We start from the raw sequence: 64508 nt of genomic DNA, 5'->3' as shown, positions 1-64508 counted from the left end.
ATAATTCTGTAATGTTATTTTATCTTTGACGATATTAGTTTTAATACGTTTTAATTTTTTCTTTGCTTTAGTTTCCTCATCACCCTCTTTTAAATAAGCGTATACTTTTGACCTTAAACCTACAAACTCAGACATTATTGTTCCAGATAATTCATCCTTCATCATACCTATCACTTTTTTATTGACTGCAGGGAAGTTATAAGGATTCTCTTTTTTATAATCTCAAGTACCGAATTTTTCTTGGAGGTCAGCTTTAATGTCTTCATAAAAATCCTTAGTTCGAATATCATAAATAAAACTATCCGTATCCATATAACATAAGTCAATGCTTTAACTATATTTTGGTTTCATGAATTCATAATGAAATCCATACATGAGTAACTTAGATAGTTCTAAAACAGCGAATCAGATATAAATAGGTTTATCTAGATCTATTGGCCATTCAGGCAACCGAGAAATTCTCGCTAAAGATTATTTCCGATCTAAAGTTATGTTTTTTAATTATTTTTTGTCTTTTTTCATCACTAGGGATTATTTCAATACTACCTGTTTATCTAACATTTTCCATAGTTATCCCAAAAGCAATACTATTCATTATGTTAAAGAAATCTTTCTTAAAATAATTCTTCCCATTATTTCAGATATTAGTATCACCATTGATTTATTCTTCTAAATAGTGTGCTTCAATAAATACGAGTATCTTATGAACTTTTTCCAATACCGAGCTATGTTTTAAATGTAATTATAAGTTCTTATAATGAACAAAGTAGTTAATTTTATTATTTAAAGTTGTACTTAGTTTATATTCAAAGCATTCAGGAGCTAGTGGTAAATCTTTGTTTAAATTGTGTAACTCTCTTGGATATTCTAAATCAACTTCATAAATAGCTCCCACATTATCCATATTCATTTCTGAATGGATATGTTGTTTTAGTTGTTGGTAGTAATCTAAAGAATTGTTTTCTTTTAAATTTTCTGGTATATTAATAAAAGTAAAATCTTTTTCTGGTAATTTTTGGGACATTGCCCAACCATATAAATTATTAGCGTCTAAATATATTAAATAATTAGAAGGTTTTGTTTTATCAAAGTTTATCATATATTTATTGTTTGCTTTAGCATATCCTTTCATACACTGAGATACGCCACCTCTTATACCTTTCTCAATAAATCTATACATATCTTTATCAGAATATAAAGGAATTTCAGTTTTAGAATGTTTGAGAAAAGCTTCCCATGTTAATCCCGGTGCAGAAAAAAAGTGTAAGGGATCTAGTTTATAATTATTTAAACATACATTTATAAAATTTTCAACGACATCGGTTAGAATTAAAACATCACTTTTTAGGTATAATTTAGTGTAATCTAATAGTGTTTTACATTTAAATAATTTCCAAATAGATTTTGCTCTTTCCTAATCTTCTTCAGAAATATTTTTCCTGTTGATCTAGAATAAAACTTGTCTATTGAAGGTAATTCTGAATCATTTATATTTTCATAGCTATCGATGTATTCATAGGGATAAATCCATTTCTTTATTATTTCCTTGAATCCTGCAATATATTGAAATACATCAGAAGTATACTTGAAATTATTTCTCAAACAGTTGCAATTTAATTTACAACCATATTTTGCTAAATTCTCCAATCATTTATCTAATGATGAAGCAATAAAACGGAGTGAATCTATGGCATATATTTTATATTCGGTTTCATTAACAGTTTTTGTTTTATATAGTGATATAAAACTTTAAGCTAAATCAAAAATAGCATTATCAGGTACTATCTCTCCAAGAAATTAATTAAAGTCATATTGTAAGAGATTATGCATTACAATAGGGATATGTTTAGGAAATCTAAAGTTTTTATTTCATTCAGCATGTGTAAATCCACGTGTACTACTAATCATGTGGTCATGATCTAAATGGAAATTATTATCTACTATTTCCTTTTCACAAATATGGCAGCTTTTATTAGTTGTATTATTCAATTTTTCACTTTCTTTTTCTTGTCTATAACTATGCTCATTTTATCTATTATCATACTCATTAGCTATTTCTGTGCCCACTTCTGTTAAGGTAGTTACAAAATGCCTGCTAGCATTCTCACCAAAGTATTTATAATATTTATCTCGCATAGTATGAAAAGAACAACTGACTTGGAATTCATAAGAAAGTAGTATTTTCTCTGCTTCTTTGGTTGGCTTATTACCTTTCTTTTCATTAAATTCTTCATTATATGATTCAAAATCACCTATTATACAGTATGGTACTTTCACCTGTTTAGCTATATTCTTAAATTCAATTTTAGATCCTGGCTTAGGCATAATGATGTCAGGATCTTCACAATTTTCGTTTTTACCGTGTTTTTCGAATTTTTATTGTTCATTAAAGTGTCTTCCACAGAATGTACATAGATGAATTTTCCATTTAGGTTTAGAGAGTTTGTTTAAATCTTTAATTAAAACATAATGATTATCACAATAAAGTAAATTAATCACGTGTGTAGCATCTTTTCCATTGATCTTAGTTTTAGAAATATCAGTTCTAGTCACTTTACTTTGACTTATTTCAAATAAACAAATTTTAAATTATATTTATTATCAAATTTATGAATATCTTGAATATCCATAGGAAAATTAGTAATCCCTTTAAAGTTGAATTCATTTTCAAAGGGTTTATATTTTGAAAGTCTGTCAACATTTCTATCATTCGCTGGATGAAGATAAGCGAGTATTGACCAAAGAAAGCATTTATTATCATTATTTTTTATATTAATACACGCTTTTTTATATTTTTACAAATTCAGGTAATTCTTTATAAGTACCTCCCACATAATTTGGTAATCTTGTCATTCGATAATCAATTGCATCGACTCTTTCAAATTGTAAGCCTGATCTTGAGGTATTTTCAATGACCAATGTATGTATATTCCTGTGATTACTATTTAGATGGCTTTGATCGATATCCCTATTATTATTAAAAAATCAAGGAATAACTATGATAATGGATAGGTTCAAGTTCTTCATGATCTTTCTGAGAATAAAATATTACCCAAGTTGTGAAATGAGCTCTGTAACTATCTCTTTCATTCATTCTACTTCTTACATCTTCAACAACAAAGTCAAACAGTGTTCCGAAATCAGATCCATTTGAATTCATTGAAATATTAACTGTAAGGGAATTTTCTCTAATCCATTCAATATTTGGGTTATTATCGTATTCTTCTTCCATTTTAAAAATATATTCTGGGATATCTGGAACTTTCCTTGCTTTTTTCTTACGTATAAATAAGACAGAAATGTCAATATTCCGATCTTTTTTTAACCTATTTCTACCACCGAAGTCTCTAATGAGTATTTGAGTTTCGTCATTCAATTTTTGATTAAACTCAACTTGTTAATTGAAATAATTTTTACTTTATTCTTCACTTCGTTATAATTTCCAGCAGTTGAAATCTGTTTTGATTTTAAGAATTTTTTAAGTTCAATAATATCTTTATTTCTCATAGTGTTACATTGATTTTGTAAATCTGAAATAATTTCATTATTTTCTTTTATTTCATTTTCTAACCCTTTTTTTGACTCTGGAATAATATTAAATCTTTAGAGTTTTTTATCATCTTGACGCTTTGCATTACGCTCTAACTCAATCAGATTATCTTCAAGTAATATTTAATGATTTAGATGAATATTTGTTTTATTGAATAGATTATCTTTTCTACCAACAATTTTTATATCGAATAATTTAGCTGCTGCGCATAATTATTAAATATATAACACGATAATTTATTTTTATTTTGGTGAATTTGGATTTTCGTTGTAAACAACTTAAATCACTTCTGCAATGCCTGCCATTTATTTAGAAATTATTTTATTAAACAAATTTCCAAATCTTAAAATTTTCAAACGTGAGGAATTTCATTGTTTTTTTTTGATAATTAAATTTTAAGATAATTTTGATAAATTGTATTATATTCATTTTTCTTTAATATTTTATTTTTTAATAAGGAATTTAACAAAGTTACAGCAAAATTTCTAACTTCATCTGATGTATTTCCAGTAGCTCTACTACCTATTAGAGTGTATAATTGTTCAATCATTTCATTTGCATTTAGAAACAATGCAGTTCCTACTTGTGGTATTTCTATGTCCATTTTAAGGAGTTCAGCGATTTTTAATAATCAGTATCTATAAAGTTCTACAAAATCAACTAGTTTAAAATATTCTGGTAATCCATGTCCTTTTTTCTCGTAATATTTCTTATGTCATTAGACGCATTTCTTCAAATCGTTTTGAATGACTTCAAGGTGACTCATGTAATAATTATGCAATTAAAAAGCAGGTGGTTCTTGAGGATAATACTTTTTATCGTCTTCATTTAACCGTTTCAGCAGTTTAGTGTCAAGATTCAAATTAAGATCATATACTCTCGGTGATATCAGGAGTTTTTGTTTTTGGTATTTCTAATGGTTCAATACCTTGAAGTAGCGATGATGGTGCTGGTAATGGTTCAACACCTTGAAGTTGCGATGGTGCCGGTAAAGCGTTTCTTAAATTTTGATCTAATCTTAGAAATCGCCGTTTCAAATTATCATCATTTTCTTTTAATTTTTCAATATTCAGCTCTTCAGTATATTCATGAAATCCTCCTTGTATTAACGCATTCTGTCTAACCTTTTGTCTTAGTATTTCCCTGTTGTTAACTATATTTGTTAACAATTTTTTTAATTCTTTAACATCCGTTTATATAGATTAAATTATATATAAGAAAATATTATTATAAATCAAAAACTTTTGATAACTCTTTTTCATAAAAAGCACCAATAATTAACTCACCCGATTTATCGGATAATTCATACGTAATAGGAGTTGTCTGTTTAACTGTAGCAATTTGAAATATTTCCGTTGTATAATTTGGAAGATAGCCTTTATCAAAAAACACTCTTTTTCTTATTAATTCTAACCAAATCACCTACATTAAATATATGTTTCGTTGTTTGAGAATGTATGTCTGGAAACAGATTTTTATACACCCTGTTTTCATTTTCTTTTCTACTAGCTTATATTGGTTTCATTTTGATTGATCTATAATATGAGTTATTATAATTGTCAACTAATGACGGTAATACATCTATCCAACGTTTAGTATTGTTGTAAGTTAAATGTTTCCGTAATTTCTATTTAATAGTTCTATTTAATTGTTCCACTCTTTGAGCTTTCAATTCACTTTAAGATGAAAACAAAAAAATTTCATGACTTTTAAAAATACTTGAACGTTTTTCATAACAAATTCTTTACCTTTATCTGTTTGTAACTTTTTCGGTTTTCTATTTTTAAATAAATCCGTGAAAGCTTTAATAATTTCCTTACCCATTTTATATTTTAAAGGGATACACCAAGTATATTTACTAAAACAATCAATCACTGTAAGAATGTAATCAAAATTATTATTTTCTTTTTTATACTGTTGCATATCAACTAAATCAGCTTGCAACTGTTCATCAATACTATGTATATAAACTTGCCTTCTTTCAAATGTGTGATAAGAGGGATAGTGTAAAGAATAAATATTTTGTTTTTGCAATATTTCTTTTATTTTAGCTTTTGAAACAGTATAACCATTTTCTCTGAATTTTCTATGTAAATCATCAATCCCTGAAAAATTAGCGTAATATAATTCTAAAACCTTGTCTTCGATTTGCTTATACCCAGCTTTTTGCTCTACCCAGGGTTTTTGTTCATCGCTTCCTTTTTTAAAAACGATTTTTCTTGCAACCACATAGTGCACATATACCTTTAATCATTGGCACACCATTTCTTTTTTAAACTGCTTGAGTCATTGAAGTAGTAGCAGTTACCTTTTTACATCGCATACAATAAATCTTACTTTGTAAATTCATTTCCATTTATAAGAGACTGAAATTATTAGATAAATTTTCTAAATAATAATAAAAAAATTTGTTCTTAAAAAAAGTATTCTATTAAATGGGTTTGATTATTATTGAAGGTAATAAAAGTGAAATTGAACAATCTCATACAAGTAATCCAATTAGATTAGATCGTAATTATGATTATGAAATCGCCCTAAAGCAGTGTACTTTATGGTATTCATGGCATAATATTAGTGATAAATTTAAAAAAAATACATTTGAGTTTAGAAAAAATAAAGATGAACCATGGCTAAATGTTGTGATACCCAATGGTATGTATAATGAAAGAGTGTTTCAATAATTTTCTAAGTCATTATTTTAATGCTTCTAGAGAAAATTGTCCAATAACTCTTTCATCAAATCCTGCAACAATGAGATTTGTTATATTATTAAAAGACAATTACGAATTTAAATTTGATAGTGATTTAAGTATTATTTTAGGATTTGAAAATGATGTTAAATTATCAGATAAAATTAATGAAGGTACAAAAGTTCCAAATATTACAAGAAATGTTGATAAAATCCAAGTCTATTGTTCATTAGTTGATAGTTCAATCATTAGTTGAGTTAGATCTGATTTAATATGGACATTTGCACCTAATACTGAACCAGGTTGTTTAATTGTAGAAATTCCTAAAGAAAGGCAATATCTCTTAATAAATCGAAAAGAATTTATTAATTTTTTGAAAATGACAATTACAGATCAATTAGGTGGACTTATCGATTTTAATGGTGAGAATTTCGGTTATGTATTGGATTTGAAAAAAGTTTAATGAAATTAAAAAAGTTTTAGTTAATGATTTTCTCTTATAAAAGTTTTACTAAAATAAATGTTAATTAATAAAAAACAATTGCTATACACAACACAATATAGTAGTGGTATTGGCAGTTTTTTTAAGAATATAGCTAAATCGCAATTATTCAAGACTTCCCAAAAATATAAAAGTTGGCGCTTTATCAGTGTATAATAATATGATTAAACCTCGATTAGAGTTAGTAAAAAATAGAGATATTGAATATGGTAAAGAATTCATCGATTTCAATAGAAAAGAATTAGATGAAGTATTTAAATATTAAAAATCGACGAAAGAAACTATTAGAAATAATAGAAGGTATATAGATAGAAGAGGTCAAGATCTCTTAAATACGTTGATTACAGTTAATGGGTTAAAAACTTGAAAATGAAATATCATTTAATAAATTTCTTCTCTATATATATGGAGGTTGTTAATGAAGTTGTTACTCCTTATTAGCAAATATTTGAAAAGCCTATTGTTGATGATTCGACAACGAAATATGAATTTAAAGAAATTAGAGAAACAAATGTTAATGTTTCAAAATTAAATAATTATGGATTGAAAATAAAAGATTTAGCAACTTTTATCCGTCCTAGTGATAGCTATATTAATGCGAAAATAAAAATACCGTGAGAGGATGGAAGGAATATAGATGCGATAGATAAAGCTAACTAAAAAAACAATGGGTTTAATATATTGAAAAATGCTGAATATATCATTAATGGTAAAACAACTGAATCTATTGATTATGTTGGTATATGGACAACCGTTAACAATCTATTAAAATTTTCTGATGATTATTCGAGAAGCGCAGCAACAAATATGTTTTGGTATAAAGATAAAACGCAAACAAATGATTCATTTACAGAAGAAAGTGAGTTTGTAAGTACTTCTACAACTGCAAAAACACGTGAAATTCCAGCAATTAAAACAAAGAAAAATGATAAATTTAATAGCGGTTTATTAAAAAGATATAATAAAATAAAAGAAGGTCACGTAGTTAGTATGTATTTACCATTATCAAGATTATTTGGATTTTGTCAAGACATTAATCGTGTATTTCGAGGTGTTACACATAAAATTGCGTTGAAAAGGAATAGTAACAATAATATTATTATAAAAAAGGGTCCTCAAAATTTTAAAGTAGATATGAAGTATTTATCGTGGATTCTACCAGTCTTAAATCCTTGTTTATTCATTATAAATGAGTTAGAAGGTAAATTAGTTAAAAAGAGTTCATTTGAATTAAGATGGGAAGTGCGTAGTACGTATAAAAGTGATAATATAAATGACAAAGGATTGAAATGGAGAATCGTCTGTGAAAGATGCAATACAGCTAAAATTGTTGTAGTATTACAGAAAACAGAAAAAAATAGTAATGCTTTACAAAATAATATGGTATTTGATCATATGAATATTGAAAAATTTTAAGTGAGAGTGAACGGATAAAAATATCCACACGAAGAATTAAACTACGATTTGAGTGATGATAATGAGGATTATTCTGATGCTCATCAAAGATTTTTACATTTAGGATACAAACATCGAAACGTTGGTAGTGGAACTATTGTTAGCTATAATGACTTCCATATGACTTCCAGTATATCCATTATTTTGTTTTGACGTTTCAAAACATGAACCTAATATTTATGCATCTGGATCAAATGTTGATATAGAAATTAAACTTTTGTTAGATCAAGAGCCTGCTGATTCATACAACATTTACTGCGTTATATTTTCAGAAAGAAAAGCAAACATAGATGTCATTGATCATAAGTTATATGTTAATTTATAAATTATTTTCGATCCAGAAAATTTGTTTAATAAAATAATTTTAAAGATTAATGGAGAAAGTTTTAAGAGAAATGAAAGTGGAAAATAAATACAATCGAACCATTAAGAAAGAAGACTTAGACATTGGAGTATAATACACAATTAAAGCAAAGAAAAACGTAGTAACTAAATATGGTAATAAACTTGTTATTATTATTAATTTTGAGGGTGAAATGGTTGACATCTTTGCACCAAAACGATTTTATTCTAAAGCAGCTGATTTTGAAAAGAAATTTAAAAAAATAGAAAAAGATAAAGGTATGATTTTAAAAGTTATTGAAAGAAAAGGGAAAGATAATAATAATTATCTAGATATTGATATTGAGCTTAATTAGTAGTATATCGAACTATCTAATAAATATTAATATATTACATTTTATCAGTAGTATAAGAAGAACGGAATATTTTTTCAAATTATATCAAAAATTCTTATTTCAGAAGACCTTTTTTGATGTTAAATGTCATGACGGGAAATTGTTAAAATGTTGCAGATTTTCATTTAAAATGGGGTGAATTCAATTGAAAAAGGGGGTAAATTGAAGGGGTGAGATAGGCGAGGCAGCTCCTGTATTTCTTATACTACTTCAAGAGAAGGGGTATTTAGTCTTAACGAACTCAATATCTGACAAATTCCTTTAAGAAGAAATAAGTGCGATTAGAATAAAACGACAAAAGCAACAAGCGAAAAATGAATTCAATTCCTAGTTAATTACGCGGTCTTGTATTAGTTCAAATCATCTCATCATAGGGGTATTACCAGGAATAGTTTTAGTTATCTGTTTTGATGACACATGCTGATGAAAAAAGAAAAGTGCATTACAACCCTTGTTTCCTAGAAGATGGTTGTGGAACCTTAGTTTTACAAATGGAGTAAACTTGGTTTATTTCCTTTATTAGTTAAAAAAACTTTCAAAAAAAAAGTTTTCCAAAGAAAAGTTAAGGCCATTTTAAACTTAAGCTCTTCAGGTAAAAAGATTTTAAAATTCAAACTGAAAACGACCAGAAATTACTATTGAAGAATAAATCAAACCCAAAACGAACTGAAATTAAATAAATAATCATAGCAAAAACATACAACAAGTAATAATATAAATGAATAAATAGATCTTAAAGCGAGTAGTGCTGAGATTGAGTATGAAAATCAAGCTTAAAAAAACAAAAAATATTTTCCTATTGAAGTATAAATGAAACTTAAAACGAGCAGAAATTAAATAAACAATTAATGCAAAAAAACATACAATTGATATTAATATAACTTAATAAATAAATCTTAAAACGAGTGTAACCTAAATTGAATATGAATATCAAGCTTGAAACGAATCAAAATCACTACAAACAATAGTTTGGGTATCACCTCCTTCTCTCACTGTAACAGTCTAAAACCTATTGCGTCATTTGCACTTTATTGAACACCAATTTTATGACAAATAATTTCTTTTGTACTTAATATTGAAAATAAACTTTAAAATTATAGTAACATTTTGAACTCATAAGCTTTCAGCAATTAATGTCATTATGCATCAAATATTCAGTTTAATTTAGTAGCTCTTTTTAAAGTTGTTAAATACGAATATAGTTTCACTACAAACAAGTGTTTGGATACTGCCTCCTTTCCTAACTGCATATAAAAACCAAAACCCTACTGCGTTATTGACGCTTAAATGACAACAAATTATATATTACAATTATTTTATTTTACATTTCTTAAAACATGGAAAATAAAAATACAATTACGGTGAAATTAATTCTTGAACTGATAGATCTTTAAACAATTAATATCATTATACATCAACTATTCATTTTGATGTTGTTTATACTTTCCATGAATGTTCAAGAAGCATACAGTTTTCAGTAAAGCGCCAATGACGCAGTAGGTTTTAGACTTTTACAGTGAGAGAAGGAGGTCCTACCCAAACTCTTGTTTGTATTGATTTTTTTTTCGTTTCGAGCTTGATTTGCATATTCAATTGTAGTTTCACTCGTTTTAAGATTTATTTATTAATTTATATTAATGTCTATTACATGTTTGTTTGCATTGATTGTTTATTTAATTTCTGTTCGTTTTAAGTTTTATTTATACTTCAATAGGAAAATATTTTCTTTCGTTTTAAGCTTGATTTTCAGATTCAATCTAAGCATTACTCGCTTTAAGATCTATTTATTCATTTATATTGTTACTTGTTGTATGTTTTTGCTATGATTATTTATTTAATTTTTGTTCGTTTTGGGTTTCATTTATTATCTAATAGTAATTTGTGGTCGTGTTTTTTTTTAATTTTAAAAGTTAATTTTATAAGAATATCATAATTTTAAAATTGACATTACTTTTTTTTTAAAAAATTATTTTTATGAAATTATTTTTTTCATTAATTTTTGTTAGTTTTTGACCGCAAAAAATTTCAAGTTTTTAAAAATTCCTTATTTCAAAATCAAACTTAAAAAAAAAAAAAAATCAAATATACATCAGAGTATCAAAACTGGTATCAAAGTAACAATATCGAAGTGAAAAAAATGGGTTTGTGTCAACCTCGGAGTTTTTATTATCTGATGTTTGAACTATTTTGAACAAAATTGCTATATCAAAATTTTTTATTGGATGGGTTTGGGGAAAAAGGGCGGGGGGGACTAATTAAGCTTCGGTCTCTTTTGACTCTTTAAAAGTGAACTAGAACTTTCTATTTTCAATCGAATGAGCACTCTCTGAAGTTTATACGAGTATCTCTTCTATAAGAACCATATACATCCCCAGAGTATAACTTACAACGCCTGTCCGTGGGCCCTGGGGGGTTGTGTCGACCCTGAAGTTTTAATATATGATGATTGAACTATTTTTAACAAAATGGTCACCTCAAATTTTTATCGGATGGGTTTATCGATCCGATACACCCAAAGGTGTGGAGAGCGGAAGGGGTTACTTGCCCTCCGATTTTTTTTTCACTCTGAGAAAATGAACTACCACTTTTAATTTCCATTCAAATGAACCTTCTCTGAAGTTTATATGAGCATCCCTTTCATAAGAACCACAAACTGCCCCATAACACAGCTTGCAATGCGTGCCTCCCGGGCCCTGGGGGGTTGTGTCGACACCGGAGTTTTTGTTATATGATCTTTGAATTATTTTGAAAAAATAGCTCTCAAAGTTCTTATCAGATTGCTTTGAGGAAAATAGGGCGTGGAGAGGGAGGCTAGGGCAGGGAGGCTAGTTGCCCTCCGATCTCTTTTGATTCTTAAAAAGTGAACAAGAACTTTCAATTTCCATCCATATGAGCCCTCCGAAGTTTATACGAGCATACCTTCCATAAGAACCAAATTTACCCACAGAGCAATACTTACAACGCCTGCCCTGGGCACGGGGGGGAGGGGTTTGTGTCGCCACAGGAGTTATTCTTATCTGACCTTTGAACTATTTTTAATGAAATGGCCTTACGTAACGGAGTTTTTGTTATATGATCTTTGAAATATTTTTAATACAATGGCTACCTGAAAATTTTTATTAGATGTATTTGGGGAAGAAGGACTTGGGGGGCAGTTGCCCTCCGATCACTTTTGGCTCTTAAAAAGGGCACTAGAACTCTCTATTTCTAATCGAATGAGCCCCCTTTGAAGTTTATACAAAGATCCCTTCTATACGAAGTGCCTCTGGGAAAAAGTAAATGGAGTATGGGGGAAGGCTAGCTACCCTCCAATCACTTTTGACTCTTAAAAAGTGAATTACAACTTTCAATTTCCAATCAAATGAACCCTCTAGGAAGTTTATACGAGCATAACCTACCCCCGGGCTCTGGGGGGCTGTGTCAACACCGGAGTTTTTTGTTATCAGAACTTTGAACTATTTTTAACAAAATGTCTATCTCAAAATTTGTATTGATGCATTTAGGGCGCGGAGGAGGGGGGCTAGTTTCCCTCCGATTTCTTTTGACTCTTAAAAAGTGAACAAGAACTTTCAATTTCAAATCAAATGAGCCCTCTTTGAAATTTATACGAGCATCCCTACCATAAGAACTATATATGCCCCTAGAGCATTACTCATAACGCCTGCCTCCGGGCCCTGGTGGGTTCAGTCAACACAGGAAATCCAATCAAATGAGCCATTCTATCTCAAAATCTCTATCTAAAAATTTTCATCAGATGGGTTTTGGAAAAAGAAGGCACGGGGGGGGGGGGGCTAGATGCCCTCGGATATCTTTTGACTATTAAAAAGTGAGCTCATACTTTAAATATCCAATCAACTGAGTCCTCTCTGAAGTTTATACGAGCATCCCTTTCATACGAACCATATATACCCCAGGGCATAACCTACAACACCTGCCCCTGGGGGGTTGTGACGACACTTGAGTTTTTGTTTTTTGCCTTTTGAGCAGTTTTTAACTTAATGGCTGTCCCAAAATTTTTATTGGATGCATTCGGGGAATAGGGGGTGTGAGGGGGGGGCTAGTTGTCCTCCAATCTCTTTTAACTCTAAGAAACTGAACTAGAACTTTCAATTTCCAATCAAATGACCCATACCTAAAGTTTTTACGAGCATCCCTTCCGTAAGAACTAAATATTTCCCCAAGGCATAACTTAAAACACTTGCCCGCGGTCCCAGGGAGGCTGTGTCGACCAGGAGTTTTCGCTACGTGGTCTTTGAAGTATTTTTAATAAAATAACTATCTCAAAGTTCTTATCGGATGGATTTGAGGAAAAAGGGCGTGGAGGGGAGAGGGCTAGGTGCCCTCCAATCTCTTTTGACTCTTAAAAAGTGAACTAGAACTTTCAATTTCCAATCAAATGAGCCCTCTTTTAAGTTAATACGAGCATACCTTCCATAAGGCCCATATATGCCCCCAGGGCATAACTTACAACGCCTGCCCCCGGGCCCCTTGGGGGTTGTGTCGACACTGGAATTTTTGTTATATGATCTTTGAACTATTTTTAACAAAATGGCTATATCAAAATTTTTATTGGATGCATTTGGGAAAAAGGGGTTACGGGGGGAGCTGGTTACCCTCAAATATCTTTTGACGCTTAAATAGTGAACTAGAACTTTCAATTTCTAATTAAATGAGCCCTCTCTGAAGTTTATACGAGCATTCCTTCCATAAGAACCATACATGCCTCCAGGGCATAGCTTATAACCCTTGCCCCTGAAGACTGTGGGGGAGTGTCCTGCTCAAACATATAATTTCCAGAACTTTCAACTACGTTGAACAAAATGGCTATATCAAAATTTTGATTGGATGTGTTTGGGGAAATGGTGGGGTGGAAGGGTTGCCTTAGAATCACTTTCGACTATTAAAAAGGGAACTAGCCATTTAAATTTCCAATCGAATGAGCCCTTTCTAAAGTTTCTACGACAAAGCTGTCTACAAAAAACCTTATATGCCCCCAGGGCATAACTTACAACCCTTGCCCTGAAGGCTGTAGGGGAGTGCCTACCTCAAAAGTATAATTTCTCAATGGAAAGCAACTACGCTGAACAAAATGGATACCTTAAAATTCTTATTAGATGCGTGTCCGGAAATTCGGTGCGTGGAAGGACTGGTAGTCGCCTTCCAATCACTCTGAACCGTCAAAGAGGTCACAAGGCAACTCCAATTTCAGATTGAGTGAGCCCTTTTTGAAGTGACTACGACAGCTTCTTCGATACGAAGTGCCCTGCTCTAAAGGAAAAAAAATAATAAATAATACATTGTGCCAACATCGTTCTTATATGCCCCCCAGGCATAACTTAAAATCCTTGCCCTGAGGGTTGTGGGGGAGTGTCTTCCTCAAAAACAAATTTTTATTTGGAAATCAACTACTCTGAAAGAATGGCTATCTCGAAATTTGGATTGGATGTGTTTGGAGAAGTGATGCGCGTTGGGGGGGCCAGTTGCCCTCCAATCACTTTCGACTATTAAAAAGGGCACTAGAACTCTCGATTTCCAATCAAATGAGCCCCCTTTGAAGTTTCTATGACGACCCCTTCCATACGAAGTGCCTCTAGGAAAAATAAATAAATAATAATAATAAATAAATAAATAAATAATAAAACATTGGAGCCATATGGCCTTTACTATAGGCGACGCTATAGCGTTGCCTCTGATTAAGTCAATGTTCTGTGTGTGGATTAGTGCAACTACAGTTTAAAGATCGTTAGGGAATTAGTTTAAAACACTTGGCTCCTCTAATTTTTGAAAATTCACGGTTTCAAAATTATTTTATAAAATTAGTAAAAAAAAAGCCATTAAACTAAACTAGCGATTCTTAAAGAAAATTTTCCCAAAACATAGCCAGAAGATAAATTTCAAGGAATGATATGGAAAGGAGTATCAAAGACATCGACGATGAAAATGATTAAAAGGAGAGATGATTTTCTATTAAAATTGCGAATAGACTAAGTTTGTATGGGAGGTTGGAAGGAATGGGCTTGACAAAAGAGAAAACAGACTGAGGCAAGGAGTCTGCATCGCGCGTAAAAGAGCGGGAGAAACATAAGCAGCTTACCGAACATTCTTTGCATGAAGGAAACTACGAGACACGAGTAATTCAGCCTGCGAGGAAACCCAAGATGAGATGAAACCGAAATTGGTTTGGAAGCCTGGGGTGGGATTGACTTAGAAGTCCCGTTTTTCAACATTGAAGCTGTGTAGCTGAGGAACCACAACAGCTAACTCTTCCAAACTTTTAACAGCCTCATTGTCTTTTGAGTTTCTATTGGTTGGTACCCTACAGCATAGTACCCGATATCTAGCTTCATTTATCAGTAAATCCTTCATTTGTCAGTAAAGCTGAATTTTTACGGTGTTATGGGATTATATGTCAGTATTCAGTCTTTAAAAGATACGGTTTCAAAATTTCAAAAACGGAACTCCCTCTGGTATTAGCTGATAATGGTGATAAGATTTAACATTCCCAGTGGATAATTTAAACACTAAAATGAACTAATATCGTAAATATCCCACGTATTTTCCGTTATCTGAGGTCTCATATAGCTCTTCTTTCACTTGTCGCACAAATGTCCTTGAGCTCTGACCAGCTCCAGCAACTCCTCTCAATGTTTAACCTCTTTATTATTCCACTTGTCTATTTATTAATCATTTTCTGTTTCCAGTTTTTTCTCCATCTGGATAAGGTTCGGCCAATCAGAAAATTCTGTGAAAGATCCGAACTGGCTCGGCCTTAACTAAGTTCAAATCGGCTGAACTTCCGTTTTGGTTCGATCCAGTTCTGGACGCTAGCTAAATCCCTATTCTGAACAGGTTTGGTTCCAACTGATTTCCAAAATGAGCGCTATCTAAATCTCCGTAAAAGTAAAATCTCACCGTGAATGGGCCATACCGTTAAACTTAAAAAAGAATTATTGATTGATCTGACAGCAAAGAACAAGTATGGTGCCGTCACCAAAACTGGAATTTAGCTTTAAAATGTACCTTTACGCTTTTGCACTCTTTTTTTTTTCTGTCGTTTTAATTAGCTTCCGTGCTCTTTGAGTCGTAGTTAATTCTATTATTAGAAACTCTTGATAAAATTAATTATCTATATCCTGTGACTGTTATAGACCACTATACAAACGAGTGTTTTCTTTTGAAGCCAGTGATGGTTTAGCAGCGATAATGAAACGATTACCAATTCTGTTTATTGCTCTCCTTGCATTAGTGACACAGTCATACTTGCTGCGAAGCAATGTGTACTTAGATGAGCCAGCATTCCTGGTTGGTTCATCTCAGAGTGGAAACCATGGGGCTCATCGGGTGAAAGCTCCTGAGTCAGAAAATTGTTTTGTAAGTCACTATCGCCGGCTGAACGCCGCAGGTAGATATGCCAGTTGTGCCTTTACTTGGACTATTAATTATGATTCGAATAGGATTCCCAGTGAAGTTGTAGAGGCGAAATGTGATAAAGCATGCAAGTTGTGCGGTCCTTTTCACGAGTGCACACAGATTCGAGCAAGAATGGAAGTTTGGTATAAGGATACGAGAAGTGTAATGCCACTGGATTATGCAATTGGATGTGTATGTGCTTTGATTGGTTTCGGAGAAAAAGCAAATCATTACCACAAGCCTGATTCACTATTGGATTACTAGAAGAATGACTTTATTATCATTATTATTTAAACGATCATGTTTTTAAATAAATTTCCATGTATATATTTATTTTTGGTAAAATTATTCTTTCTTCAGTAACACTAAAATAATTCTTTCTTAAGTAACAAGAAAACAAATCAGCACGATATAGGATAGGTGTAGCTAATAGTCAAGTACTAGTGTGAAAAGCATGCTGCCTTAAATTACACCTGATAAAATACAAATCATCACTCTCATGGTGTATGGCTATTCTCGTGTCACTGAAAATATCATTTCAGTTTGGCTCCAATTACAATAAACCAATAATTTCGTGTATTTTCCCCAGCTACTCATAGAAAATCCAATATATATATATATATATATATATATATATATATATATATATATATATATATATATATATATATATATATATATATATATATATATACGTCGCTGTTGTGCCTAAGGACCATATCTGATATTTTGGTAATAACATCCGAGTTTATTACCAAAAACCATTTGCTAAGTTGTTCTCAAAGGGAGGATCAGCAGAAATACAGATTAGGAAGATCGAAGTGTGATTGAACAATCATCTCTTTGAACATAGATCAAAATTCGCTTGAACATAGCATGAAAAAGAAACATTTCGTACGCGCGGTAAATTAGCTTGAATCTGACAGTAGGCTAGATAGCTCCTATCTATACTCCATTTTCTGATATAAAAATGGGTTCCATTTGATTAAAATCAACAGTCTCCTTCATTTTATATTCATATTTGCTGTCATATTGGTCAGTTTTTTTCTTATATTATGCTCTATTCCTCTTTTTCTTCTGCTAACTATTGAAGACTAGAAACAATTTCATTTTTAGATCTTAAAAATTTCTATCATTTCCAATTATTTGATGAAAAATTAAATATGTAAACTAAAATATTCTATTGTCTACCGGTTCTGTAAGTATTTCTTTTTAAGCCATTTCCAAATTTGTCCTCTGTTCTTTTCTCTACTTTTTTCCATTTCACCAGTTGTTGTTTTTGTTTTTTTTTTGTTCTAGAATAGTAAGAAGTACGAAAAATGTTTTTTTTTCAAGGAAAATATTCATTTTTGTCAAGCTTAGTATTTTATTTCGGTCACTGTGTTTATTTGACTCTTTAGTGTTTTTTTTAATTTTAATTAATCTTCGAATTTTTAACTCTTCAGATATTCTAATTTGTTTGAATTATTTTTTTTTTTTTTTTTTTTTTAGCACGGCTTTTCTCTGTCTACAATTAGCCATGTCTTGATGCAAACATAAGCAACCTACTGCAAAATACTTGATAACTTCAATTCAATCATTTACCCGTGCAGCCCCAGCCCTTTAAACATTTGCCTCTCAGTTACTTGAACTATCTGTCTTGGCTTTTCTCTGTCTACAATTAGCCATGTCTTGATGCAACCACGTGCAAACTACTGCAAAATACTTGATAACTCCAATTCAAAATCAACGGACTCGGTCGAGGCGGTCTTTTTTTTCTTTTTTTTTACCACGTTTGATTGTTATTTATATAATAAGAAACCTTGTTTTGACTGCAAACTTGCCTTTACAAGGCTTCTACTTATAGACGTTCAGTTTATCATGATTCTTCCCTTTTATCGGTTGAATTTGTCTTTTCTATATAATCTTTTAATCGACGACTTTACTCTACATTTTCGAAATTTGGCTGCAATATCAAGCCAATTTTTCTAGGTTATCTATATATCAATCTATACTATACATAATAAGTATAGCCAAGTATAGGAAGCTTTCAGCCACCACCCCCTCCCTATCATTCTGCCTCTTTAAATTAAATTTTGGCTTTTACAGGAGAATCTTTCCATAAAAATAACCAATTTTTTGCATTAGGTTTTCAAAATAAAGTGCATTTAAGTGCATAAAGTTTCTTTGTCGATTTTTGCGAAGTGTACAGTTAATGCATCGACGACTTCCACCTTCTCTTTAGCCTTTTTAAAGGCTTTTGTTTGTTCCATTTTCGGCTATTAATTCATGAGTTAGATCATGGGTCTAATGCTTTCCTAAGCACTTATTAATTATGTTCCATATATTCCAAGGCCATACCCAGGATTTTTTTCGGAGGGGGTTTTACAAAAAAATTCTTGGGTTTTTTTTTACACAAAAAACCTAAAAAAACGCATACAAAATTTGTTTATCCCCATTTTTGTTACGTTTTTACGAGTCAGACAAACCTTCCGGGGGGGGGGTCAAACCCCCTGACCCCTCCCCCCCTGGATACGGCCTTGATATCTTCTTGAGAGACCCTTCTGCGCCAACAAACACTTCTGCAAAGTATCATTTTTTTTTTTTTTTAATATTAATATAAAAGATTCTTAATTCTTAGTGATACCAGTAATACAATGGATATCCAAGGCTTAATCGGCCTCAGATTACTTTTTTCTGATATTAATTTAAAAAAAAATTTCCACAAAACAAGTTTTTCAAAGAAGTAAAGAACTCCATTAAACCAAAATGAGCAAAAATAAAATAAAATAATCTACCAAGTGTAAAATTACCATAAATCTGCATCGATAAATAAGTAAAACCCAAAACCAACATAAATTACAACAAATAACGGAGTCAAACTCAAAACGAGCAGAAATTAACATGAGTAGGGCTCAAAACACCAGTACCTTCCCAAGGCCAGTATATAATTTGCACTTTATTGAATTTTTTTTTAATGTTTTCACTTTAATAACTTAAATAAATCAGATATTATCAAAATTTTGAGGAATAAATATCAGTATATGTATATTAAACTGATAATGGACATTCATTTGCATTTTTTTCAGGAAAGTGCAAATAATGTTCTGGCCTTTCTAGTTACAGCACAAATATTATTATAAAAAAGCACTAAGTGTTTTTTTTTATGATTTCTTTTCATGTGTTTCAATGAAAAAAGTCTGGTTTCCAATGATTTCTTGTTTTTCAGTGATTCCGTGTCTGTACTATTTGCAGACATAGAGGGTTTATTCATATACATTTTTTCAAGTTTCAAAACAAGAAAATCTTATGTTGAACTGATAGACTTTAGGAAGCAAAAGACCCTTACCTATCAGGGGAAACAATTTAATTTGAGCAAACGTGGCGAAACAGGAAGTATATGGGTTCCAGGAAGGAACCTAAAATTAACCCATGGAAGCAATTTCGCTGTCATGTCTAAATCAGCTAACTCTCAAAAATACAATTGAACAGTGCTTACTCTATGCATCGAGCTTCATATACGATGCTTACGAGATATAGTAGAGGAGCTAGCAATACAATTTGGAGGTCGTCCAAAAATTCCTTGTCACACTTTTACAATGTATGAAAAAAGATGCAATAACTGTCAAGGCTACTTAAAAAATTACTATGGGCTTTTCACTGAATATAGCTGAAGTTGAGCTAAGAGATATCATTTCAGAGATTCCAAGGCAAGAAGAGAAGCAAAGGTAAGTAATATAGTCTAACAGCTGTCCGAGGTTTACAGTTACTTTTGAAAACAGCCCTTTTTCCTTTGCAACTCACCAGCAATTCTTTGAAAACGAGAGGACCACATAAGCAAGATTTCTCTGTTCCATGTGGAGGGAAAAAAGGTTAAGACTCTAGAATTTCGCTATGTGGTCAAGCCTGCAAAATACCAATAATTGTATATTTGTACACACTTTAAAGAAATTTGTCATCTGATTGACACACGTTATTATATTTTTAGTTCGTGGTCCTATCCCCCCCTCTCATTTGACCAGTGCTTGAATTCCTAATAGCCATGAACCTCCAGCAGGTAGAAACTTGATGATACGCTTTGTTTAAGAAATGCTGCTGTTTTGATACACATTTTTCCTGTATATATTTCCTGACAGTACTATTATGAATTTCACTACCTTTTGGAACTAGCAACCTTTTTCTTTTTGAACAAGTATAACTGAGGAATCAATTAGCATTGTCAAGCTGGGAAACACAAACCAAATCCTGCTATTGAAATGTCTGAGGCTTCGTCCAAAACCATATGTATTTGTCCAGTTTGACGATATAACAAACATTATATATTTTGACTTTTTAACCACTATTAAAATTTTTGCTATTAACCTAGACATACTTAGAATTCAATAGGCCAACAGACCTAGAAAGAGTCTGTTTTCGATTAAGAATAACTGTTTTTACATTCACCCGAGCCGTCCGCCCGTCTTTAAAGCTTGTCTTTTTTTAGTTCACAGCCAGGGAGATTGGAACAGAAGCAAGTACCATTGCAAGGGATCGAATCTTTGTTATTATGCGCTAAGATTTATTTCATGAGTGCTTATGGGCGAAATAACAACGTTGAGCAAATAAATAAAAAAATAAACAAAAATAAAAGTTACAAGTTTTAGATGGATTTTTAGTAAATAAAAATTTTGAGTACTTTTGTAATTTATTCAGGGCATTAAACAACAGAAGATGAAAGCTCATACAACGATAAGACTATCAATTAGATCATGGGAGTGTCACCAGTTTAATTCTCGGCTAGTGAATTCAGAGAGTGACCTCTGGCTAGAGAAATTTAATGCAAAATTATTACTCTTGTTTTTTTTTCAACAAATATTTTTTCGTTTCTTGTCTTTCTTAGTTAACATGAAGAAATTCCCACCAAAAGCAACGACGGAATGCAGTTGAGCGCTTAGAATACAAAGTAATTTCCTTCCTATTCCCACAATGTTATCAAAACATTCTATTGCCTCTTGGGTTCAGCCAACTGTAATTTGAGGAAGCAGTTGTATACAAACTTGTAAACCAAAAAATCATGGCAAGCATCCTGAACTGGATTGAGCCAAAATCAAGGTTATTTGAGTTGAACTAACTCATAGCCGGCCAATTAGACGATGTTTAAGAAAAGCCTGATTGGCTAGCAACTTCAAAATATAATAGGCAACTAAAACACTGTAAGGTATTAGCATTTAAATAAATAGAATCTACCACTGGCACTGGGTTTTGGGATGGTTGAGACCAGTTATAGCAAAATATTGTAAGTTGGCATGTAAGGCAAGAAGAGTTTGGAATTCCAAAGACACTATTATCCATCACAAATGAAAACTAAATAACTTTGAATATCATAGAAAAGGCGCAAATTTTATTTAGAACTTATTTATTAAACAAAAAAGAAAGAAATCACGATTGAAAGGATGCCTTTACTTGTCTTCCACCAAAGTATCTGCCATTGAGATCGACAACAGCTGGAATGATATAGAAAATGGTTAAACGAAAAGGGCCAAAAATAAAACATGGGGGTATAGTATACAGCATTACAAGTACACTTTTAACTTGGATTGAGTTGAATATTGGAAAGAATTAACATCATCGTGCCACCCTAACAAATCAGAATATAGAGATGTAATATGTACAAAAAAAAACTATTAAATATCATCCTTATTTTTGAATCCTCCCAAATTACTTCAAAAATGCGCAATAATAACTTAGCTTTTAGAAAAAAGAAATTAGGTTTTAGTAGGTTAAATAATAGAAGACGAAGAAGATTTTTTTTTAATAATTTGACTGAACTTGACAACACATACCGAAATTTAACAAATTTGATTAGTTTCAAGTTTTACAATTGCGGCAAAAAGGCCAAAGAGAGGAAGAGCCAAACAAAAGTGAACTAACTTTGGATAGGAGCCAATAACCACTAAGCAGTTCAAGGCTAAAAACATCTTCACGGACGATATGTATTTCACTAATTTTAGTCACTACTCTCACATTTTTTTTTGTAAAATAAAATAAGAAATTTTAGTAAAATAAAACAAGTAATTTTAGTTCTAAGGTAGTTGAGCATTTTCTGAACGCGGAAGTAGGTTTTCAGTTTGGAATACCTACCACCTGGCAGATTATTTTTCAGATATTAGTGAATTTAGCCCTAAACTTTTTAATTTTCATGACCAAACTATTTAGAATTGATGAGTGATCTTGCAATAACTTCTAGAGCTTAGATAAGAGATCTGAATGTACGACAGAAAACTAATAGCCGACAAACACTTCCCCAGAAGTCTTAGAAAAACTATTTAACTTTTTTTGTCTTGTGCCGGAGATAGAGATATTTCGTTTTAATGAAAAATACTGCATTAGAAAATATGATTTTTTTTTATTAGACAGAGGCAATTCTTTTTTTTCGTATTTAAAAAGGGCAGTGCCTAAAAATGTTGTAGTATAGTTTGCGATAGGAAAACACTAAAAATTGTCTCAAAGGATACATTATTTAGGCAATTTGACAGCTTTGAGAGTTCCGAGTAGTAGCAACCGCTTTCATTGATATTCATGCCGACACAGGAGACCCAAAATTTCATTGCCTTTTCAATAGTATTTCATATCAAACCCCAGATCCTCAATAGCTCTCGATCGTGGAAAACCCTTGGGAGAATTCGCTAATGGGCCCTTTGTATTTAAGACGGTCAGCCGACGTTGAGGCTCGCAAAATGATTTTAAGGTAACGAAACTCTTAAAATAATTTGCTTCCCCGGATCACTCTTGCAATAATAAAAGGGTTACCGTAGCTACTTTAAAAAAAAGAGTTTCATTAACAGTGTGGTTCATTGTGCATGTTTATGCGTCAATTCTAGCAGCCATGTGAGGTACTGCCAAACGTATAGTGACGCCTCGACCTCGAATACCGAAAATGAGACAAAAAGTGCAAGATATTTTGATTATTAGAACAGAAGGTTCAATTGATTTATTACAAAATTATTATTTTACAAGAGAAGTGTCCGTCCAAAAAGTACTGAAAGAATTAAATTTATCACAACCGTCATATAGAGCAATTGTGCATATTTGCTGTTGCTTTATTTGAAAGCCATTTTAAAAACTCGATGCATAGTTTCTTTTCTTTAGGTTTTTTTTTTAACATAAATGATCAACTCGACCCATCTAACTCAACTCTGGTTCAACTCAAACTTCGTTTAATATATCCCCCATACAATTCAACCCGTGTGCAATTTGAATCCATTTGGCTCAACCCCAGTTTAACGCAACCCCTGCAAAAAGTTATTTTTAGAATGAATAGGAACTGAGCTGCACGGAGATTGAGGATCAAACAGAAGTTAAACAGAATGGGGGTTATGTTAAACAGAGTTGAATTGAATGGGGATTGACTTGAATGAAGATTGAGTGGAAAGAGGGCTGCGTTAGATAAGAGATAAATTGCATACACGCACATACCATAGAATTGTAAAAATTTACAATAAAAGCTAATGGAGTGTCTAATCTTGTACCATCCCCTTGTGTTCCTAGCCATCTAGGCTTAGAACGTACATTAGATAATTTTGATTTTGGACGGCGACGCTAATTATTAGTAAATCCCTTCATTTACTAGATTAAAAACATAAACATAAATTCTAATATATCCAATATAATTAATAATTTGACATGAAATAATAATAATGACGATGTCTGAAAATAATTTTAATTGTTCATGCAAAAAAGGAAAATAATACCGAATAAAAGAAAGACGAAAATGAGGATTCCAAAGAAAATAATACCAACAAAGCGTTATACCTTTAATTGCAGATTCTATTCGTTTAAATTCCACGAATATACGAACTGCTTCATCTTCTGGTACATTGCTTAACTGCACAATTGTCACATCGGTAACATCGCCATATTTACTGTTGCACTCCTCCTTCACTTCTGGTTCTAGATCCTCATCAACCTCTCCAGGACCGACCATGTTCTTTAAAAAAGTATCGAATTTAAGATAAAATAGAATAGACAGAGCAACCGAAAGTCCCATAGCAGTATAATTAGTGTTTCCAAGTACAGAGGGGAAGGTCCTAATACAAAAGCAGGTATACGACGGGTAGCGTGCATAGTTTTTTTTTTTTGGGGGGGGGGGGGAGGTGAATAGTCCAAATGCTAAAAGAGAAGCTAATTATGTATATTCTACATACAAATTATGTTAAAAATTCTTAAACTCTGTAGTATGGATTCTACTATTAATATTCTACCTGCTCCTTTAACATTACCAGGTCGGGTGATTATATCCGAGATTAAAGGCTGAAGAACTTAACTCTTAGAATTCCGCTCGATCAGATTAAATCATACAAGCACCCGCCCCCCTCTCTGAAAAGTATCCCAATTAAATTCGTGAAAACATCTAATGAAAATAACATCTAAGTTAAACATTTCTTGGCCTAATTGCAATAGTTTCAACAAAAAGAGAGCCGCACCTTATCTGAGGTTAACATTAACACGCCGAAACAGCAATAAGTACTTTGCTGAGACGTCACCTTTGTTGTCATTATTATAGTTATGGCTGGACACACAAAACTGAGTCGAGGCTCAAGCAACAGAACCACATAGCCTACGCACCCCCCCCCCCCCCCAAAAAAAACAGGATATAAATAGAAGTAATCTTATAGCACCAGTAGCCTTTGGGCTACAGGAGTAACCTTGTGGGTTGTATTTTAAGGTAGGGATTACCTATCTCTTTTTTCCTCTTTTTAATGAAAGAGCCTTACCTTGTAGTGTCAAAGTGTCCAACATTGTATCCCCCCTCCAGACTACGCCACCCGCGAGCTTTACCCCACACGCTAAAGTTAGACTCTTTCTCACAACGCTATTTTTTAAAACAATAAAAACTTTAGCGTAAAGAGCTAGGCGTTGAGGAGGGACAGCCCCTTTCAATTACGGAATAATTCCTGTTCGTCTTAAGTTTTAATGTTGCCCCTTACTTTCAGTTAAAAAAAAACTTGTTTTTTTTTTATTTAATCAGTAACCAAACGGCACTTGATCCTCAGAACCGGTACTAGCAAGCAAACTTCTTTCTCTCAACTGGGATTGTTCCTGAAGGGATTAAATTGAACAATCCTGAAGGGATTGTTCCTGAAGGGATTTTTGTCAATCCGTCTCTCAAGGCACCACGATAATGCTGTCCCCACTACCTTTAACTAAAAAATTAATAAAGAAAAAAACAAACAGTTATTGTCTGATAACTTTATCTTCATCGCGAAACAGTAATTCATGCAAGAAAAATAATAGCAACTTACCCGTAGGAGAATTGTTTTTGATGGATTTTTCATCATTTCAGCAATGGATAATTCCGGTTTGGGAGCAGCTGAGGGTATGACAGGAGGAGGTGGCATAATCTCCTTTTCAACAATAATTCTACCACCTCGCCTGCTAGTCTTTTCAACAACCAAAGCTGATGAAATTCCTTGTTCTTGTCTACCCAAGCCTTGTCCCTCCTAAAATACACATATCATAAGCATAAATATAAAATAATATAAAATGTTCTGCTGCTAGAAACAACTAAACGTCCATCGTATTTTCGAATGCAAGTCTGTAGGAAAAACTCTGAGCCCCTTAGATGGGATAAACCTGGCTTTAATTGTATTTTTTTTTTCAGAATATGACCATAGGTCCACGCAAGCATGACCCTTAGGAGGTCCCTAGTCGTAGCTCCGTACCTTTTATTGACGTCCCTAAGAATAGATCTAAGAAAATCTGTCTATAAAGTTAAGTATATAAAAATAACACCATCATGTAACTGAAAAAAAGCCAAATCCAAGGGATTATATACAGTGATGCGGCCAGAAAGAGAGTTTGGGATACCCCCTCAAATATGTGTAAGCAGTTTAAGTACTTTATGATCACTAAGCATTGTATAATAGATTCGTAAAGATATTATCTGTGCCCCCCCCCCCAAACACACACAGAAAAACTAGCTACATACGGACAAACTTAAACATGGTCAGCAGATTTTCTCCAAGAAAAACAAGGGGGGGGGGGGGGTAAATGCAAAGCAATACGACATTATCCACTATTTTTCGGTTTTCCACGAGGAGAGACTTTGAGTCTTTTTCCGTCTGAATTATATTAAAGGGTTTTCTTTCAATTTTAGCAACGACGAAATTTGCGCCTGCAGCAATTACTTGTTTTATTACTACGAAAAGTACACGAGTCTTTTCCGAATCGCCTTATTATACTTCATATTTTGTTTCCTTAGACAATGAAGAAAAGGAATGTTTGGATAGGATAACGTTTGAAAATAAAATATAGTAAAAAGCATTATACTATTGTGATGAATTTGCTGGAGTCAGCCGAGAGATTTTAATGAATTATGTTTACTTAGAATGATGCGAAGTAGCTACTAAACATTTCATGAAGGCTGTTTTTGTTTCTTGAGTGAGGGTGGATATAAATTTCCGTAGTAGTCTTAAAGTAGTAACACTGAACAGAAAGAAGGCCTACAAAGCAAAATACATAAACAGAAACATTTCAACAAGTTTATCCCCAAAAATCAGATAAAATTAGATACAAATTTTATCTAGAAAAAAATAAACTAGAAATAATTTAATTTTAATTAGAAAAAATTAGATAAGCATTGAACGTACTGGTAGTCACTCTTGACTTCAGTTCTTACAATTTTAATATTAAAACAATTATCGTCATTATAATTATAATAATTTCTAACTCATTGTTTTTTTTTACCATAGTTCAAAATATGCCAAATAATTTCGAAGAGAAAACTATTGTACCCACCATGGTTTCTCTCTTTTAGTTAAACATGGATAGTGTGTTTTTACAACAAAAAATTCTTATGCAACTAATTCACAAAAATAACAGTCTCGAATGGCTAATATAGCAAACATAAATTAAAACAAATAAAAGAACAGTGAGCCCGCCATAAGGCAATCTAACTAGCAAAGTGTTTTTTTTTATTTTCCAATGTTTTAGCGACAAAGCAATTCATTTGCTTTTATATTTGTATAACCACAGGGATATTCCCTAAAAATAAGGACTAAAATAAAATAAAAAAAATAAAAATAAAAAAAATAAATAAAAATAAAAAAAATAAATAAAAATAAAAAAAAATGACAGTATCCGGTTTTTGCCATCAGAGACAAGAAAATACTGAGAAGAAGCTAATTTGACTAAGTTTATTCTAAAATGTATTTACGAACCTTTCCGAACCCGAGAATTTAAATTAAAACATAACAATTCTAGACACTTTCCATCAGGTGACTAAAAAATTAAAATATAGCAATGAATCTTCTCTTTGAATTTCCTCTGCTGATTTATATTATACTTGGCCACATTGATATTCGAACGGTTCAAATAAACTTCAAGAGACATTTGTCCCTGGTTGAGCATCTAAAAAAAAAACCCACCATCAATTGTCAACTTTTTAAGCAACTGTTTCATTAAAAAAAAGTATCTACTCTTCTTTAAGTTTCACCCAACAAATTTTTTAAAAGCCAGAAATGTCATTTGTCAATCCTTTATATTGGTAAAAAACCAATTTGTTTAATAGACAATAAAATCATCGGGTTTAATTCACGAACAATTAGCAGAGGCGAGGAGGGTGGGGTGCAAGCAAAATGTATTAGAGGGGAGGGGCAAATTTGCCGTTATTTTTCAATTTTTCAGTGAAAATACCAAAAAAGGCTTTTTTCAATAAAAATACCCCGAACAAAGGTACTTTTCAAAAATCTATGCCGAGAACAAAAACTTAGGAAGCAGTGGCCCCCCCCTTAATTGACACCACTGAAGAAAATGGTTATTGTTAAAGTTGCACCGAAATTTTCTTCTGCAACTTCCCTTCAAAATATCATTCGCTTCATTTTACAGCAGCGTATCTGGTATTTGACAAAAATAAGAAAAGAGGGGAGTCGGCTAGTTACCTTGTGATAAATACTAGAACACTAGCAATAGGGAAGCATCCCCACTATCATCAACAAGATTAACTGCATAGAAATCATTTATTTCTGAGTGTCTTATCGCGCCGCACCCCCCCCCCCCCCCAGTCGAGGGATCAGTCACGTAAAGTAAAAGTATTTACGAATTAAGTAAAAAGAACAACTGACCAACAGAATAATAGCCGGTAGAACAATCAGTATAATTTGCAGTAGAATAATATAACAAAATGGTAAGTTGTGGCCAATTAAATTTTCAGATTCTATCTCTGAAAACAGAAGTATCCAAAAGTACTTGATCGTTCAGCTTTTCAATAAAAGAATCGAACTATCGATCTAACGAAATGATTTATGTTTAGCGTCAAAGGCAGCACATGGCCCTTCCAGCAATAGCCAACAAAGCAGCATTTCCTTAACATGCTCTTTCGTTTCCTTGATAAATTGGGTCTTAAGAGACCTCCCATACCACTTTCATATTTTTCTGTAGCTCACACTTACTTGGGGAGCCTTTAGCAACCTTCTGCAGAGCCCTAGTTTCGGGAAGCTGATTTTACAAGCCATACTTTAAAGGAATACGAAATAATACCTTATAGCCAAATTTTGCCATGATTTTTGCAGCAAATGCTAATCCTCCGGCCCCATTTACTGGCCCAGGTGGGGCTAAGGCTTTGGATTCAGATTGCAGGGAAGGAGGCGGGGCAATTGCGGCGCCTTGGGCTAAAAAACAAAAGTAATGTAACAATAGAAGTAAAAAGCTATAGAACACAATTTTACATATCAACATTGGCCTATATACAGGACCTATATTACAAAAGGTTTTCTACTAGGTTTCGATTTATTCTCATTACTATCTCGTTTCACCTTTTTACTCTGAAAATTGAGCAACTAACAACAAAATATTACAAAAAGTGATGACCAATGAAACAATTATAATTTAACGATAAAACAGGCAATCGGGGTCAAATTATATTTATTATAAGGGGTTGAGAAGTGATTAAACCTATTTTCGGTCAATGTCTTTGGATGGGGAGGGAGTAGCTACACTAAATAGTTTTGGAACTATTTTAAACGTTGACTTAAGTCCCCCGAACCTGGTCTGCACATTAAGCAACATGAACCCTTTTGTGAAGAGACAAAACTCTATTGAATTGATCATAACTATCTATTCCTGATGAATAGTGCTACAGATATGATATACAATAAATGGATTTAAAGATAGTGTCACACAGCAAAATCTAGAGACAGTTGAAGATTTTCCAAATAGAGGGGGGAGAAAGTGTTTTATTTTTTCCAAGTATTAAATATTTTCTTCTATTTAAAACATGCATATATCCCAAGATTTAGGGGAGTTGAGGAAATTCGAGAAAACACAAAAAACAAGTGATCTATATGAACGGAAATCACCGAAAGAAATCGCAAGAATATTTAGATTTTGCAGATATTAGGCATAGCCATACTTAATCAAAGAGTTCGTCGTAACGAACTGTAAAGTAAGGAGCGACCCGGCTCAAAATTAACCGAAACTCTTAAAAACGGAATTTTGATACCAATAGATACATGAAAAGCAATCGTATTTTTATGCATATTTTAATATATAAGTTTAATCAAGTTTGGTCCTACCCATCAAAAGTTACGAGCCTGAAAAAATTTGCGTTATTTTCGAAAAAATGGAGAAACATCCCCTGAAAGTAATAGAATCTTAATGAAAATCACACCATCAGGTTCAGCGTATCAGAGAACCCTACTGTAGAAGTTTCAAGCTCCTATCTGCAAAAATGTGGAATTTTGTATTTTTTGCCAGAAGAAAGATCACGGATGCGTGTTTATTTGTTTTTTTTTCCAGGGGTGATCGTATCGACCCATTTGTGCTATAATTTCGCGAGAGGGCCCATTCGGACGAAAATTAAAAGTTCTAGTGCAATTCTTAAGTGACCAAAAAAATTGGAGGGCTTGTGGTTGTTATTAAATAAAAAAAAACAAGTTTTTTCCAACTGAAAGTAAGGAATAACATAAAAACTTAAAACGAACATAAATTACTACGTATATCTTCTAAAGATAATTTTTTTCATTCATTTCAGTCCTTTGAGAATTGCTCGACTTGTGACTCATTTTCATAAAAATAATTTGGACCTCTTTGGCCGTTTAATACTATGCCTTACAAAATTAGTTCCGCAAATATCGCTAATTTGTTACGAGGGAGAATCTTTCCATGGAGAAATTTCTCTCGGGAGGAGTAAACTTTCCGTGGAGAAGGAAGCTGGAATTCCCGACACTATAAAAAAAACGATCAGCAATTAAATAGAAAACAAGTTTTTTTTCAACTAAAGGTAAGAAGCAACATTAAAACCTAAAACGAACAGAAAAATCAAACAGTTCGTGGTAACGAACTGTAAGCAAGGAGCGTCCCGGCTCAATGGTAACCGAAACTCTAGAAAACGGGTTTTTGATACCAATAGATACATCAAAAGAATCATATTTCAATGCTGATTTCAAATATATAACTTTCATCAAGTTTAGTGCTACCCATCAAAAGTTACGCGCCTCAGAAAATTTGGCTGATTTTTGAAAAAAGGGGGAAAGACCCCTAAAAGTTATAGAACCTTAATGAAAATCACACCATCATATTCAGCGTATCATAGAACTCTACTGTAGAGGTTTCAAGCTCCTATCTACAAAAATGTGGAGTTTTGCATTTTTTGCCAGAAGAAAGATCACGGATGCGTGTTTATTTGTTTTATTTTGTTTTTTTTCTTCTTTTTTTTCCCAGGGGTGATCGTATCGACCCAGTGGTCCTAGAATATTTTGATAGGACTCATTGGAACAGAAATTAAAAGTTATAGCTCCTATATTATGGGACCAAAAATATGAAGGGCACCTAGGCCCCCTCCGAGGCACATTTTTTCCCAAAGTCACCCGATCAAAATTTTGAGGTAGCCATTTTGTTCAGCATGGTTGAAAATATGACAACTATGTCCTTTGGGATGACTTAATCCCCCGAAGTCGCCGGGGGGAGGGCTGAAAGTTATGAACTTTACCCAATGTTAACATATAGTATTGGTTATTAGGAAGTATACAGACGTTTTCAGGTGGGATTTTTTCTGGTAGTAGGGGAGTGGGTGGGTCGGGGGTTATGTGGGAGGATCTTTCCATGAAGGAAGTTTTCATGGGGCAAGGGACATTGTTATGAAGGGGCGCCGGATTTCCCAGCATTATTTAAAAAAAGGATCAGAAATTAAATATAAAAAAAACAAGTTTTCCAACTGAAAATAAGGAGTAACATCAAAACTTAAAACGAACAGAAAATATTACGTGTATGATTGGGTTCACCCCCTAGTCAATACCTCGCTCTTTAAGCCAAAGATTTTTTAGTACTTTCATAAGAGCTATTTATTCTAAGTAACGGCCATTGTGATTAAGGGGTCATTTTTAAAGAATTGGAACACAATTCGAACTTTGGAGTTAAGAGCGAGTTATTGACTAGGGAGCGAACCCCCTAATATACGTATTAAAAACCTATGAATATAGAATTTCGTTACGTAATTTAATTCATAAGTTACGTATATTGATTACTAATAAAAACGTTCGTAAATAAAATTGAACAAGTTTCGAGAAAGTCATTTAACCAAATAAAAGTAAAATTAATATGCAAATTTTGTTTTAATTATTCATGTACGGTGAGCCAAAATCAAAACCTGCATTAATTCAAAAATGTTCAAAAATTAAATAAAAAAACAAGTTTTTTCAACTGAAAGTAAGGAACGACGTTAAAACTTAAAACGAACAGAAATTATTCCGTATATGAAAGGGGCTGTCCACTCCTCAACACCTCGCTTTTACGCTAAAGTTTGACTTTCTCACAACTTTAAAAAAAAATAAATAAAAACTTTAGCGTAAAGAGCGAGGCTTTGAGGAGGGGACAGTCCCTTTCATATACGGAATAATTTCTGTTCGTTTTAAGTTTTAACGTCGTTCCTTACTTTCAGTTAAAAAAAACTTGTTTTTTTAATTTAATTACATATATGAGATGGGTTGCCTCTCCTGAATAGCTCACTCTTACGCTAAAGTTTCTTTTTTAACTTTTAAAAGAAGTTATTATTCTAATTAAACAGCCTTTGTGATTCAGGAGTCATTCTTAAACAACTGGATCAAAAATCAAACTTAGGTTATTATAAGGTTATTATTAGTTAAAAAAGTAAAATTAAAATGCAAATTTCGTTTTAATTTTTCAAGTACGGTGAGCCAAATTCAAAACCTGCATTAATTAAAAAAAGTTCAGAAATTACATAAAAAATAAGTTTTTTTAACTGAAAGTAAGGAGCGACGTTAAAACTTAAAACGAACAGAAATTATTCCGTATACTAAAGGGACTGTCCCTTCCTCAACGCTCCGCTCTTTACGCTAAAATTTTTTATTGTTTTACAAAGTAGTGTTGTGAGAGAGATCAAAATTTACCGTAAAGAGCGGGGCGTTGAGGAGGGAACAGCCGCTTTCACATATGGAACAATTTCTGTTCGTTTTAAGTTTTAATGTCGCACCTTACTTTCAGTTAAAAAAAAAATTTTTTTTTTGTTTATTTAACGTTACACTAAAGTCACGAGTCCTCTACCTAAAGAAGCAGAAAAAAAAGAAAGAAAAATAAACTCATATTTTATGAAAATTTGGTTCAAACGTTAGTCATTACACAGCAAGTGCTATTTCAACTATTTGCTCTCCTGGATGAACTTCTCTTTATTCCGTGAAAACCGAAAAAAGTATGTAAAATTTGCATCCATGCAAATTTCTTTGTGATATTTCGATATTTACCAAATAGTGAACCAAAGCCTATTGTAACCTAATTTTTAGAAACCAGGTTTGAAAAGACATTGTCTAGTAAGAAAAACTTCTCATTTAAAAGTTGTTCAGCAATGATAACAATTATTGAGGCTTAACTTACTTGTAAAAGTTAAATACGAAAACGAATTTCCAGGGATTTTGAAGAAGAGATCGAAACTTTTCAAAAATGGTTGTGGATCGGGTAAAAATGGAAAGTGTACCATTAGTTGTCATTTTTGAAAACCCTAAATGGGGGCTTCCGGGCCATCTATAGCACTACAGGCCATTACATCTATAGCAATATTCTTCGGGAATAGATAATTAAAACCGATTCATCAGAAAGTTTTGCCTCTTCACCATGCCACTTAATGTACAGACCAGGTTTGGAGGACAGGGCACTTGTTGGTCATATGTCAATATTTATGACACGGTATTCCACCTTTAGACCACAAGCGGCCAAGCCTATTAGGCTTGGCCTAAAAAAAAAAAAATTGGTCGAAAATAAGGTCAATCACTTCCTAACCCTTTATGATAAGTACAATTTGAGCCCAATTACGTCTTTTATCGTTACAGTATAATTATACCATTAGTTATTCATTGATATATGATAATCAATTAAAAAGTTTATTTTCTTCCTATCTCTCTTTGCTATTGTAGCCAGAGTACTCGTGGCTTCATGTAAGAATAAACAGGAAAGACGTAAAATGTACTCAGCGTCGTCTAGCGACCATTAGGTTGGCTAAGGAACAGCAGTTCGTCACTGTGTTTGAATTAGCGCGTACGTGTAGATGTTTTCTCGAGAGCTAAGTTCCTAGAATAACAGGAATCTCTGGAACCCTTCCGCTCCCTCCACAGCGGGCATATGGAGCCAATACTTAAAGGAAAACAGAGTTTAGCAAAAAATTTAGAACATGGACAAACCGTTCCAGTATGTGTCCTAAATATAAAGTTTTACATAATCCCTCGCCCGTTCATTTCAGAGGTAAAACTGGGTCTGGATTTCGAAAAACCGCAAATAGCGAAGCACAAACTGTGGTACTAGCTCGTATCAAACCTAACTAAGATAACATCGGTATTTTCACCGGTATAACGTAATAATTAGGTTTATATCTGAATGTTTTGAAGGAAAATAGAAATCAGTTATTCATTTCTGCCATTTATCCCTGGATTGAGAGTACGATAATCTTTGTACGAAAACAGTTTTTGATGATCGGTTGAACTAGACTAAAGGTGTAGTATAGTCCAAGGTATTAATAGAGAAAACGAAGTACATCCGAAAATTGGTAGCCCCTAATATATACAATATAAAATCTATAATCCTGACATCTATAATAGATGTTAAGCAGTGCCAACGTCTGTTCATATTCTTGATGTCACACCTTCGTCAGTTTAACGTAATCTTCAGTTGCAATGTTGCAATAAAAGTGAATTACCTTTAGATTTCATATCTCGCTGCATTTCCTCTTCTTCTTCTTCATCAGGGACTCGTCTTGAAAACCCAGATGGCGTTGCTCCACTAGAAATCTCAGGTTCAAATTTTGATTCTCTTCTTTTGGATCTGTCCTCTTCCGCCTTTTTTTCTTTCCTGTCTGTAAAGAAATATATGATACTAAAAGTAATAGTTATTCTAGAATTTACATACCCGATGTTATATCCTGTGAAATGCATTTAGATGCAAAACCAGTGACACCTATAGTTCATATTCCCTATTATTGTCCTATTTGCTACAGCCACGTATATTTGATTCTGGGTGTTGTCACAACAAGCCTTCCAGCTAGCCTAGACTAATCCAAACTTAAAAAAATAAATATTAATAAACTTTAACATACATACAAGAAAGCTACTGAAGCTTAATATACTATCAAGCACAACAATTAGCATTTAATAGCACAAGAAAATCCGGTGCGGGGTGCACCCACGGACGGGGAGGTCCTCCGTGAGTCCCCAGAAGACTCTCGTAAGTTGAATAATCCTAAAACTTGATATTCTATTTTGCTTTTTGACATCAGATATTTGAAATAAAAACACTATTAAAATGCGTATCCGTTTAATTAACATGAACTTTAAGAATTTTTGCCTGAAGTGTTCATAAATTATTAAATAAAAAACCAAGGAAACAAGCAAAATCAACCAAAATGTTGGGTTCTAGCCCCTCTTTTAGACCAAATTACAAGATGCATCCATGTTAAAGTACATTGAGAAAAGTAGAAATAATTCTCTTGGAACAGGGAATAAATTGGAAAATGAACGTCAATGAAGTCACACTGGGACTTAGACGGCGGGGAAGGTTAAAAGCATTAAGCGCTAAGGAACAAACTCACTATATGTACTTCGCTAGGCTGCAATGATGTAACCGGAAAACAGCAAAATCTGGGACCAGTCATTTGGTGTAACACACAGGAAATCATTTGGTTCTATAGAATCCTTGGGAAAATTATAAAGATAATCAAAGCCCTGTATGGAGAGCAGTTGTGTGCAGTGCAGAATGAGCAGCTGTGGTGCGAGTTCTTATTCCGCAAATAGCAAATAGATTGTGGTGTGGGGCAAGAATGCCTCATATCCCCAGTATTATTCTCCATAATTATAGACTTAGTTTTGAGACTTTCAAATTTTGTGGTGGCGTAAAATTAAACCCTCAAAAATTTTTACGGCTGCAATTTTTCCGACGAAATAAGCTTTTGTTGCTTAGTATGCAACGGAATATTGAGAAGTTAGTTTCAAAAACCTTCCCAAACAGGCTTGCAGATCAGTATGAGACAAATAAAGTCGATGTCAAATGGTTTTAACACTTCGCTTCCAACAGATCTGGAACTTGGGGAAAACTAAATTGAGAAAGATATTAATTCAAGTACCTGGGTGCCATACTAACTCAAGACGGAAGTTTTAACACAGAGATCTTGCTTCAAATTTGTGCAGCATTCTCTCAATCAAATAATGTTTGGATGTGTAGAAGATAATCTCTGAAGCTGAAGGTGTGCCTGTTCAACAGCAATGTAATATCTATATTAACATACGGATGCGGATCCTGGAGTCTATCTAGAGCTGAAAAGACAGTCACTTGGATTTAAAAACACTTGCCTACTACGAATACTTACAATTCGCTGGACTGATAGAGAAATTAATTCCCAGATCGGGTCTCTCACTAAGCAGCTACACATAGCTGGTGAAGTCACACAAAGAACATGCCAGTTCTAAGGTCACATGACTCAAATGAGACAGGGGAGACTTATATATGGCGTGTAACACTCAAACCTCCAGGCCTCCAGAAGAGTGGTAAAAAACGACCACCATTACTGTCGCATGTTCTCTAGAGGCTGTTGCACGAGATCTACGTTCATCTCTCGACAAGCTACAGTCTTTATCTCAGGATCGTCCGACGTGAAGGTCAACTCTTGCAGCCCGATATACAGCTAGGCGTCGGAGGTACTATCTAAGTAAGTAATCCACAAGTACAAGTTGTCAACCCTTCATTGCTAAATATGAAAGGGGTCGGCCGCAAAGATGCTCCCGGAAAAAGTAAAGTCATTTCACAACTAAACAAAAATGACTACCAATAGGCACTCAAAGCATAGCATATGAACTACACAAGTCCCAGTTACTTCCTTATGATCATCATTGCCCTCGAAAACCCCGCAAGGTTATGGAAAAGAAAGCTGGAAGTCTTATTTTATGTTTGATTAATTTATGTGCTAATGCAAAAAGAGAACTTTAATGAAAGAACAATTTCGATTAAGCTATAAGGAACAAACAACCTTAGTAAAGCAGAACTTTTGAATGTTTACGAACAGGATAAACCATACAATTGGCATTCATGAGAAGGCTAAATGTAACAAATCACTGGTAGAATTACACCTAACATAATTAGCGTCAACATTTCTTAGGCTTTTTTGGAAAGGCAATTGATCAGTTCTGATTTCCTCTTCAAAACAAGTACTTCTACAGACTCAGCATCATTTGCCATTTCCCTTTCTTCGGAACGAGCTTTTAGAGCCATCAATGTCCAAAAAGTCTATCTCTTCTACTGCTTTCTTCAGACGTCCTTCTGCTTCTTTCAGAAGAGTATAACCGATTTCTTTCGTTTGTTTATCCATCTCTTTTCTTCGCAAAATGCCTGACTCTAGCTCCCCTATTTTCTGCTTCCTCTGGTCAAGGTCCTGGGCTGCCAATCCAGCATCTTTCTTTTTGGCTTCAAGCCGTTTTTTTTACAATTTATCCTGTTTTTGTCGAATAAGGTAAAGTTCATAGCTAGCTCTAGCTGATACTGGCCAAAGACAACAGCTTCTTTGTGACCGGCACAAGCTTGGGTTTGTTCTCATAGTTGCACAGTGCATCAGCAACAAAAGCTTTATCGTTTAGGGTCCGATTCTCTGCACGGGCTCTCATGCTAGTCATCATCTGAGCTGAAAGAGAAAATCCTCACTCCAAGCCTGTGCTTCTATTGCAGGGCAAAATAACTGCTTTAACTACTCGACCCAAGGCCTCATATTTCACACCACCACCTGGTGTCTTCAGTTCTAGGATCTTTTGCCAATAGCTATCAATTCTTGTGCTGTTTATGGGTGGTGACACAGGGTCCAACTGTAATAATAACCATTCTCCCTGGACTTTCTCCATGTTTGTCACAAAAGGAAGTTCTCTTGCGACGTATAGAACATACCTGCAACCCATCGGCGGGGAATCTGGCTTGGGAAGGCTGAAGCAGCTAAGGATTCGGAAAAACTCGTTATTCACATGGCCAACAAACAATGTATTTTTCCTACAAATACTGTAAAGCAGTTTTGACGTGCTTCCTAACTCCTAGGAAAAAAGTTTCCTATCTTCCTGAGTCACTTTCGAAGAAGAGAGAGCTGCCAGGATCCGCTCATTACAGAAAGGTTACTCTAGATATACTTCTACAGCATTTTTCACGTTTTCAAACCCCACAGCAAAGTGATGGTTGACATCATCAGCACGCAAAATCTGTTCGAGAAGAACTGTGCATAAGCGACGCAACTCTAAATTTAGCCCATGAATCAACGGCTCTTGTCGTTCAAATACTCCAGTGAATACAATGATGGTATTTGCAGAACCCACAACAAACTCGATTTCAGCTTTCACTGTTGGCTTTCTTAGCCAACTGACAATTATCAGATACTTCGGATTTGAACTAAAGTGCTTTAAGCTCTTTTTCTTTGACACGAATTCCAAAAAATATTCAATCAGAGCAGGCCATTGTTCGATCACGAACAGGTGTTAGAATGGATTTAGAAAGCCTTCTCACCAACTCGTATATTATACTCGTATATCAAGTATAAAATCCCTCCCCAACACAAAATTTGAAGTTCCTTGTCCCCCTCCCTGCAAATACACACTACCTGAAAGTTTTAACTGCATCCCCAAGCTGTTCCCAAAGAATTGCAGATATCCTGTTTTAACAGCTGGAATAGGTATTGTCTTTATATTTGCCTTCGTCCTCTCCCAAGAGTCGAAACCTGTGGTCAGTTTGACGCCCCGACACCTCCTGACAGTATTAAATTGATCTCTCTAGCTGTTCTTGAGGAGTGGCGGATGCCTTATTTTGTTAGTCTGGGTAAAAATAATTGACTTGCACCGTTACTTCACCATGAATAGATTCTAGTACTGCAAGGGCTCGAGATTCCAAAACATTTGGACAGATGTGAGACAAAATATTTGTTGTAAAAATATTTTTACTCCTTCTTTTCTCCTCCCCCATTATAAACCTCAAGGTTTACATGGCCTCTCCTCTCCTCCTAGATAAACTCCAAGAAAGTTTCAATTTGATCTCAAAATCATTTTTAATATGTTATAGATATGTCATATAGACAACTTGGCAACATGAAGTGTCTTTTCATTTACATCAGCACTTGACCATGAATAAATTTTAAGTACCATAGAAATTACAGAGCAAAAACTTTTTGGTAGGTCGGAAACAAATATCTGTAATTCACTTTGGCCTACCCACCCCCGTCCCGTTCCCCTAAGGTGCCCAAACGTCATGTGGTATTTTCTTAAGATTTGAAAGTGGTTATGTCTAATTCCGTAGAGTTCTTCTTGATGAGAATTCGTTTTAAAATTCCACGGTTAATGCAAAATAACTAAAAATTGCCAGGAGTCTGGAAATCATGCGTAAGGTTAAGCACAAATTCCCCAAATCTATTCTAAGACTTATTTTCATCACCTTTAAACAAGCCTATAATTCTTACTGTCCATACACCTGGATGACTACTTTCCAGTCAATTTTAGGGTGAATAGCATCTCTTCACGAGAAGGCTCGACTAGTGTGAAGCTTGAAAATCCCTCTGCAGTTAAAGTCCTCCTAAATCTCAGGTCAGTTTACATTCTTGCATGTGCTTCTTTTACTTTTGGACGTCTGCATAGGAAATTTCCGGTCGTCTTTCGACCTCAAATTTGTGTACCTACTCCTCGTATTAACTACAACGTTGTGATAGTACAAGAGTCCCTTTGACGCCTTGCTTTCAGTCTGATTCTAACCCTCTGGTGGCATCTTGAAGGGTGAATACACTTCCAGTTGCAGCACAGGGTCATTCCTTTATCACCTTCAAACGTGTGGTGGTTGAAATTTTTAAGGTTAAGTCAAATCTATAAATAGTGACTAACAATTTTATTCATTATAGTATTACTACTTCACATAACTTGGTTATGCATTTATTACGACTGATGCTATTTTTTATGTGTAAAGATTCATTTTTTTAAGTTAGTTCTATTTTTATTTTTGAGTTGGTTATAAAATGCTGGCGTGATATGTTTTATTCTCTAGTTTATCAAGCAGATCGGATCTATTTACATAATTCCAGTTTAAACAAAGGGCAACATGCTTACATTTGTGATAAACGTTGCTAGCAGGAGAGGGAGACAGTAATGGAGACCCTTTTGTCTACTTTTGTCCTCCAATCATACCAATTAAAACGCCTTGTTTAATTTTGGTTCAAACAAGATACAACAAGCCTAGCTTTCAGCTGAAAAGTTGGCAATGGGAGGAGTATAAATAGTAGGAAAATGGATTATAAAAGTCGACACACTTTTAGACACATGGGAAAAGGTTCCTTTGTATATCCGTAAATTTTTCTATATCTCTAAGAAAATATTTTAGCCATAGGACCTGAGAGCCTTCACTCATCTTGAGTACTTTCAGTTTTTAACATAACTTTGATTTCAAATAGCCACCTGCTAGTTTACCAGCTTAAATGGAGCTTTCTACTCGAAAGTAAACACATGACTCTAAGAAACTGCCAATGGAACAAACGTTTGGTGGAACAACTTTAGATATTTATCTCTGACACACACAATAAAACTCAATGTCAACTCCAACACTGTAGGTTCTGGCTAAAGGACAGGCGAGACGCATCCTTTTCAGCCCCAAGCAAGAATGATAGGCAGCTTTCAAAAATGTCATATCATATTTATGAATTGGGTCAGTGTCCACATCTTCTATAAACACTGCTAAAGTTAGACTTTTACCACTTATCTTCCAATGAACCGAAATCGGTGGTATAAGAAAAAAGAAAGAGAGAAGAAGAAAAAAAGAATATATGATTTTCAAACCAACAAGCTCGGAAAGTTCAGACAATGTTTGTATTGAAGCATACAACATACATAAAATATGATTACACAGGGTGCATAATATGTGGTTTTGAGCATGAATGATGGTATGAAAGAACACGTATACAAATAAAACCGAACTTCAGAAGGGGGGCCTAGGGGATTGGTCCCTGCGATGATGAGTAAAAGACACAAGAAAAAATAGCCGTTAGGCCATTATTTTCAAATTTTTCCTCCAGAATAATCCCGGGGAAGGAATATGTTCAATTATATGAGCATGCTTATAAAATTAACAACATTATATGGTTTATTTAGGCCTGAGAAACTGTCACACATACCTCTTATTACTTTGTTGTATTCATTGGGCCGAAGAGGGTCATACTCTTCGTCTACATTCCAATCAGGTTCCAAGCCATACAAATACTGTGCAGTTATCTAAAAATAAATTGAAACGAGTTTTATCATCAAATATATAGACTGCATTTGATAAACATGTGCCTGAAATGTGGTCATGATATTCAGGCAAATAATAAACTTCAACATGGTCGTATTCATGAATTTTTTTTCCCCCAGAAAGGTATAATTGCCGCACGAGACAGGAATAAAATGGGTAAACTGAAAACCGAGTTTAACAATTCTCTGGATTCACAAAGTTATTGGTTTAATCTCCCATGTGACGGTCTTGTTCTATTTCCTGTGAATATATTCCTTCCATACAATGGTCGGTTTGCATTTATGAACATGCACCTTAATTAAAAAATAAATCGAGATATCAAATCTTGTGTAGCGTTTGCTTCTAGCAGTAAATACTTTATAAGCTATTGGAGAGGACTCGATTTCTCCAAAGGCGTAACTAAAACCCTAGCTCCTAATACCAAACAAAATTGACTGAGAACTAATAACTAAGGCCTTTTGGTTGATACAGATTGCAAGAGCTTAGTTCTTCCCATACAGAGGTCCAACTAAGCATGGACACTTGAAACTGTAACTTTAGCTGTTAGCCAAATTTTGTTGAATGAATTCCACGGACCCACCTGGCAATTAAGCTAATGCAATTTTACCCCCAGCCCTCATAGTTCTAAAGAGACAACATCAGGTACAGACTCTGATAAGAAACAATTAGAAGCCAAACCATAATTTCCCCTGGTTTGGCTTACAACTGACAACTCCTTCTAGTAGGTGTGCTTCTCGCAAGAATTTATGTGCCCCTTCCCTTCTCCCCCACCTAATCCGAATGGACTCTAGATTCTGTAAATCAATAACAAAAATACTTAACTTTTAATTCTGGTGAAGTTTAATTGATGCCCAACAAACCCTTTTGGTAGCTTCTAGAAAGTACGTACCCCCAAGACAGCCCCTGAGGGTTCGGCCTGCTTCTAGACTCTCAAAATGGAACACTAGGCACTAGTTACTCCCTTTCATCACCCTTGGTTGTTTTTCTAAGGGCATATTCAGGTATATATTCCGACTACAAATATTTAGGTATTTCCTCCCCTTGCAGTGGTCAGATTGAGTACAGATCCAAAAAAGGTGCGTTGCGAAAACTACCTTTCATTTTTTACTTAATTTTAGTGAGCCCGTTCTGGCATACATTTTGATTATTGAAGTTTAAGCCTCCTCCCTCCTCTTTTGGTTGGGATATTTTTTTCTTATGAAAAAAGTGACGATAACAATTAGGGTATCCTTTTCTTTTCCCTCAGATTAAAAGAAGGGAAAGAACATCTTTTGGAAGCGGCTTTCTTGAGTAAAGCAGAATTTCTTACTTTAGCAATCTTAGCGTCATTTATAACACTGACAATTTCAATTCTAATAGAGAGCACAATTCTCTTAAGGTGCGTCAGCAGTGGCCGAGAAGATTTTTAAGGGAATAAGAAAAGAGGGGAGGGAGCCTGCCACAACCGCCGTGCGTACCTATCCGTATTTAGTAACCCTTGAATTACGTGGAATAGGTGGGCGAGTCCCAACGCTTCCTTTCTTCCACGATTTCTGTATAGCTTCACTGGTTTTATTTAGCTCTTTAGTTCCGTATTCTTCTCGTGCCACCATGGAGGGCAAGAAACTGATCTGGAATACACTTCTGAATTTCTTAATCAAACAAGAAAAGCAGGCGGTGATTATACTTGTATTGCAAAAACTGCATGTGAATTTTTTTGATGCTCGATAGGCAGAAAATGATTGATGTCGGATATGTGATTAGATGTTTTGGTCACCGTGATGAACGCAAAGTAGCCCTGTCCCGATTGTTATTTTTGAACTCGGTGAGGTGCCTGTTGTGTCTTGTAAAATAACCACTAAAATTACTTAAAAGGTTAAAGAGATGTGTCTAAAGTCTAACAACCTAGTTGATTCAGAAACTCCGATTGTTAATGATGTTCCGTCGTATAATGGATTACACGACCAAACTATAGGTTGGTTTTAAAACCAATCTATGCGGCAGTTTTGAAGAACCCATCAAGATATGGAAAATCCCAATCCTCGTAAAAAATTGATTAATAAAGTTTGCGGCCACATTAGTGATCGCACTATTTTATTGATTTGTATTAAGGGTCCTTGGTGTCAAATTTTGTCCGATAAAGTTACAGCTCAGTCGATGGTACATGCTCTTGACATTCACGACCATTCTTCGGAAGCTAAAGTGAAAAGCCCAAGGTATTTTGGAATTGTTAGCCAAATTCTTGAAGGCCATAGAGCTGGGGATATCATTCCGCTAGTAGCAAACTGCTCCGAAGCTACGCATCTAGGTAGTACGTGCTCTTTTCAGGTTGAATTTTCTGAAAAAGTTCATCTCGAACTAGCCTCTCGTGATACTTCAATGTTTGGTTATAAGCACATCCTATGTCACGCTGGCGATTTGTGTAAGAACGCTCCGGAAAGCACAAGAAGCTTCGACAATCGTCCAAAACTTAAAGACACTCCGTGTAAGAACCCTGTGAAATGCTGCCTATTTGGTTCAACTCATCAACCTTCCTACATGTTTAAGTGTCCAGCCACGCAGGCTTTACTTGAAGTACCGGGGACAGTAAAAATGAAACCCGATTCATTAAACCGGTTTAGTGAAAACTTACACGACCATATACGTCTTTAAAAATTTGGAAAATACAGTAACTCAATTTTTGATGAATAAGACCTCCGTATGCAATAATGCAGTTTTAGCACTTATTTCCAAACATAAAGTTTGAAAATAAGGAACGTGCGTGACAAATCAGTAGAAAATGAGCCAAAAAACAAAATACCATTCTGGAGCTTCAGAAAGTGTAGCTTTCCTGATTGCTGTACCAAAAGATAAACACTACCATTGGTTAGTGTTACACTGTTAAAAAAAAAGAAAAAAAAATGATTCAATGAGTAAAATTATCTAAGAATAAAGTCCTAACATCTTTTTACCAAATAAGAATTGAAAAGAAATGTGAATGTCGCTGAATAGCTAAAAGACTAAGCTAGGCATTAATATGCTTAATATTAAAATTATTGAAGAATCAAGAATGCAGTTCATTATTATTTAATTTACTTACCTTCAAGAACATATTTTTTGGAGAGACCAATTGCCACACTTTGTTACCTACGACACACCAAAAATTCAGCCCCTTCTTCCCACCATCAACCTCTAACCTTTAAAAGGCATAACTAGGACACTAGCTCATACTTCCAATTAATTTGAGCTTCGAAACTTTAACCTTCTTTTATATACCAGCTATATCCTGATGATGAGAGTTAATGGGTCATTTCCCTTCCTGCTGCAACGATCGGATCAGGTCCGGGTATCCAAATGCATAACTAAGACACTGGCTTTTAATCTCTACCTAGGTTGGTTTCCAAAGAGGTCAAAGTGTGTCGTTGCACAATCCCTTGGTTCCGCTTAAGTAGAATTACTTAGTTGATTGCTTGCTTCTAGAATCAATATTTACAATGATTAAATAAAAAAAAGATGTTTTTTCAACTGAAAGTAAGTAGCAACATTAAAACTTACAACGAACAGAAATTATTACGTACATGAGGGGGGGAGGTGCTCCTCCTTAACACCTCGCTCTTTACGATAAAGTTTTTTAGTACTTAAAAACAAACTTCTTATTGTTATAATTAAACGACCCTTGTGTCTCAGGGAGTCGTTTTTAAAGAATTGGGACATAATTAAAACTTTAGCGTAAAGAGTGTGGTGTTGAGGATCAACCTCCCTCATACACGTAATAATTTCTATTCGTTTTAAGTTTTGATGTTGCTCCTTACTTTCAGTTGAAAAAACTTTTTTTTTATTTCACTTATGATCGCTTTTTAAACAATGCCAGGAAATCTGGCTACACCTCCACGGAAAAATCCCTCCTCTCTACGGATTTATTCTCTAGATAATTCAATCCTGGTGAAAATTTACCCCGGACAATTATCCTAAACATCTCCACGCGTAAAATTTAGTGGACAAAGAGAAAGCAAGAGATAAGAAATTTTTTTTTTATAGCAATTCTGGAAAATTTCCCTGAAAAATTCACCCCCTGGAAACTTCCCTCCCCACTGAAAATTATACTCGAGGAAAATCCCACCAGCAGAAAATTCTACCCCCTCCCCTCCTTACCACCCGAAAAACGTTTGCATACTTCCCAATAACAAATAATATACGTAAACAATGGGCAAATTTTGTAACTTAAATACCTTCCCCCACGGACTGTGGGTTGTCATGATATCTCCAAAGGCATAGTTATTCGGCCTTTCAACTATTCTGAACAAAATGGCTATCTCAAAATTTTGATCGGACTATTTTGAGAAAAAAGGGGCATGGGAGCAACATTAATAAATATAGTTGCCCTCCAATTTTTTTCGGTCACTTAAACAAGGTACTCGAACTTTTAATTTCCGTTCGAATGAGTCACCTCTCGATATTCTAGGACCACTGAGTGGATACGATCACACCTGGCAAAAAAAAACACGCATCCGTAATCTTTTTCCTGGCAAAAAAATTCAAAATTCCACATTTTTGCAGATAGGAGCTTGAAACCTCTACAGTAGGGTTCTCTGATATGCTGAATCTGATGGTGCGATTTACATTAATGCTCTATGACTTTTAGGGGGTGTTTCCCCCTTTTTTCGAAAATCATGCAGATTTTCTCAGCTCGTAACCTTTGATGTATAAGACCAAACTTAATGAAACTTATCTATTTGAAATCAGCAAAAAAACACGATTCTTTTGATAGAGATATTGGAATCAAAATTACGTTTTTTTTTTAAAGAAAAATTGGCTACCATTGAGCCAGGTCGCTCCTTACTTACAGTTCGTTACCACGAACTGTCTGATGCTTGAAAAAAAAATCTAAAAGTCGTTCCACAAAATCTCAGGGAACTATGTAGACAAACAAACTGGTATATATTAGATAATTCTCGACAGTTTTCTAAATCACAAATCAACAATCCAAGATATTAAATTATCTTTTCGTGATTTTCCAGTACCCTGGAATACTCCTTACCATGTCAAGATTAGTCAACCAAATCGAGTCTCTAGCTTCAGCAGCATCTGAGAATGTTTGTTACAGAGTAATTATGGGAACTGTCTCTGCATTTCCTTCATAAACGCGCACGCTGGAGGAGCTTTCTTTTGGTCAAGGATTCAAGCACGAATTTCTCAGTGATCCAAAGGACCCCAAAAAGAGAAGAGCTGTCCATAAAAATAGATCTCCTGGTTGCAGTCCTAAGTAATAGCCCCAGCACTCCCTTAACACAGCATTGCTCATGATAACTTAGCATAGCTCCTTTTGAATGACCATCATCATCTCTTTTGAATGCATCAAGATTTCAAAAGTCCCAAAATTCAAATGACAAACTTGGATGATACACCACTTTTCAAACATTAAAGCTTAGCTCCGTCATTTCACAGCTTATGTTTTCTCAGCCTAAGAAGTGTCAAGAGAAACATATACTACAGGTATTTTATCCTTCCGCAATCCAATGAACTAATCGTACATAATGTTACAACCTTTTGACATAACTATAAAAACAAGATCAAGTTCCTACCTTACCTTTGAACAGACAACGACGGATCAATATTCTGAGTTCGTCTACATGGCAAGAATGATTCTAGACTATTTGCCTTCCCCCAAGGATAATCCACCCCGCAGACCCCAGAAAATCACCCCAAATGGAAAACTTAGCAGCCCAAGGAAAAGTAAGACCAACAAAAAAAAAGGGATTTTGGGATATTATATATTCAATTATTCCAAAAGCATAGGTAGAAAATATGATGCGGAATATTCTATAGTATTTATTTTTGTACTTTTACTGCTTTTAATTCTTATTTTCCTGTTTTCGGTGTTTAGAGGTTGAGTTATCATAGAAGGGTAAGATAAAGGTTTATTAAATCAATTTATAAAAAGGAAATCAATGGCAACTGCGGAATGTCCTATGGTGGAAGTGCACAGAATACAGGCTGGGACTAAGAAGTATGAGTAATTAATTCTCGTGGGCTTGGTCTGGCACCAAAATCTTTAGCATATTACCTTGCGAACAACACTGCGTACGCTAGGCGTACATCCGTATATCAAACTCGAATCCATAATCAAGCAAATTTAAAATGGAAAGAACTTTTTATTTTAAATAAACAAGCAAATCATTTTTAACCTTTATCTTAGCCTCCTATGATAACTCAACCCCAAGCCCCCCAAAAACACACAAAAAAAAGGATTTAGGAATATAGATAGAATATTCCAAAATCCCTTCTTCTCTTTATTCTTTTATTTGTCTTACTTTCACTTTGGCTGCTGAATTTTACGTGTGGGGGAAATCGCCCACGAGGGGGGGGAATTTTTGGGGAGGAAGTTTCTACCGAGAGAATGGGATTTTCTGGGGGCAGGGGGCATGGAATCAGCAGCAAGCATAAGTACTGCCGGTATACAAAAAAACGGGCTATGTTCAGTGTCAAAGGTGCCTTAAAATGCTACCTTGTCCTTGCCATGGTTGTGTACCTTATTTTTTTTTTTTAATTAGTGCAATAAAAAGTCCTCTTGTTGATGAAATTAGATTAATCAGAATTGATTTCCCGTTCGTGGTATATACCTCATAAAGTAAGTATTATCCCCCTTCTTTGAATAGTTTTAAAAATTGACCTCCCAAACTAGATTTATAAGTACAGCATAATAAATGCAAGCTAGCTAATAAGGATTTCAAAGCCTACAAGGAAATTTTGTGTACACTACTTCTTTGGTATCTATTGTATCTCGTAAAGGGGGTAAAAAAAAATTTACAGTCCTTATAAATGAGTATATGCTATGGTTCTTTTATCATGTCTGTTGTCTGACAGGGTCTTTGCCAAGTAGATTTATAATTTGTTCTTTTAAGAACAATAGTTTTAAAGACAAGCTAAATATATTTGGAAACAGTCCTGGAAAACAGGCTTCAATAAACGTTTTTAATAAGACTCACCCTGAAACCACTTGTTTGAGATAAGGTTGGAATCTGTCCAAACGAGGTGAGACTGACATGATCTTCTTCTTTAATTTTTGGCTTCAAATTTTCCAATATAGGTCCCACATTTGGAACTCCTTTCCGTACCTGTTCTCTTTTTACCTGTAAATAGATTTGAAAAAAAAGTAGGATAAACTTGTAGTGAAAACATTCATGACTTACTGAACTAAATAATAACACACTACTTGCATCCACATGGCCAAAAGGACGTATCTGCAATGTCTCAAGAATGGATAAGAGGATCAAATTAAAACTTTCAGGGTATTATGAGGGGCGTGTTGAATTAAAGCAAAAGACACTATGTGCATCCAAAGTTGTCAAAAAGATTTATATGCGAAGTTGGAACATTCAGACAATGTTGAGGGGGATGATTGATTAATATCTGTCAATAATAAGGTATGTAACATGGTGGTGGTCAGAACAGCTTCAGGCTTGTTGAAGCCCAAAGATTATGCAGATTTCCAATTAAAATTATGCAGACAGTCATTAAAACCTATTAGACATTTTTGTCCAAAATACAAACAGCAAGCCAAAATCTTGGTTCTTAAGGTGGAAAACAGAAAAAAACCTTTACAAATATTCCTTTTATTAACCAACAAAAAACTATGTCAATTGAAAGCGAACAGAACTTAATGAAAAAACTTTTTCCACAGAAGAAGTTTTTAAGAGGATAGTAAATAGCTGCATTAAACCTAAAGACGAGGACACATAAAGTCAAATAGTGATTCAAGTGCAAAATCAACATAAATCAGTATCAGTAAATGCACAAAACCCAAAATGAACCTAAATTACAATAAATGACCAAGTCAAGCCTAAAACAAACATAATCTATGACAGACAGGAGTAGTGTTAATGCCCCCAATGCCTTCAAAAGACCAGAACACAATTTGTACTGAAACTAAACGAATTTTTAACATTTTCTCTTTTAGATTTGTAATAAATCCAAAATTGCTGACACTTTCAGGAATGAATGTTAATATATATAAAACAGTCAATCTATATTTCGTTAGTTCTTTTAACTAATAATAGTTATTATGGTAATTTTCTTTCTTTTTTCTTCTTATTATGACAAGTAAAACACAAAACTCGAAAATTGAAATTGTTTTCAATAAAGCACAAATGACTTTCTGGTTTTTAGAAGGCCTTAATATGGTAATACCTCTGTTTTCAGTGGTTTCTGATTGTTTTAATTTTGACTTGATTATTTGTTTTAACTTAGGTACGTTTTAGGTCTCACTTATTTATTGATACTGTCTTACAATTGAATCACTATTTGACTTTATTTCTACTTGTCTCAGGTTTGATACAACTCTTTACTTTTCTTTGAAAAACTTCTTTGTGGAAAAAGTTTTCTTGTTAATACGAATTAATAACAGTTCATTTGCATAATTTGGGATACTTTCCCATTGGACTGCATAGGCTGTGACCACTGAAGACATATTTTCTTAATCTTTTGGGCATTCTGATCAGAACACTTGAATTGAAACTTTTATCCCAAGACGTTGGGGCTACGAGGGAGTTCAGGGGTAAAACAAGATAGGGGGCGCAGATTACTTCAATAGCTCTTACCTCAGGAGAGGGACTTGAAATCTCCCATTTCGAATGATGTGAGTCTTACCCAAATGTTCTACACCTACTTTTTCTATGTAACAAGCCATGACAAAAAAAATTCCTTTAACAACTCTACATTCAGATGCCAACTATGAAAGGCAGAATTGTGTATTTTTGTTAGATTTATTGAAAATCTACTAGGTCTAAATAAAAAGGAATTATGTTAAGGAATGGAACTTTACAGTATTTTCAAAGTGGCAGTTTAGCTTAGCACTGCTGCTACTAATTCTGTTTACTATAAACATAAGGGCTTCAGGACTATTTTATGGTAACAGAAATTCAAATGTAAGTACTTACGGTTGTTACACCAGCTTTTTTCAACTGAAGTTGAGATTGAAGAAGATTTCTAGAGCCCGAAGAAGCCCAAGCATTGGTCTTGGGTGCTTCAATGTCATCATACAAGTTCATCTGTAAAACAAAACAATAGATATTTAACAAGTTTAGAAAAACCAAGATACCCATACAAGAAAGTATGTAGGAATTTATTTCAGGAGGGGGGGGAGGAGTACAACTTAAAAGGATGCATGAATAGACAAATTCTATAGATTTTTTTTCTATCATACTCTTTTAGTATTTGATTCTGCAGCCATTAATAAATAAACAGTTTTTTTTTTTTTGGCTGTCTTAACTTGTAATTTTCTCTTAATTAAATAAAAAGTTCAATGAGAGTCATAGCTATTTTTTTATCATACAAAATATTATTACTCCCATTATACATATGTAAATTACTTCATCAAAGTTCAAGTTCTGTGCAAAAGCAATTAACATATTGTAATTATACTGCTATTTTTTTCACCTGATTCATCAGAATCTATTCTAGACAAAAAGTAATAAACTGACTCACAGCTCTGCACTACATAATTTATTTACCCTACTATAAACAAACTGAAAATGAACAAAAGTTTTGAAAAGAACTTAATAGTGAAAAGAACAAATTGAAAACCCTAATGAACAGAAACTAAACTTCAAACATCAAGGACCTGTGAAGTACTGCAGAGATGGTGATTCATGGACCACAGTTGTGGACAATGCATGCAACTATCTCAATCAGATTCAAAGACCTTAGAGGCCCAACTAAAACCCTACATGCTAACCCTTAATGGATTTAACTGAGATACAAACACATCCGTCCGATAGATACAGATGACAACTATGTTGCTTTTTGCTCCTTGAGGTCCTGGGACACCTGGAACTTTCAATGTGAAACACCAAAAGCAGTTGACAACGTTTGGTTCAACAAATTCCACCGGCCTGTCCAGTCATTATACTCATAATAAGATATTTGAAACCACTACCTTCCTCCTCCAACAAAATTCCAACCAAATTTAATGGGATGTTATGCCCCTGCTGCTAAGTGTGTCAATGAAAATAATTTAGTAGCCTCCTTTCCTCTTCCCAAGGAAGTCAAATAAATCATGTACTTCAGGGGGAAAACTTAACTATGATGTTAACACATACTTTTGACAAAATCTTGCATGGATTAAACCACCCATTTTGGTAGATAGCCTAACAAATTTGGTCTAAGTAGACCTAACCTTCTTCTCCCTTCCAACCAAATTCAGATTGGTCTGAGACTCAGGACAGGCCAAAGTTAATACATTAGCAAGTTTGAATTAAATAACTTTTCTACAAGATGCCTTGATTTAAATCATTTGGGGGCCCCTTTCCCTACAGAGGTAGGGTCTGGCCCCAACAAGGTAAAGCATGGAAACCAACTCTCACCTTTTCAAAAAATTAGGTGAAATACAGCAAACCAATATTATCCAGTTTTATAGCAGCATTACAATGAGTAAGGTTAGGAATACAAGGTAGTAAATTTGTTGCTCCTATAGCTAGTTCATCAAGATTACCTAGGTCTAGATGTCCTAATTTTACCTTAGCAGTTTTTGGGAATGTTAGAAACCAAATAGAGCTGGCACATACATCTGGAAATTATTTATAGAGAATGGGGTGAATTCGTCTTGTAACCCCTCCTCAGTTAATATCCACCATAAAAAAAAACAAATAAGTTCTCAACATCAACCTTCAGATAGCTTATGCTAAACTACTGATTGACTTAGCTGCAAAAAAGACTTTCCAGTTAACACTTTGGCCTTATCAAACAGTTTGTGGTAACAAACTATAAATAAAGACCAGTGCATCTCAATAGTGACCAAAACTCTAAAAAACAGAATTTTGACATCAATAGATATATAAAATAAATAGGCTTATTGTGCTGATTCTAAATATTGAAGACTCATTAAGTTTAGTGTTACCCATCAAAATCTAAAAGCCCAAAAAAATTTGCTTGATTTTTGAAAAAGGGGGAAACACCCCCTAAAGATCAAGGAATCTTAATGAAAATAGCACCATCAGATTCAGCGTATCAGAGAACCTTTCTGCAGAGGCTTCAAGTTCCTATCTGGAAAAATATGGATTTTTTTTTAGTTTTTGCCAGAAGTAAGACTATGTATATGTATTTATTTGTTGTTTTTTTCCAGCAGTGATTCTATCAAACCAATAGTCCTAAAATAGCAGGAGAGGGCTCACACTAATGGAAATTAAAAGTTTTAGTGCCCTTTTTAAGAGAGCAAAAAGATTGGAGGGCAACTAGCCCCCCTCCCATGCCCCCGGTTTCCCAAAGTCGCCAAATCAGAAATTTCAAGATAGCTATTTAGTTCAGCATAGTTGAAAGGTTCAGTAACTTAACTATGCCTTTGGGAATAACATGACCCTCCACAGCCCCCGAGGAAAGGCCCGTAAGTCAGGAAATATGTCCATTGCTTATGTAGCCTATAGTATATGCATTTTGAAGTTTAGAGACATTTTTTTTTGGGGGGGGGGCTGAATTTTCTGCTGGGAGGATTTTGCCAGAATTCCCATGTAAAGTTTCTTTTTATTTTTCTTATATTCTCTTTGCCAACTCAATTTTACATGTAGAGATGCTAAGGGGAATTGTCTGGGGGGGGGGACTTTCACCAGGTTGAAATTGTCTAAAGGATCTTTCTGTCAGAGGGAGAGGGATTTTCCACACTTCTCCATGTGGGAGTTTTCTCAATGATACACTCTCCAGGGGGAATTTTCTGCAGGAGCAACTTTCCACAATGGGGGGGGGGATTTGAATGAAAAAAGTCCACGGAGGGGGATTTCCAGCTGGGAGGAACTTCCTATGGAGGGATTTTGCATGGGGAGAAGGAATTTTCTATTGAGGGGGAGCCAGATTTTTCAGCATTGTATAAAAAATGACCAAAAATGAAATATAAACAGTTTTTTCAACTGAAAGTAAGGAGCAACATCAAAACTTAAAACAAACAGAAATTATTATGTATATTAGGGGGGTTGCCCTCTTTTCAATACATTGCACTTTATTCTAAAGTTTGACCTTTTGTCCCAATCCTTTAAGAATGACTCATGAAACTCGAGGACCATTTAATTAGAACAATTTGAAGCTTTTTTAAAATACTTAAGAAACTTCAGCATGAAGAGCATGGTGTTTAGGCTAGGTCATTGTTTGCTCTTTCTAAATACAAAATTATTTCAGCTCCAAATTTAATTTAAAGCCATAATATAGACACCTAATTAATAATTTTTCCACCTAGAAACTGATTATGATAAATCATTAAAACATAAAATTTGATAACAAGTCAATTATTTCCCAGTAATATATTAACCAAGCATTGGTTTGATATAATCAAACCTGATAAACTTAAAATAGTATAAATGATTTAATTATCCTCTTTATCAAAAACATTAACTTTTCTGAGCAGTAGGCTCAATTTTACTATGGAATTGTTGTTCTTTTAGAAATTGTTGTAGTTGTACAATTTTGTCAATTGAAGTAGGGTGTAATTTAAATTGTTTCCTATCATTTTTGTAGAACCAATACAATCTGTAATTCTTAGTTAATTATTTGATTTGCTTGTCATTTGATTTTGCTTATGTTCTATATATTTTGTAAGATGATGATGACGGTTGATTATCACCCTTTCTGGTCTGCTGACCCTAGGATGTCTTTTTTGGGTTGATTGAATGGTAAAACTGAGAATAGTAGTTTTCCAGAAGGAAACATGCTATAACAAAATGAGAGATATTTTTAGATTGCGAATTTTCATGGTTTTATTTGCATTTTTGTCACAGCTTATTGAAAAAGTGCATCAAAGACAGGCATCAAAATCTTTTCATTATTTGAAATGTTTGCCTTATGAATGTAGACTAAGATGGTTGAGCCTACCCTCTCTGCAATTCAGGAGGTATAGACTTAGTTAATACATTTTGAATTATTATAGGTGTTGATAATTTATCTTTTAGTGGTTTCTTTCAGTTTAGCCATTATTGCCCACATGGCAGGACCCATTAAAATTGCATCTGAAAAGGGTTTTAAAAAAGGTTGGACAGGGTTCTTCTGTAAATTGGTCCACTAATTCATGGACCATGTATCTCAAGAAATAGTGCTACAGATTTTAAAACAGCTTAGGTTGGAACCTCTTTTTATGAAGGGCAGTATATAAGGTAAAGGTACCAATGATTTGACAGTTTTTGAAAAAAACACTTTTTCTACTCCAGAAGGCTTAATTTAAAGACTTTTGGTTTAAAGGGGGTTTCAGTATGTAGGAAAACCATCTATAAATCTAACTGTTTGATTAGAAGTTTGAAGTTTTATCAGAAAAGGTACAAAACTCCGATTTTCTTAAATTGGAGCATTTTCACATACAAATTCGACAGAGCAAAAAAGTTACCTGTTTTCAACATAAGTTGGAACCCAATTTGACACGTGTCAAAATACTTTGGGAAAACTTGTGGGCGAATCCTGGTGGATTCGCCCCAGCCAAGCCTATTCTTTTTACTTTATTAATTAAAAAAAAACTTTCCGAAAAATAAGTTTTTCAAAGAAAAGTAAAGGCCATTTTAAACTTAACCTCAGGAGATACAAATACCTGTTAAAACCGCAGTAGGTTTTAGGCTTCTGCAGTGAGACGATACCCAAACTCTTGTTTGTAGTTATATTTATTCGATTCAAACTTGATTTGCATATTCAATTTAAGTTTCCCTCGTTTAAAGATTTATTTATTCATTTACATTAATATATATATTGTATGTTTTGTTCGCACTGATTTTTTGTTTAATTTCTGTTAGTGTTAAGTTTCATTTATAATTTAATAGCAAAATATTTGTTTTTTTTTTAAGCTAGATTTTCATATTCAATCGAAGCATTACTCGCTTTAAGATCTATTTATTCATTCATATTATTACTTGTTGTATGTTTTTTGCTATGATTGTTTATTTAATTTCTGTTCGTTTTGGGTTTCATTTATTCTTTAATAGTTATTTCTGGTCGTTTTGAGTTTGAATTTTAACAGGTATTTGTATATCCTGAGGTTAAGTTTAAAATGGCCTTTATTTTTCTTTGAAAAACTTATTTTTCGGAAAGTTTTTTCTAATTAATTTTTGTTCGTTTTTTATTGCAAAAAGTTTCAAGTTTTTTTTGGCATGGGGGGGGGTGCTTACTATCCGATTATTCTTGGTTTTAAAAAACAGATCTAGAACTTTCAATTTATATCCAATTAGGCTTTTTTCAAATTCTATACGATTACCTCTTTAATCAAAACCTTATATATGAACAATAGACAGCTTGCATAACTTGTGGACAGCGATTGACAACAATGAACGGATTGAAAAAATAGCTCCAATAAGAGGGTTTAGACCATTTCACTTGCTGACACAAAGGGATCACGGCTGTTTGGAATTGTCCTTAATAGGAATTTGTGTGCCAAATTACTTTTGCATCTATCACAGAGTACGTATTTTAACCTTATAATTGAATAATTATAATAGATTTCCTATGTTTTCTTCCCATACAAAACCCCTTCACATAAGTTATAAACCCCGCTTAATAAGTTATGCCACAGGGCATTACTTACAACGCCTACCCCTGGGCCCTGGGGGGCTGTGTCGACACCGGAGTTTTTGTTATCAGAACTTTGGACTATTTTAACAAAATGTCTATCTCAAAATTTTTATCTGATGCATTGAGCGCGTGGAGGAGGGAGAGGGGCTAGTTGCCCTTCAATCTCTTTTGACTCTTAAAAAGTGAACAAGAACTTTCAATTTCCAATCAAACGAGCCCTCTCTAAAGTTTATACGAGCATCCTTCCATAAGAAATAATATGAAGGATTCGGAGAATCCTTAAATTACAACCCTTGCCCTGGGGGATGTGTGGCAGTTGAAAACATAAAAGATATAACATAACGAACTTAAAACTCAGATTAATGCTATGGCTGTCTCAAAATTTTGTGTGGTTCTGTGCCGGGGAAAGATGGGCATCAGAGAGGGGTAGTTGCCCTCAATAACTTACGACTATTACAGAGGGCACAAGCCCTCAGAATTTCTAATCGAACGAGCCTTTTTCGAAGTTTCTACGACACCGCCTTCTATAAAAACCTTATATATGCCCCCAGGGCATAACTTAAAACCCTTACCCTGAGGGTTGTGGGGGATTGACCTCCTCAAAAACATATTTTCTATCTGGAAATCAACTATGCTGAACAAAATGGCTATCTCAAAATTTTGATTGGATGTGTTTGGGGGAATGATGGGCGTGGGGGGGGGGGGGGTAGTTGCCTTCCGATCACTTTCGACTATGAAAAAAGGCACTAGCCCTTTAATTTCCAATCGAATGAGCCTGTTTTGAAGTTTCTATGACAACGCCTTCTATAAAAACCTTATATGCCCCCAGGGCATACCTTAGAACTCTTGCCGAGGGTTGTGGGGAAGTGTCCTCCTCAAAAACAAATTTTCTATCTGGAAATCAGCTACACTGAACAAAATGGCTATCTCAAAAGTTTGATTGTATGTGTTTGGGGAAATGATGGGCGTAGGGGGGGGGGGGGTTAGTTGCCCTCCAATCACTTTTGACTATTAAAAAGGGAACTATCCCTTTGAATTTCCAATCAAATGAACCTTTTTTGAAGTTTCTACAACAACGCCTTCTATAGAAACCTTAAATGCCCCCAGGGCATATCTTAAAACCCTTGCCCTGAAGGTTCTGGGGGAGTGTCCTCCTCAAAAACCTATTTTCTATCTGGAAATCAGCTACACTGAACAAAATGACTATCTCAAAAGTTTGATTGGATGTGTTTGGGGAAATGATGGGCGTAGGGGGGGGGGCTAGCTGCCCTCCAATCACTTTCGACTATTAAAAAGGGCTCTATCCCTTTAATTTCCAATCGAATGAGCCTGTTTTGAAGTTTCTATGACAACGCCTTTGATAAAAACCCTAAATACTCCCAGGGCATAACTTAAAACCTTTGCCCTGAGGGTTTTGGGGGAGTGTCCTCCTCAAAAATATATTTTCAATCTGGAAATCAACTATGCTGAACAAAAATGGCTATCTCAAAATTTTGATTGGATGTGTTTAGGGGAATGATGGGCGTGGGGGGGGGGGGCTAGTTGCCCTCCAATCACTTTTGACTATAAAAAGGGCATAATCTCTTTGTATTTCCAATCGAATGAGCCTTTTTTGAAGTTTTTAAAGCAATTCCTACTATAATAACCTTATATTCCCCCAGAGCGTAACTTAAAACCCTTTCCCTGAAGGTTCTGGGGGAGTGTCTAGCTCAAAAAAATATTTTCTATCTGGAAATCAACTACTCTGAACAAAATGGCTCTCTCAAAATTTTGATTGGATGTGTTCGGGGAAAGGATGGGCGTGGGGGGGGGAAGGGGGCTAGTTACACTCCAATCATTTTCGCCTGTTATAAAGGGCGCCATCCTTTTAATTTCCAGTCATATGAGCATGTTTTGAAGTTTCTACGCCAACATCTTCTATAATAACCTTATATGCCCCTAGGGCATAACTTAAAACCATTGCCCTGAGGGTTGTGGGGGATTATCCACCTCAAAAATATATTTTCTATCCGTAAATCAACTATGCTGAACAAATTGGCTATCTCAAAATTTTGATTGGATGTGTTTGGGGAAATGATGGGCGTGGGGGGGGCTAGTTGCCCTCCAATCACTTTGGACTATTAAAAAGGGCAATAACCCTTTGATTTCCAGTCGAATGAGCCTGTTTTGAAGTTTCTACGACAATGCCTTCTTTAAAAACCTTATATACCCCCAGGTCCTAAGTTAAAACCCTTGCCCTGAGGGTTGTGGGGGAGTGTCCTCCTTAAAAATATATTTTCCATCCGGAAATCAACTACGCTGAACAAAATGGCTATCTGAAAATTTCGATTGGATGTGTTTGGGAAAATGATGGGCGTGGGGGGTGGGGGGCTAGTTACACTCCAATCACGTTCGACTATTAAAAAGGGCACTAGCTCTTTAATTTCCAATTGAATAAGCCTGTTTTGAAGTTTATACAACAACGCCGTCTATAAAAACCTTATATGCCCCCAGGGCATATAGTTACACTCCAACCACTTTCGACTATTAAAAAGGGCACTAGCCCTTTAATTTCCAGTCGAATGAGCATGTTTTGAAGTTTCTACGACAACGCCGTCTATAAAAACCATATATGTCCCCAGAGCGTAACTTAAAAACCCTTGCCTTGCCGGTTGGGCGGGAGTGTCCACCTAAAAAATATATTTTCTATCTGGGAATAAACTATGCTGAACAAAATGGCTATCTCAAAATTTGATTGGATGTGTTTGGGGGAATGATGGGCGTGGGGGGGGGGGGGGCTAGTTGCCCTCCAATCATTTTGGACTATTAAAAAGGACAATAGCCCTTTAATTTCCAAACGAATGAGCCTGTTTTGAAGTTTCTACGACAAAGCCTTCTTTTAAAACCTTATATGCCCCCAGGGCATAAATTAAAACCTTTTCCCTGTGGGTTGTGGGGGAGTTTCAACATAAAAAATATATTTTCTATCTATAAATAAACTACGCTTAAAAAAATTAATATCTGAAATCTTGCTTTGGTGGTGTGTGGGAAAATATGGGGGGTGGGGGGCGGGGGGCTAGTTACACTCCAATCACGTTCAACTATTAAAAAGGGTACTAGCTCTTTAATTTCCAATTGAATGAGCCTGTTTTGAAGATTCTACAACAACGCCTTCTATAAAAACCTTATAGGCCCCCAGGGCATAACTTAAAACCCTTGCCCTGAGAGTTGTGGGGGAGTGTCCTCCTCAAGAATATATTTTCAATCTGGAAAGCAACTACGCTGAACAAAATGGCTATCTGAAAATTTTGTTTGGATGTGTTTGGGGTAATGATGGGCGTGGGGGGGGGGGCCACGGGGGCTAGTTACACTCCAACCATTTTCGACTATTAAAAAGGGCACTAGCCCTTTAATTTCCAGTTGAATGAGCATGTTTTGAAGTTTCTAAGACAACGCGTTCTACAAAAACCTTATATGTCCCTAGGGCATAACTTAAAACCCTTGCCCTGAGGGTTGTGAGGGAGTGTCCTCCTCAAAAACATGTGTTCTATCAGGGACAAAACTATGCTGAACAAAATGGCCATCTCAAAATTTGATTGGATGTGTTGGGGGAACTGATGGGCGTGGGGGGGGGGGGGCTCTGTGTCTTCCAGATACGTTGGACTATGAAACACGGAACAGGCTCATTAATTTCAAAACAAATGATCATGTTTTGAAGTTTCTACGACAACGCCTTCTATAAACCCCTTAAATACCCCCAAGGCATAATTTAAAATCTGTACCATGAGGGTTGTGGGGTAGCGTCCTAATAAAAAATACATTTTCTATCTGAAAATCACTTACGCTGTACAAAATCGCTCTCTGACCTTTTTGAGGGGGTTGGTGAGGGAACCAAATGGGCGTGGGGGGATGGGAGCTAGTTTCACTCCGATCCCTTTCAACTATTAAAAAGGGTACTAGTTCTTTAATTTCAAATTGAATAAACCTGTTGTGAAGTTTCTACGACAACACCTTCTTTAAGAACCTAATATGCCCCCAGGGTATAACTTAAACCCCGTGCCCTGAGGGTTGTGGGGGGGGGTATCCTCCTCAAAAATATATTTTCTATCTGGAAATAAACTATGCTGAACAAAATGGCTATCTCAAAATTTTGATAGGATATTTTTGGGGAAATGATGGGCGTGGGGGGGGGAGGAAGGGCGAGATGGACACGACAATCAATTTCAGGTGTGACAAAGAGCAGTACCTCTTTAAGTATAAATTTAAGGATTATCTTGTATCGCTGCATTAACAATGTCTTCTATAAAAAACCTTCTCTGCCCCCAGGGCATATCGTATACACATCGTTCTGAGGGTTGTGTGAGAGGGGTATCCTCCTCAAAAATATATTTTCTATTTGGAAATCAACTACGCTGAACAAAATGGCTATCTCAAAATTTTGATTGGATGTGTTTGGGGGAATGATGGGCGTGTGGGGGGTGGCTAGTTGCCCTCCAATCATTTTTGACTATTAATAAGGGCACTAGAACTCTTCCAATCGAATGAGCCCCCTTTGAAGCTTCTACGACGACCCCTTACGTATGAAGTGCCTCTGGGAAAAAAAAAATAAATAAATAAATAATAATAAAATATTGGAGCCGTATGGCCTTTACTATAGGCAACGCTACTGCATTGCCTCTGATTTCTTCATTTCCCTTCAACTGTTCTAAGTATGTAAATGTATAAAGCACCATTCAGATAGTGGAAGCAAAAAACTGAAAAAATTACCTCAAGTATAGGGACGAAATTGGATAATCATATCAAGTGTAATTGTGTGACCTAGGTCTCTATAATATGATGTGTGATATAGGTCTCTCTATAAATGCTATCTAGAATGGACCATTTTCTCTCAGTTTTAATGGTCCAGCAAAGATTTCTTTGTTGTTCACAGTGAAAATGATGTCAACATTAGGCAATTTCAAAGTTTATCTACCAGTTTAATCCACTTTAAAAAAAATTACTTTTGACTGTCCTTTGTTTGGAGAATCCAGAATTCTTAAAATATGCATGTCCTACTTAAGATTATTAGAAGTTTGTGACACCAAGGAGTTTAACATGTTTCATCAGCATTTTGGGTAGGATAGGGTCAAAGAAAACAGGAGTAGATTTTAAGAAGTTTATTGTCATTATATTTGACTTAGGGAATTCGTTTTCATATGTAAATTCTTAGCTTTATCCAAAAACATGAGTGGATTTTGATGGGGTCATTTTTGATAGTTCTATGACATACTTCAAGGATCAACAGGTCATTCACATATTAACATCTTCGAGGGAATCTTACCAAATCAATACTATATATAAGAGTGAGTCTAACAGGGTTCCTTGAGGAATTCCATGCTAATTAGGGAGGGGTTCAGAGAGAATATTTTGTATTTTACAGCTAGGGATCTATTTGAAAGAAAACATATATTAAATTTACTAAGAGAGGGTCTATTTCAAGTTTATGCAGAGATAAATGAATTTGGGTATTGTGATCAACCAAGTCAAATGCTTAAAAATATGAACATAGCATGGAAAAATCTAGCATCTAGCATAAAATCAATAAAACTATGATTAAAAAAAACTGTTTGATGTTTTATTCATGTGAAATATTATTACAAATAATAATCATCAAAATCTTTTGTTGTTGAGAAAGTATCGGTAATTTCAACAACTATGTTTTCATCAGAGGACCCTTGAATTTTGACACCAATCGTTTCTAATCTGTTTTACATGTTTGGTGAAGTTTCAACAGAGTCACCTATATTTTGACAGGGCCTGTTGCTGTCTGTAAAAAATTTTACAAGGTTACAACAAGAGATTCTCAAAAGAAATGAATATCATAATTGAAGCCAATATCTAGATTTGAATTTGACTGAAGGAACATTATTAGTTGGGCTGGTATTCCACTACTTTCGACAAGAATTTTCAACACTTGGAACATAGTTTCATCAATACAATATTAGCTGCCATTTTAACTTAATTTTATCAAGAAAAAGCCAATGTGGCTACATTTTAGAGAAGATCAGATGTATCTTGATGCATTGGTGCTGATCCCAACTTTTTTTTTGCAAAAAAATAACCAAGTAGTTACAGTTTTAATATTACATAGCTAATAAATTGTCAGAGCTCATTTTGTGTTGAAAACAGGAACCTGATTGAATTGAATATTTGTTTCTTATCTGGTTGTATTGGATATAGTGTCCATGTTTTGCATTGTCAAAATATAATGACAGCTTCAAGAGATGGTGTTCTAAGTCATGACTAACCATGGTGTTCTAAGTCATGACTTATCATATTTTGAAGGAAAATTACAACAGTGGTCCCAAAATTGCACTGTTGAATCATCAGTACCTTTACCCTAGAACCACAATATTTAGGGCATTTGTACAATTTGTTTTACTCAGTATCCCTACAATGGGTTTAATGAATTTGTCTCTTTGTGCTTTCTGGTGTAATTGCTTATTTTTGTAATGTGTCCAGCCTATGTAGTTCATTTGTTATTGTTGTACCAATCAATACCCAGGAGTCCAATTCCTATTTATCATTGTTTGTTTATTGTCATTTTGTAACATGACAAGCATATGGTTACTGTTTTTTTTTGTTGTTGTCTAAAATGAAAATTTAAAATAAAAGATTTCCAGAAATGAAACACTAAGCTGAGGACCAAGATCTTCTCCAGTAGAGCTGTCAGCCTGTAGAGCTCCCTTAGTGAGATAATAATGCCCTCTATAAGAGTGGATGTCTTCAAGTTTTTGGTGGATAGGGAGTGGCTGAACAAACTAAGGTGAACTTCTTAGAATTCCATAGATAACATATCCCACTAGACTTCCATCATTAAGCTAGCAGATACAGGATTTTGTCCTACTGCTAGCAAGTGAAATTTAAGGTGTCTGGTGTGTTCAACTTTACCCTGTGTAAGTATGGCAATATCTCAACATTTACCCCCATTTTTTTCCTGAAATTTGCCAAGTCTTCCCAGGCCATATTTTAGGATATATTCTGAACTCTTTCTGAAAGGTTCAGTCTTCTAACTCAATAACCTTCCCAGATAGACATAGAGCAAATGCCTTATCCAGAATTTCACTGTTTTGTTCACCTAGCTAAGCAATTTCCTGAGCTATGCTAGGCCTATAAAAGTCAATAGCCTAGGCTTAAACTACAATTTTAAACTTAGGGCCTATTCTTGATCCTTTAGAGTAACCTAATAATTCCTTAGAGCAACCTAATAAACCTATGGTGTTCTGACTGCATCTACACCAAACTTTAAGGCCACAGGCCTTTTAAAACTCTTTGGTTATCCAATTGAGTGCCTACATTCTCCAATTTGTCAAAGAGTTTTACCTCATCCAGTCATGGAATGTAATTTTTGTTTTTCACTGGTTATTTCAAGGAGATACAAAAAGAGATCCAAATACACACACAAACCCCTTTATTGTAGATCAAATAGTTTTGCTTATTTCTCTTTCTTCCTTTCTTACAACAGACACCAGATTTGAAGGACAGGCAATAGAGTAATTGTACATACACAGTTACAGCTACTATTGTATTTATCATTAGTTTCTCTAAAGTATACTCTATTTTAAGGGAACTTGATAAAATTGTTTGCAGATTATCTGTGCTCAGGATAAATGTTTTTTAATCATTAAATAAAAAAAAGCAAGTTTCTACAACTGAAAATAAGGTGGAACATTAAAACTTAAAGTGATCAGAAGTTATTCTATACATGAGGGTGGCTGCTTCTTCCCCAACTATCACTCTTTATGCTAACGTCTTAGAGTTCTTTAAAAGTACTTTTCATTCAAATTCAATAACCCTTGTATTTGAGCAGTCTTTCTCAAAGAACTGTAACAAAAGTCAAGCTTTAGCATAAAAAGCAAGGATTGAGGAAGGGGGCAGCCCCCCTCATACATGGGATAATTCTGTTCGTTTTAAGGTTTAATCTCCTGACTTTCAGTTGAAAAACTTGTTTTTCTTTTATTTGATTTCAGACCACTTGAAAATCATACCAGGAAATCCCATTCCCTCCCTGCTCTGAAAAATTTCCCCTGGACACTTTTCCCCCATGGAAAATCTCCCCTGCCCCTGCAGAAAACTCCCTCCAAAAAAGTTCTACACATTTCCTAATAACAAATACTATGTGTTAGCAAAGGGTAAACAGCTTTCAGCCCTTTTCTCAGGGACTTTATGTGTGTGTGTGTGGTGGGGGGGGGGGAGGTCATGTCATCCCAAATAGCATAGTTATTAGACTTTTCAAACTATATTAGATCCAATAGCTCTCTCAAAATTTTGACTGGATGTCTTTGAGGAAAACAGGGGCCCAGGAGAGGGGCTATTTGCCCTCAAATTTCCTTTGTCACTTAAAAAAGACACTAGAACTTTTTTATTTCTTGCCAAATGAGTACTTTCCCAATTTTCTAGTGAAATTGGTTTGATACAATCACCCCTGGACAAAAAAAAAAAGACAACAAAAAACTATAAATCCATGATCTTTTTTCTAGCAAAAAATACAGAATTCCATATTTTTAGTTGTTAGTTATCCAAGGCTAGAATGCGCATGGGGAAGACTTTTTTGTATTCTAGCTCTTAGAAAGAATATATTTTAAGGACACATACCACAAGGCTATCACATAAATCTAGCAGATACAGGATTTAATCCTATTGCTAGCAAGTGTAATTTAAGGTTATTGGTCTATTCACCTTCTTTCTGTGTTAGTAATAGCAACATCTCCAAATTTACCCATGTTTTTTTCTGAAATTTAGAAAGCCTTAGAAATGTCATAGGGAGTAGAGATATGAGCTTGAGAACAGGGGCACAATTTTCTATGGTGGAAGAGCACAACTGCCGCCTCTAGACCCAAGTTTGCCCCCCTCCCTCTGACTTCAGTTTGTCCCCCCAGCTGAAATTAGTTTCTACAGACAATCTTGTAAAAATTCAGATAAACATGCAA

General features: G+C 34.5%; 1 protein-coding gene across 1 annotated transcript; it reads right to left on the bottom strand.

The window, feature by feature from the left end:
* Positions 1-21683: 21683 nt before the first annotated feature.
* On the bottom strand, positions 21684-50089 carry Spf45 (splicing factor 45). Its single transcript, XM_089100722.1, has 8 exons — positions 49974-50089; positions 48024-48167; positions 40964-41060; positions 34499-34654; positions 28840-28970; positions 25605-25802; positions 24115-24289; positions 21684-21806 (listed from the first exon to the last, which is right to left on the bottom strand). The coding sequence occupies exons 1-8, from the start codon at positions 50082-50084 to the stop codon at positions 21742-21744; spliced, it is 1077 nt and encodes a 358-aa protein (XP_088956848.1). The 5' UTR covers positions 50085-50089; the 3' UTR covers positions 21684-21741.
* Between the last annotated feature and the right edge of the window lie 14419 nt (positions 50090-64508).

Source organism: Artemia sp. Qi Xiang Cuo, chromosome 14, assembly GCF_049724085.1.
Source record: "Artemia sp. Qi Xiang Cuo chromosome 14, ASM4972408v1, whole genome shotgun sequence".
NCBI lineage: Eukaryota > Metazoa > Arthropoda > Branchiopoda > Anostraca > Artemiidae > Artemia > Artemia sp. Qi Xiang Cuo.
Note: the sequence above shows the minus strand (reverse complement) of the source record. Positions and strands in the feature narration are given on the sequence as shown.

Bases quoted from the DNA above. Each gene is read 5' to 3' on its own strand.
- Spf45 (XM_089100722.1), bottom strand. From the start codon at position 50,084: ATGAACTTGTATGATGACATTGAAGCACCCAAGACCAATGCTTGGGCT. The intron at 25,803-28,839 runs GTATTATTTCGT...TGTGTATTTTAG, and splicing joins TGGCAAAATTTGGCTATAAG to GAGGGACAAGGCTTGGGTAG. The intron at 21,807-24,114 runs GTATAACGCTTT...ATATCATTCCAG, and splicing joins AATAGAATCTGCAATTAAAG to CTGTTGTCGATCTCAATGGC.